Source organism: Leguminivora glycinivorella, chromosome 6 (genome assembly GCF_023078275.1).
Source record: "Leguminivora glycinivorella isolate SPB_JAAS2020 chromosome 6, LegGlyc_1.1, whole genome shotgun sequence".
Classification (NCBI taxonomy): domain Eukaryota; kingdom Metazoa; phylum Arthropoda; class Insecta; order Lepidoptera; family Tortricidae; genus Leguminivora; species Leguminivora glycinivorella.
This window is the reverse complement of record NC_062976.1, coordinates 25,585,924-25,658,012: the sequence shown is the minus strand read 5'-3', so window position 1 is coordinate 25,658,012 and position 72,089 is coordinate 25,585,924. Positions and strand designations below refer to the sequence as shown.

The 72,089-nt window shown below is 38.0% G+C and overlaps 2 protein-coding genes and 5 non-coding genes across 9 annotated transcripts; 3 read left to right on the top strand and 4 right to left on the bottom strand.

Moving 5' to 3' along the window:
- Nucleotides 1-20,400: 20,400 nt before the first annotated feature.
- Nucleotides 20,401-20,482, bottom strand: Trnas-uga. Its single transcript has one exon. It is a non-coding gene; the product is annotated as a tRNA-Ser (tRNA).
- Nucleotides 20,483-22,061: 1,579 nt separating this feature from the next.
- Trnas-uga lies at nt 22,062-22,143 on the bottom strand. The gene has a single exon. It is a non-coding gene; the product is annotated as a tRNA-Ser (tRNA).
- Nucleotides 22,144-25,779: 3,636 nt separating this feature from the next.
- Nucleotides 25,780-25,861, bottom strand: Trnas-aga. The gene has a single exon. It is a non-coding gene; the product is annotated as a tRNA-Ser (tRNA).
- Nucleotides 25,862-33,443: 7,582 nt separating this feature from the next.
- LOC125227542 lies at nt 33,444-36,834 on the top strand. 3 transcript variants are annotated; one of them, XM_048131877.1, is made up of 3 exons: nt 34,065-34,620; nt 35,497-35,656; nt 36,197-36,834. In XM_048131877.1, exons 1-3 carry the CDS (start codon nt 34,330-34,332, stop codon nt 36,637-36,639), a joined length of 894 nt encoding a protein of 297 aa, XP_047987834.1. In that variant the 5' UTR covers nt 34,065-34,329; the 3' UTR covers nt 36,640-36,834. The 3 variants fall into 3 exon arrangements, with proteins under 3 accessions (XP_047987835.1, XP_047987834.1, XP_047987836.1); XM_048131879.1 differs by lacking the exon at nt 34,065-34,620 and adding an exon at nt 34,690-34,896; XM_048131878.1 differs by lacking the exon at nt 35,497-35,656 and having other exon boundaries at nt 33,444-34,620.
- A 925-nt stretch (nt 36,835-37,759) lies between these two features.
- On the top strand, nt 37,760-37,841 carry Trnas-aga. The gene has a single exon. It is a non-coding gene; the product is annotated as a tRNA-Ser (tRNA).
- A 4,414-nt stretch (nt 37,842-42,255) lies between these two features.
- Nucleotides 42,256-42,337, top strand: Trnas-aga. The gene has a single exon. It is a non-coding gene; the product is annotated as a tRNA-Ser (tRNA).
- Nucleotides 42,338-64,029: 21,692 nt separating this feature from the next.
- On the bottom strand, nt 64,030-66,186 carry LOC125226814. The gene is made up of 2 exons (XM_048130917.1): nt 65,981-66,186; nt 64,030-64,476 (listed from the first exon to the last, which is right to left on the bottom strand). The coding sequence occupies exons 1-2, from the start codon at nt 66,155-66,157 to the stop codon at nt 64,093-64,095; spliced, it is 561 nt and encodes a 186-aa protein (XP_047986874.1). The 5' UTR covers nt 66,158-66,186; the 3' UTR covers nt 64,030-64,092.
- Between the last annotated feature and the right edge of the window lie 5,903 nt (nt 66,187-72,089).

Genomic DNA, 72,089 nt, shown 5'->3' with positions numbered 1-72,089 from the left:
TTTCCTTCATGTATATTTTCTGACTACTACAAATTCGGTATCACGTAAGGCTTAGTAGTGTCGTGTAGCTTGGCTAATAGGCTATATGTCACATGCCTGAAAAAGTTCATTTTTGCCGTTTGACTTGGAGATAATGATTTTTGAATGAGGATTTGGAATAGCTTCAATTCCATTTCCTTCAAGTACATTTTCTGGCTACTACAAATTCGGTATCAAGTAAGGCTTAATAGTGTCATGTAGCTTGGCTAAAAGGCTATATATTACGTGCCTAAAAACGTTCTTTTTTGCCGTTTAACTTAGAGATAATAATTTTTGAATGGGGATTTGGAATAGTTTCAATTCTTTTTCCTTCAAGTACATACATATTCTGGCTACTACAAATTCGGTATCACGTAAGGCTTAGTAGTGTCGTGTAGCTTGGCTAGTAGGCTATATGTCACATGCCTGAAAAAGTTCATTTTTGCCGTTTGACTTGGAGATAATAATTTTTGAATGGGGATTTGGAATAGCTTCAATTCCATTTCCTTCAAGTACATTTTCTGGCTACTACAAATTCGGTATCAAGTAAGGCTTAATAGTGTCATGTAGCTTGGCTAATAGTTAGGCTATATATTACGTGCCTAAAAACGTTCACTTTTGCCGTTTAACTTAGAGATAATAATTTTTGAATGGCGATTTGGAATGGTTTCAATTCCATGTATTTCATGTACATTTTGTGGATACTACAAATTCGTTATCACAACTTTATACTATAAGTTTTATTAAGCTTCTAACTGGCTATTTAAATCTGTTTTTAGTACAGCTGTACCTTGTTTACTTTGAACGCAATCACTTAGCAGCCGAATTCATTCCAAATGGGGATTTGGAATAGTTTCAATTCCATTTTCTTTCATGGACATTTTCTGGCTACTACAAATTCAGTATCACGTCAGGTTTAGTAGTGTCGTGTAGCTTGGCTAATAGGCTATATGACTAATGCCTGAAAAAGTTCATTTTTCCGTTTGACTTGGAGATAATAATTTTTGAATGGGGATTAGGAATTGTTTCAATTCCATTTCCTTCATGCACATTTTCTGGCTACTACAAATTGGGTATCACATCAGACTTAGTAGTGTCATATAGCTTGGCTAATATGCTATATGTCACATGCCTGAAAAAGTTTATTTTTGCCGTGTGACCTGGCGATAAGAATTTTTGAATGGGGATTAGGAATTGTTTCAATTCCATTTCCTTCATGTATATTTTCTGGCTACTACAAATTCGGTATCACGTAAGGCTTAGTAGTGTCGTGTAGCTTGGCTAATAGGCTATATGTCACATGCCTGAAAAAGTTCATTTTTGTCGTTTGACTTGGAGATAATGATTTTTGAATGGGGATTTGGAATAGTTTCAATTCCATTTCCTTCAAGTACATTTTCTGGCTACTACAAATTGGGTATCACGTAAGGCTTAGTAGTGTCGTGTAGCTTGGCTCATAGGCTATATGCTACATGCCTGTAAAAGTTCATTTTTGCCATTTAACTTGGAGAAAATAATTTTTGAATGGGGATTTGGAATTGTTTCAATTCCATTTCCTTCATGCACATTTTCTGGCTACTACAAATTGGGTATCACATCAGACTTAGTAGTATCATATAGCTTGGCTAATATGCTATATGTTTCATGCCTAAAAATGTTCTTTTTTTGCCGTTTAACTTGGAGGTAGTAATTTTTGAATGGGGATTTGGAATAGTTTCAATTCCATTTCCTTCATGTATATTTTCTGGCTACTACAAATTCGGTATCACAACAGGCTTAGTAGTGTCGTTTAGGTTGGCTAATAGGCTTTATGTTTCATGCCTTAAAAAGTTCAGTGTTGCCGTTTAGCTTGGAGATAATAATTTTTGAATGGCGATTTGGAATGGTATTCAATTCCATGTTTTTCATGTACATTTTGTGGCTACTACAAATTCGGTATCACATCAGGCTTAGTAGTTGCGTGTAGCTTGGCTAATAGGCTATATGTTTCATGCCTAAAAAAGTTCACTTTTGCCGTTTAACTTGGAGATAGTAATTTTTGAATGGGGATTTGGAATAGTTTCAATTCCATGTCTTTCATGTACATTTTCTGGTTACTTCAAATTTGGTGTCACTTCAGGTTTTCTGTTGTCGTATAGTCCTAATAATAAGATATACGATTTGCGTCTAGAATAGTTCATTTATGCCGAAACTCTACCTCATTCAGTTTACGCTTTCACTCAATGGCCGAATTTATTTCATTAATCTTTTAATTTTTAGGTCTAGGTGTATGATTGGTTTCGCAACATTATAATATAAGTTTTATTTGACTTCTAACTGGCTATTTGAATCTGTTTTTAGTAGTGCTGTACCTTGTTTACTTTGAACGCTATCACTTAGCAGCCGAATTTATTCCAAAAACTCGTTATTTCTTTTCATTTTATTTTTCTGTCTACTACTAATCAGGTACCATTTTAGGCTTATTTTTGTCGTATAGTGTGACTCACTGGATATACGGTTTATATTTAGAAAAGGTTTATTTATTCGTATTAAATGGAGATGATAATGATTTAATGAGGAAAAGTTTCATACTAGGTATTTATTGATTATGTTAATTTCTGGCACCTTGAAAATCGGTATCAAGATTTGCTTTTGTCGTAGGTATAGTCTTTCTTACGGATTACACGTTATTTCCCCTTAAGGTAGTCCTAAGGTTACAATATATGAGTTAATATAACTTGTTTGGCCGCTGATAATAAAAGTTAGCAGCCGAGCTCAAATGTTATGATTTTCTGATTTTGAGTGTATTCTTTTATATTTACTTCATAAATAATGTTATTTGGAACAAATTAGTAGCTTTTATGCACCAAATTGTGAAAAAAAAATTTTACTTCTTAATTTGGTCGGGTTATCGGCGGCTGCTAACTTTGGCTGCTAACTTCACGCCGGTATTCTAGGTTCGATCCCCGGCAAATGCAAAATGTGTATTTTTTTCAGGTTGCCCCCAGCTATCACAATTATGTTACGAAGTTTCACTTCTTTTACGCGGAGGGACTCGACACGCCATTTTTTTTATAATTTTCATGGTCATTGAAAATAAACTTTTCTACTATATACTAAAAAAACCATACTTTTCTAGGAAAGAAGGTTATTTTATGATATGGTATTTTGCATTTTTTCTAAATACACTGGGTACTCCTTATGTTTTGTTATGTAGCGTTGTTGACCAAAATGAAAATAATAGATTTTAATCCTGAAGAACGCTTGATTTTGCTACGATTTAAGTTTGCTCAATTTAATCTGCTTGATTATTCTATCAAACTGTGAAAGTGACTGCCGTGTTGAATAAAAATAGATCTTTTTAATAAATTGGAGAATTAAAGAACACAATTAGTGGATTTAAAAACCAACTTAATAGGTTTCAATTATATCAGGTGGTAGAGCTTAAATAGCGCTTGAGTCTAAATGTTCCCAACTTTATAATTGAAAGTTTAGAAGTCTTTATGGAACATCCCAATGTTGGACATAGGCCTCGTTCACGCGTTAGAGTATTATACTTTCCACGCTGGCCCGTGCGGAATGCGGATTGGGGACTTCACATTGCATTTGAATTTCTTCGCTAATTACCTCACATTATCCCTCACCGAAAAGCTAGTGGCAAATATCAAATTAAATTACGTACATACGTACCGAAAACTCTTTGGTACTTAAAGTCGGGCGTCATATCCACTTAGCCACCGCCGCTTGTAAATAATTCATAAATTTTTACAGAAAAGATCACGTACCCCATTCGAATAGCCACGTCGGCGAACCGCTAAAATGTTCCGCGGGACAATCAAGCGGCAAATTCGGCGGCGCGCGGCAAAACAAATGAATGTATGTAAATGAAGCGTGATTAGTGCGGCCATCGAGTTACGCCCGCTCTGATTGTGGTGATGTGGTCCTGTCCCGTTGACAATTAGATTGACAATTAGGTTGCCATAGGTCATGTTACATCAACCGACTTAAATATTAGGTTGCCAGCACAGGTTGCCAGAGATTGAAGAGCTTGTAAAGTGTTAAGTGCAACACAATGGAGTTGCATGCGTCCATAGGATATGGCAAAGTAGTCTGCCATTAGGCGTAATGATTGTTTGCCACTGGCGTGTTTGTCAAAGGTGTCCTCAGTAGGCTATACCCGATATATTAGATATACAAGACTTCAAATTATTGCGGTTTTTACGATACGATACATAGGGCTTAAGTAATTTCATTCAAGGTAAAAAGACAGCATATTCTCTAAGCACAAAAAGAAGTATAATTTAAGTATTTTAAAACTGAAAAACTCGCTCTCTTGAAAAATCCATTTGTAAAGTTTTTGTTTAGGTTTGTTATGTTCACCGTCACGTCACAGATTAATTAGGTAACATAATAATACAAATACATCACTCAAGATGAGGTCGTTAACTTAATCCAATAGTGGTATGGTATTTAATGTATTATTTATTACGTCTTACACTATGAATAGGTTTAATCGAAATATTTGATTTTTTTTGTTACTTTTTGACTAACATTTTTTAGGTATTTTTCAGTATTCCTAGAAGCAGAAGACAGATCACATAAGACTGTTCTGTTTAAGTGCCACTCATAGTAATTAAAGGGTGAGAAGATGAAATTGTGTCATTGCAGTGGCAGGTTATATGCCAAAACCCATGGGCCATAGCCTACACCGAAATTGAATCATAAATATTCTACTTTTAAGACACCCGCGGGAAGAAGGGGTGTGGTGAAACCCTTAAGGGTGCTTTCAAAAAAAACGTCAAAATCGGTGTAGTCGGTGAAATACTACACTTTCCGTTATCCAATAGATTTATTTATTTCAAGTTTCAGTTAGAGCATATTATTATCTTGATTTTTGTAAGATTGGATTTTTGAAAACTAACTCACTAAATTAATTATGAATTTTTCTCTAATGCACATGTAGAAAAACTCACGTATCGAGCTGAATTAGTCGATCTTATTTGTAAAATTTTGAATACTAAAACAGGTAAATTTATAATTCGTATATCCTGTACTACAAACTTCTCAGACTTTATTTTTATTATAAGGTTTTAAAAAAGAGTAAACGAGGCTAAGACGAATTTAATTTTTTTCAGAAATTACCTAAAATTAAGTGACAATTTCTTTGAAAATCTACATCACACCCAAGTAGTTTTTTTACTTAAATAATCTGCAACGTTTACTTAAATTTCTGCTACGTCTTAGCGATTATAAATTGCTATTATTTATTTTTGGCAATTTTTTGAAAACGAGCCTTCACCGGTACCGTTATTACCATTTTTGGACATTTTCTCATATTTTGTTAGACTAAATAGAATAAGTCCTATAATGTAATATATATATATATATATTTGTAAACTACTCGCAAAGCCCTTTAATTTGATACCACACACGGTATGATCAAGCGTTTGGTTGCGATTTCACTGTTTTTCACACGAAAGCCCTATTAATCGTCACTGTCACTACACGGGGGTTTTTTTTATATTTTTATAAGTTGCATATCTGTTTACGTTAAGTAATCTGAAGTCACGTTGGATAATTGAAAATGGCGGACACAAAATGGCTCCCGTGTATTAAATATAATCTCGCTCTTAGAGGAAAGCCGCGAAGAAATGAGCTTTTTGTCTTTATAGTTGCAGAACTCATTTTTCTGGAAATAATCATAGATTCAGAAATAAATGGCAATAATAAAATTGTTTGATAGAAAGGATCGTGAAGTAATGAGAAAAATAAATGGATAATGATGCCGTTAGTCATAAAAATGTCATTTACATTATTTTTAATATCATGGCAGGTAATATTCTTTTGTAAAAACGTGTTCTTCGTACATTTACATTTTATTTATAAACACAGTTTTTGAACTCCATACTGTAGACTTTTTCCATCTCGAAACTGTCATAACGCCTGTTGATTGCATATATTTCGCTCAATTTGAAACATTGCCGTATTATTTTATCAGGCGCTATCCAAATATAAAATATTCGGAATTCCAAGCTGAAAACATCGCGGGTAAAAGCTAGTAGACACTAAAATCATTACCAGCAGCTTTAACCCTGATCCTCTTAAATTGCACACAACACCCGCAGCCTCGAACTCCAGACCGGGATTAGCCGAGAAGTCATTTAAAAATCGGTCCGGGATCGACGGGATAACCAACTTTAATTACCCAACCCTTGCCGAATTCGAAGATAACTGTTATTCCGATAGAATTTAGGAAATCATAAGGAGATGTTGTTTCTTTTTCATTCTTAATAACCGTTGAATAAATAGGTGGGTGGGTTGATAAGTACAAGTTATCAAAAATATGTATGTCAGTACATACTATAAGTCTAATTATAAGTGCCTTTCTCACTATATCTTGCTGCGCCCAACAGGGTACATAATGCGATCTATATAAATATTATATGCCAACTGTGTAACCATTATGTGCAATAAATGATTGAGTAATGAGTATTGAGTATACATTAAATATAAGAAGATCATAATTATGATACCATCCCATACATTAAAATGCGACCGCCTAAAAACGTGCATACACTACACCACACATATTGGCGCCACAAATAATTGTCTTGCCGCTTTCGATTATACTTGTAGATGGCGTTAAATGTCACTTTTGACATAGATTTATGGCTCGAAAGTGACATTTAACGCCAATCTACAAATAATAGATGGCAACAAGGCATTTTATAAATTTAAAAGTGGAAAATGTCTGCCATGGGTGAGACTTGAACTCACGGCCTCTGGATCGATACTCCAGCGCTCTGCCAACTGAGCCACCAAGACTTCAACCAAGCCAGCGAAATTTTCCACTACTAAGGTCAATGGGACCCGTGAGTATCGATCTAGAGGCCGTGAGTTCAAGTCTCACCCAAGGCAGACATTTTCCACTTTTAAATTTATTCTAAGCCTAACGGCATCGATTGCAGACGTTTCTGTTAATCAGAAGTTAAAATTAAGGCATTTTATGTGGCGCCATTGGTCGCATTTTAATGTATGGGATGGTATGATCTTCTTACATTAAATTTAATCTATGGTCAGTATTAAAAATGGCGTATTTGAAGAAACGCCATTTAAGAAACGTAGCCGTTAGGCGTAGTTCCTAAAGGCGTTTTACAATATTTTGGGAGCATTATTTTGTCTTGACTGCTTCGACGAATCAAGGATACTTAGCTGAGGATAGCTAAGGCGTCCGACTCTCCGTTTTCATTGGAAATTCCGGTTGATTACGTAATCATTTTTAAAGCAGCGGTTCCCAATCTTTTCTCACGGATCCATCACAAAAGCTAGAAAACAAAGTGTTTGAGGTTCCTGACCGAACACAGTTAGTCCCGTCCCATTAGTCGTGCCATAAACTGGTTAATATGAATCGCTCGACTCAGTTTCACCGAACAAGCAACCAGCACAGCCTGTAGATTCTTTAAACTTCGGCAATGGAGACAATCTGCGCAATTATCTTGAGCTTAGCGCGGGTTGAGTCGGTTTTAATTACTCTTCCTCTAAACTTGTGATGGGAAGTGCTAACGCAAGTCCCGATTTATAGGATTTAGAAGGTTCGAGACGAGACTGGCTGTTTTGAATTACAATAGTGTAGTTTTCTTCTTCTTCGTGGAATCCAGTGATTAGCAAATGTAAGCGTGAAAAAACACCGAGGGACACACCGGCTGATGTCGTGAGTGTTGTGTGTAGGCAAAGTGACAACCCTAGCGCAAAAGTGAATAATCAAGAACAAGTGCGGGTAGTTCGAGAAACTCGCGCGGCTAGAAGATGTTGATGCAATTCCTCGCCAGTCTACCCGTGACCACGAACATAATGTGATGTTCGAAACGTCGGGCCTAATATAAATGTAAGTGTTTACGCGATTAAGTCCCGTTTTGTTCTAAAATTACAATAGTTCACTTTACAAACAATTTTAATGATACCTCTACATTGTAAACTAAAGAAAATGTTGTCCAGTGGTTACTCTTACTACTAACTTCGAGTTTGATACGTTTTCTAAGAGATAAACCACAATCCTGTGTTCAATAGACAAGAAGAGATAATGCATTTATGAGTAACTAGCTTTTGCCTCGCGTTAAATTCACCAAAATTACTCCATAAAAACCCCCACCCTCCCCCCCCCCCCCATTTTAGTTAAGTGGGGGGTTATAAACAGACAAAAAGTAGCCTATGTCACTCTCCATCCCTTCAACTATCTCCACATAAAAAATCACGTCAAATCGTCGCCCCGTTTTGCCGTGAAAGACGGACAAACAAACAGACACACATACTTTCCCATTTATAATATTACTAGCTTTTTCCCGCGGCTTCGCTCGCGTTAGAAACACAAAAAGCCTATGTCACTCTCCATCTCTTCAACTATTTCCACTTAAAAAAATCACGTAAATTCGTCGCTCCGTTTTGCAGTGAAAAACGGACAAGCGAACAGACACACACACTTTCCCATTCATAATATTAGTATGGATTGTAGTATAGATTACACTCATATTTAGAAGAAAAAAAAATGCTTTTATTACATGTAACATTTTTTTGTTACAATGATTGGTTTAAGAAATTTTCACTGTCGCTGCAAGAAAGTGTCCTTATTACTGGACTTTTTAATTGAAGTTCAACGCAATACATTTTCACAGTTCTTTTACTCCATAATGACAAGTTGAAGGTCTGGGAATCCGAGCAGCATCCTTCACTGCTCTTGTGATGAACAACTTCTATTTTGAATCCCCGACGCAAAAACGACGGGGTGTTACAAGTTTGACGTGTCTGTCTGTCTGTGCGTGTGTGTGTGTGTGACTGTCTGTGGCATCATAGCTCCCGAACGGATGAACCGATTTAGATTTAGTTTGTTTTTGTTTGAAGGCTGAGTTAGTCGGGAGTGTTCTTAGCCATGTTTCATGAAAATCGGTCCACTGTGTCGCGGTAGGGGTTTTTTTTGTGGTTAGGTTATTGAAATCTGCAAATCTTCATTTTCTGCTTAAGTTTCTCGACTCGTGGTATCAATATAGAGAATCTGTTCATGTTGTTAACAATCTGCAATTCAAAATATTAAAATGAGATAAACTAAACTAGGGCCTTGTACCCGAGTCGTCACCGTGTCGTGTCTCCTCCGTACGTCGTGCACACTAAAACGCTCTATTAAGCACGGAACTGAAGACGCTCAACTTACGATGTGATCACGATTAACTTGTTATTTGCAACTTACGCTAAATTTAGGGCGAATTACAACTTCACCCATTTACTTATAACAAATGTAGGCTCGTTATTAAAACTATTATACACAAGTTAGTTGATACGAGTTTCATTAGGAGTTTAATATTTATTTGGGCTGTTAAGTGCCTAGTTAAGCTGGGATCTGGAAAATATTACTTTACTTGCTGCAAGATCAATGTTCAAAGCGAATTACGGCCTGGGTCGTTAATGAGCCATTTTCTCCTAAGGGCTACCTCACACCAACTCCTTTATAAAGCATAGTTAATTTAGAATTGGTACGCGATGGGAGGAATTTAATTTTTAAATGAAAAGAAAAAAGTAAACAATATTTTTTATTGAAGAATATAAAAGATCGTTTATTAATTTATAGCGTGTCACATATATTTCAATCATTCAGTATGTTTATGCACAAAATTACGGACTTTTCTGAAAATAGTATTCATCATCCTCTGAACAAGATTTTCATCCATCTTTTTTGTCTGTTGATTCCGTGTGGACCGCAAGGAGTGGATATTTTGAATTATTTTGCCACTATTATTTAATTGTCCTTTAATGAAATAATGATTTGGGCAATAATTATTGCCTAGTAGTTTTCTGGAAATTCAACAATTTAGCAATCATTGACCCAGACCAAGGGGATTTTTCACGTATTTGTTCACAGTGCATTTTCGCCGGTCAACTTCCATCATCAATAACTTACAAACGCAAAAAGTTAGATCAACCAAATTTCTAATATAGAGTTATCAACGTATTAAAATTAAGATATGATTATCAGATTTTTTTAATTTTTAAATATTTTTTTTTATTCGTCGCTAAACGCGTGCCAATACTATGTTAACTATGCTTTACTACCATCCACCATCATCATCATCATCACTATGCCTTGTACATCTTTACAGATGATTTAAGCAGCGTCTCTGATCTAGCGACAGCGGCGCTTGTGGCTATATAACCCGATTCGTGATCGGCATAACCTACCACATCTGTCACAAATAAAACTAGAATTAGGGTCCGCACGAGTGCGATCTTCATTGTGCCTTGTTTTCGGGCTAAGTTTAGAAACCAGGACCAGGGGGGTTACCATGACGTACTAAAGACGTTCAGTTTAGGTTGAGAGAAAGGGACACAGCTATAGCAGTTACATAGCTCCGTCCCTCTCTCTCAACCTAAACTGAACGGCTTTAGCACGTCATGGTAACCCCCTGTTATGGGTTTCACGACCTCTTAGAAGGCTGGCTCTCCACTCGACGCGGTTGTTGCTAGGTCTTCCCATGAGTTATTATAATCTTTGTTAAAAGCTGCCATATCGCGCTTTAGAGTCTTTAAAGCGGAGGAGTGGGCGTCCTTCATTGCTGCTCCGTCCTTATACTACCAGAGACATATAACTCCGTATAGACAGATAAAGTCTAAGTAAAAACGTGCCTCGGAGCCATCAAGAGAAATGTGCGGTCGCCTAGATGTCACTACTTTTGGTTGAATTTCGGTTAGATGCCGCTAATTGTAAATTTTAACACGCATATCAAACAGTTCAGAATCAAGTGAGTGTGAGTCAAGTGGTCAAAACTAAGGTTCAAAAGGTAAAATTAAGGTTTAAAAATAACAAACAAACCACGAACTTAAAACTGTGAATCTAGTTTAACAAAGAAATATCTCAAGACATGTACGTTCTGGCAAATTCAACCCAACCATGATCTAAACCGTACGAGCTTAAGAAATATTGATAATCATAAATAGTACATGAAAAACGGATGCTTCCGTATCAGGGGCGCACACATATTTACTATAACAGACAGTGGCGTTAAAATAAAGCGGCGACGCGGCCCGCTTGACGCGGTCATCAATAAGTGGGTTTATCGGAGCGGCCCTAATGTTACAGGGTTGAACGCCGCTGTCTTATACAATTTGATGACAGCGAGGAAAAACTTGGAGTAAGGATAAATATAAAAAAATAAACATTGAGGACACCTTAAACACATCATCTTAGCCCCAAACTAAGCAAAGCTTGTACTATGGGTGCTAAGCGACGATATACATACTTAAATAGATAAATACATACATACTTACAGTACATAGAAAACATCCATGACTCAGGAATATAATTATATCTGTGCTTATCACACAAATAAATGCCCTTACCGAGATTCGAATCCAGGATTTTTTTTATACCTACAGTAACATTAGAGCTGCAGAAATATCGAGTTGCAATACTACTTTTTATGTTATGTAGGTGGTAAATAAACACACGTGTAAAATCTTCGCTGGTCTCAGGTCTTTGTAGTGGTGGTAGAAATAATAAGCATGATGGTAAGCAGTAGCCTTACCATGACTTTTTTAAGTGAAAAAATACGTTACGTTTTCAGTGAGAGTTACAGAAAATGTATGGAAAAACTGAACAGCGCTCCAAGCGGAAACGCTCACGTACTAAAATTTTCATCGGTACCATAAGTTATTAACGTGTTTACTCCGAGTTTTTAATACGTTCCTAACTTTACAGCTAAGGCGCTCTCTTTCTGATTGTATGAAGTCAATAGAACCAGAACTATTTGACAGTCTCTAGTGAAAACTCAATACTTTACGTGAGTAATCATGACAGTCACTAACGTAAAAGTAAACCACCAATTCACTCTGATGTGTCACTGTCAAATTATATAACAATCCCACAACATTTTCACGATTATATTTGCAATTTTAAATGCAATTATGACTAATATGTATTAATGTATAATATTACGTGAAATTAAAGAACAGCTTAAATGTAGCAGTTAGTCAGTAGTTCGATAAAAAGATAAACCAGTGATGAAACCAGTGCTTGATACTTTTACAAAGGTAATGAGTTAGGTATATTTATTCATAATTTTGTACTGTTTAGCTACAGTTGAGATGATTATATTGGTTGCTTTCAGAAAAAGAAGATATTATTGAAAACAATATTTCCATGCCATCCGTATGGTATTCAGCAAACCCAACGTAGAAGATTGTTCAAATTGATAATGAATGAGGCAGTTAAGAATCAACTGATTACCTACAGCAGCAGGCAGTACCAATTCATGGGCATGTTAGTTCCTCAATGCACAATACATAGTCACCATAACACCATATCTCGTGAGTATATATTAGAAGTGAACCAAAGGAAAAAACTTCAAAAAAATTATCTTATTACTGAAATAAAGTATCTCATTCTGTGACTTTGTTTATTTTGTAATATTCTCGAGTAACAGGCTAAGTATTTAATAAATTGACGTGAAACGAAAACTAAAAACCTAAAATTCAGCGTTTACTTACATATCAAACATCAATTACAACGACATCAACATAGGTAACGACAAAGTCTAAGGTAAGGTATAGAACTTTTGAAGGCGATTAAGCCATTATGGGGTGTATATGAAGATTATAATTTGATACAAAAGTGAGTAGAAAAAGCATTTTGAAACAAGTAAAAATTGTATCTAATTTTTTTGGCAGGGCACGTAGCCAAATGCACAAACGATTATGATAACATCGTTATCGTAGCTTAGCTATCTCTATCACTTTTCCGTATTGACATGACAGAGCTAGACTGAATTTCGATCGGCGTTTAGCGCATAGATTTAAAGCCCATGATTTAGCGTCAACGATTGACATTTCAGCTAAGTCCTTGTGTCAAAATTGACAAAGCTAATTTTTTTTAATTTATTGGGAGCATTGGCAACTTGGCCATCAGCGCAAACATACCATATAACATAACATACATACAACATACAGCAGAAGAAACAATTACAGGAATAACAATCACTTTGTTAATCATAAAAGTAATATTGCACATATTGAAATGCTAAACTTATGACTATTTAGTAACTACACAATACAATGTTTTATGAATGAAAAGAAGTATTTCTGAACAATTACAAATTATTTACAAAGAACCAATAGTGTGCATAATAAATTTATAAATTATAGGGTTTAAAACAGCCTTCAAGTTCATTTCCTGGTTCTTTGCTTGGCTGAAAATCCCGGGAATTCCCGGTACTTTCGGTACCGGTATTTCCCGGGAGCAAACCCTAATAGGGATAAGGATAGGGGTAGGGTTAGGGATAGGGATAGGGGTAATCGGACGGCAATCGGTAATTGTAAACGATAATGCGAGAAAGTACTTTTTACCCACCGACAATAGTGCCGAGATACGGAGCTATGTGAGTTCTGTTGTACAATATGTAGTTTCCTCAGTGTATATAGAATACATACCTACTCGTACCTACTACCTACGCTGTGGTAGCTGTGTAACATTTGTACAACCACTGCAAGCATTTTTTTTTAAACAATAGTAATATGAGTAATCGAAAAAAACGCAGACAAACGTCTGCATAGAAACCTACTGATCCAAATGAAAATTTTATTATTTGTATATGTTTGAATAAGAATTCTTTTAGTACGCGAGCGAAACCGCGGGCAAAAGCTAATTCTATATAAGATGCTATGTACCCTTTTTCTGTAAAAAATATTTCTATTTCTTTACTACTAGAGAACATCACAAATAAACAAAGTCAATTAATGAAATACTTTATTTTAGTAACAGGATTATTTTTTGGAGTTGAGGATTTTTCCTTTATTGGAGCACTTCTATACATATACCTGTGATGATCATGGTCATGGCCAATAATACCATTGCATCGTGTAACAAAAACACCTATAAATTGGTACTGCTCCCCTCTGCTGCCCTAAGGTTTTGAGTAGCGTAACTGCCACAGTGCCACAGTATTAATATCAATTGAACCATCTTCCATGTTGACTGAATACCATACGGGTTTGTTCTGAAATATTGATTTCAATCATAGCTTCCGTCATCTTTCTGAAACCAAAAACTACTTTGAGCAATATAATCATCTCAATTGTAAATAGTACAAAATGATGGCCAAAAATAACTCATTACCTTGTTTGATTTGTTCACTGGTTTATCTTTTTATTTAATTTTAGCTAATCTTGAATTTCACGTAATCCTATAAATTAATGCAATATGTTAGTCATAATTTTATTTCAAACTGCAAATATAATCGTGAAAATTCCGTGTGATTTTTGTATAACTTGACAGAAATGTTACGTCAGAATGACTTGGCCTATGATTTGAGGCCTACTACCGAATACCGAAGTTACCGAAATGTGGACATGCGTCTCTTTTACTCTTATCAGTATAAAGTGAAAGAGGAAGAATCTCTCAGTGAGTATGTTTCGAAATTTGCAGTAGACCCTATATTGACAGATTTCGATAGGTAAATTACATTTACTTATGATTTTAGTTCCATCGCGTAAACACCAGAGGCGTAGCATTCGCCTATAGTTCTTTCTCCGTTTATTGATAAACTTAGAAAGGGATAGAAGCAGCTTCTTTGGCGTGAAGTTAGGCACAATATATTGTAAACAAATGTAAACTCACTTAATTTCTGAGTAAAGTAATACGGCTCTCACTTGGGCAGCCCATGGTAACGGTACAGTCCGCGCAGCATTTGGACGTTTTCTTTGTATCTGTTTGAGGTACTTTTTATATTATTAAGTGTACATTTTCAGTTCCAATGCGACAATTGGAGACTTTATAGATCTCTAAAAAATTAAAGTCTCCTTTATACTTTGTTAATTTAATAATTTTAATTGGTAATATGTTGTCATGTAAAGGAGCCCTGTGGCCGATTTGTTAAATAAATGTATTTTTTTATTTATTTATACTAGTGATAACGATATCATGTAAGTAAGTAAATATCAAATTATTTAAAATATTTTGGTGAAGGACCAATAGGAGGATTACTTCGCTCCAGACGAACTATTGTAACAAAATTAAAATAAACAGAAAAAAAATATGGCAATTGATGGCTGCCGATCCAACTTACTGCTATTATTGTCTCGATAGTTCAGGGGCCACCCTTAGTGCGTTTTCACATTATCCGATCCGATATCGGATGTAGGACCGATATCCCATACATTACAGGCGCCATCTTGTATTTTTTCCATTGAAATCCTTATGACATCCGATATCGGATCGGATAATGTGAAAACGGCCTTACGAAGATTTACTTGGTTCACTCTTTCCTGTGCACACTCGCCAATCGTTATTTATATAATTAATAATTATAGCTTTATTCGTCGTTGCGGATTTTTTTTTCACATTGACATCGAATGTCTTTTAGCGGATTGACTTATCTATTTATATTTTTTAAGAAGGTCGGCAAAAAGGCGGGTGACATAACAAATAAAAATGAGGTTGAACCTATCATAAGGAAGAGCGAGCGGGATGGACGATATGAATGATAATGAATGAAAAAGGGCGCGAACACATTTTAAAAACACAGCATGGTCAAAGCGGCATCGTTCGTTACTCGTTGAAAAAAATCTACGCAAATGGATCGAAACATAATATATCGAACGTGATTTTAACCTAATCAAAACGTGAGGAACCCGCTTAAAATATTTTCAAAATGTTTGAGTATCAAAGTTAAAGTAGCAATTGATATTATTAAAATTTGTATGGTTACCTGTATTTATCCTAACACATAATTTACAACGATGATGAATCAGTACTCGTAAAGATGGCGGATATAACTCAAACCCCTCGCTAGGCCTGCTATCCCGGATACCACGGAAACTTGATGCATTGCCCCGTTTAATTATAAATTACCTTATTATATTGGCGCGGAAATCTGGGAGGCAAGCATGGTCGCGTGATAAACTATATAACGTTAAGACGTCCCTATCGCACTTACAAAAAGTGAAAAAAGACGTCCTGACGTTATATCGTATGTGACTTTAAATATAGTGATAATTTTGTTAGCCGCGTAAGCTGACGCGTCGTCGGGTTCGATTTCCGGCTCAGCCACTAGGAACTCCACTCATTTACATCAATTGCTTGTTTCAACTTACCTCAGTTTCAACTCACCTTAGACTCCCTTAAATTTCTGAACTCAATACTTACAGGTATTTAGATTCGTCAATACGGCTACTTCGTAGAATAAAGCGGTGTCTACTCCATGTGTCAGCGCTCAACTTTTAAACTTACAGGAGTTAGAAAAATGTTCCGATTTATACGGTTAGGGTGACTCTGTTTTAAGAATATAGTAGGCCATTTTAAAACTCGTTTTTTAAATACAAAATAACGTATGATTAACAAATAACGACCATAGATTTGGCCGGGTTTGCTATAATGTATAAGGCATTAAAGTCCACGCCATTTGTATTTTTTTACAAAGCTCCTAAAAATAAAATTTATTTATTAGTGGCTGTATGTACATACATACATACATACAATCACGCCTGTATCCCATAAAGGGGTAGGCAGAGCACATGAAACTACTAAAGCTTCAGGGCCACTGTTGGCAAATAAGGGGTTAAAAGAAAACGAAACTGTGGCATTGCAGTGACAGGTTGCCAGCCTCTCGCCTACACCACAATTTAACCCATATCCCATAGTCGCCTTCTACGACACCCACGCGAAGATAGGGGGTGGTGAAATTCTTAACCCGTCACCACACAGGCAAAAAGCAGGCAGGTGGCTGTATGTGTGTTTCTTATTTTAATTCTATTACATATAAAGGTTTATTAGCTCATTGGCTAACAATGTAAAGTTGGCTGTATAGACTGGTATGCTGTAAAGTTTATTTAGAACAAATAAATATGTAGTGATTTATCTACATAATAATTATTTCTATTGAAAAAAATCAATTGAGAAAACAGTTTTTTGAGAATTTTTTTTTAAATCTTAGAGCATTATTTTTAATTTATAATATTTGTCACCTCACTTGTATGAACTCGTAGTCACCCTTCCCCAGTAAGAGGTGAGTTTATTGCAACAAATCAAAACTTACCGGCTCTGTGAATACGTTGTACATAAATCGCGACGTCACATTGTTCCCCAAAGAAGAACGCCATAATGTCCAAAACGCTTGACATACTCATGGTAGGAAATATTTAGATATTTTTCACCTTATTGTCTACGCCATACGATGAAAAATAGTATGCATTTTCTAGTGTTTAATATTCTATTGGTCGTTTTGTTTTGGACGGCATATGTCTGCACTTCTTGTAAACATCGTGGGTTGCTGACTTTGATTTATATGATTGATTATTAGCTGTATTTTTTTTATACCACGTCGGTGGCAAGCAGGTATACGGCCCGCCTGATGGAAAGCGGTCACCGCAACCCGCAACTCAAGAGGTGTCACGTGTGCGTTGCCGACCCATTAGAAACTTGTACACTCCTATTTGCAATGACGTAAGCCATTTGTTTAGTTTGTTACTGAGCTGGGATTTTTTATTTTATATTATAGGACATTCTTACACAGATTGACTGAGGCCCACGGTAAGCTCAAGAAGGCTTGTGTTGTGGGTACTCAGACAACGATATATATATAATATATAAATACTTATATACATAGAAAACATCCATGACTCAGGAACAAATATCTGTGCTCATCACACAAATAAATGCCCTTACCGGGATCCGAACCCGGGACCGCGGCGTAGCAGGCAGGGTCACTGACACTACCGACTGCGCCAGACCGTTCGTCGATTATTATTAGTACAATGTTGAAGTCATTATTAATGTATAAAATATAATAGAGGAGACTAGAGAGATATGATTCTAGGGAAGGCGACCGTATGCGTTACAACAATTGCACAGCTGCGAAATTGCATTGAGAAATTATGAATGAATTCATTGATAAATACGCCATGCACTTTTGCAGCTTACTATCCTTCCAACCGACGTTTCACGTGCCAATCCGATAAGTTTTTATATTTTTTATGATTTACCCTAGCTTACATAATTAACCTTATTTAAATATAGGTACGTATGAAAATTACGACATATGACAGTACCTACAGTTACCTTGCATACAAATTTGTATGGCAGTGGGTCTCCTTTTCTCTGCGGCTGACTGTACATATATGTTCGATGATTTAAAAAAACCGGCCAAGAGCGTGTCGGGCCACGCTCAGTGTAGGGTTCCGTAGTTTTTCGTATTTTTCTCAAAAACTACTGAACCTATCAAGTTCAAAACAATTTTCCTAGAAAGTCTTTATAAAGTTCTACTTTTGTGATTTTTTTCATATTTTTTAAACATATGGTTCAAAAGTTAGAGGGGGAGGGACGCACTTTTTTTTACTTTAGGAGCGATTATTTCCGAAGATATTAATATTATCAAAAAACGATCTTAGTAAACCCTTATTCATTTTTAAATACCTATCCAACAATATATCACACGTTGGGGTTGAAATGAAAAAAAAACTCAGCCTCCACTTTACATGTAGGGGGGGGGGGTACCCTAATAAAACATTTTTTTCTATTTTTTATTTTTGCACTTTGTTGGCGTGATTGATATACATATTGGTACCAAATTTCAGCTTTCTAGTGCTTACGGTTACTGAGATTATCCGCGGACGGACGGACGGACGGACAGACAGACATGGCGAAACTATAAGGGTTCCTAGTTGGCTACGGAACCCTAAAAATTGTCGTTTATTTCTCGATTTTTTTTGTTCATAATATATATTTATTAATAATATTTTCAGTAAATATAAACACAGACCTGTCCCTCTGTGCATGAAGTTCTGTCGCCGTTATAATATCGTGAAACATGAAAACAGCATTATAACTTTAAATTAGCCCTGCGACATAAATCATATGCATTTACACCTTGCATTGTACCTGTTGTCTGCTTGTCTTCGTTATAATGCAGATTTATTTAGATTTTTCTAGCAAATATCAGTAAAACTTTAGAATTTTTCTTATGTCTTTTTGATCAAGCGGTAACAAATGTGTCAGTTGTACATGTGAAATAGTACATTTCGATACAAGTGCGTAAAAGAGGAAGTTCGAAACGAGTGGCGATAAATTAAAACACGACCGCAGGGAGTGTTTTAAATCGACGTCACGAGTTACGAATTTCCTTTTCGCACGTGTATCGAACGACGTTTTTCAGTACAGATGGCCCTCCGAAGTTTCGACCTGACATATAATGAACCACTTCTCGCACTAGTGCGTAAAAAAACACCATTTGTACTGAAAAAATAATTATGACTAAATGCATTTCGTTCATAATGGTAAATGCGTTTCATTTGCAATTTCGTGAGGAGGTTTGATTAGTGGTATCCCGGTATTGCCTAATTAGTACTTTAGTTTAGTCGTTGCAATTTTTTTTCATTTTTTTTATGAGTCCACGAGTTTGCTCTTTTTGTAAGTGACCAATATTATTCCCATATTTAACATTTCCTGGGAGGCTAGAGGGATAGTCATCGGCGACAGAAGATTAACAAACCTTCGTTTCGCCGACGACATTATTCTTTTCGCCTCTTCGGAATCAGAATTACAACAAATGCTCCAAGATCTGAGCAATGCAAGCCTTCAGGTTGGACTTCAAATGAATCGTGCAAAGACCCAAGCAATGACCAACAGCAAGAAACGTAGGGTCGAGGTAGACGGGCAGAATATACAATATGTCGACGAGTACATTTACTTGGGCCAGCTAGTTTCTTTCAGCAACAGGCAAGACAAAGAAGTCGAACGCCGTGTCGATAACGCCTGGAAGAGCTACTGGTCCATGAAGGAGCATATGAAGGGACACCTTCCACTTTCACTAAAGCGAAAACTCGTCGACATGTGTATACTGCCCGTCCTAACCTACGGTGCACAAACATGGTCGCTCACAGGAAACCAGAAGTCCAAACTGAAGGTTTGCCAACGCGCTATGGAGCGCAGCATTTTAGGTGTTAAAAGGACCGACCGTGTCCGTAACACCACGCTGCGCTCTAAGACTCGCATTGCTGACGTTGGCAGAAAAACCGCCAGGCTTAAATGGGACTGGGCCGGCCACGTCTATCGCATGCATCCGGATAGGTGGGCTAACATAGCCACCAAGTGGATGCCGACGAAAAAGCGTGGGCGGGGCAGGCCCAGGCAAAGATGGCGGGACGACCTTGACGACTTCCAAAATAACTGGCCGGAAGTAACGGAGAATCGGGAATTATGGAGAGCCAGGGGAGAGGCCTTTGCCCAGCAGTGGGACACTCCAATAGGCTAAGAAAAAAAAAAAAAAAATTAACATTTCTAAATCTTCTTTCTCTTTTTGTCCTCAAGGGCCAGGGCAAAATTACGTTTAAAAACGTTTTTTAATCTTAAAAAAAAAGATAATGCAAAAAAGCCGCTGAGGACAGGATTCGAACCTGCGCGGGTATAACCCATTGGATTTCAAGTCCAACTCCTTAACCACTCGGACACCTCAGCTGTGACCGACTGGACGAAATTTGCCACCATTTTATAATTAAGTATATAATACGTACTGTAATTATAACCTATTGTTACTCTTATATTATCAACTGAGCCACAGTGTACAATAGTGTTTAATTAAAATAATACAGACATTACAGAATATAATATAGATAATATAATAATAATATATCCTATAGGTCATACTTAGCTTTAGTTATTACCAGTGATCGGAACTATGGGAGTAAAACTTAAAAAAAACTTGCTAAGTGGACATTTTAGAGTACTTACAGCCATGAAAATATTAATATCCTATATGTAGTAATGTATTAGAAATCTTGGTCTCAGGTGTAATACTAAGAATCATACCTCGATTTTTAGCGCCACCTATTAAAAACTATCATAACTACACTGATGATGCCTACAATTTTTTTTTAATGTGTATTCACATGATATCATGATATTAAAATAAAGAAATATGTCACTTGTTCTTATAAAAAATAAAAACGCGTAAAAATATTTGGGAAAATATGATTTTGGCCACTTCCAGGCTGCGAAACAGCGCTATCTAGGTTTAAGCCTAAAAATACCATACATTTCAGGGGTACGATTTTTTTGTATGGGCTCTGTCAGTCCCGTATTATATCGTTCTTGGTTTAATTTGTTGATATTGTCTGAGACGCCTTCTCGTATTCTATTTTATTTTGTTAATTTGTTGAACATAATACCTTACTTTCTGCCCGAAACAAAAAAATAGTATAATGTACATTAATTATAATCTAGGTTTATCTTGCATTGTTCCAGCTGGTTTTGCATAATGTTGCGCAACATTTATTTAATTTATAAAAAATAAAACCGCTTTCAAAAAAGCCTGTTACAAAACACGGAGAAACTAAAAAGCCAAAAATAATAAACCTTCGAATTCAGATTTCTTATCGGATTGCAATAATCTAAACATCCAAATTATAAACAAATCAATTATTTTTGTAGTCGGTACCAGACCTGTTCATCGCCTTGCTATTTCCTGTTTGCCCCACCCAACCATACGCAGGCTGGCCCCGACTCCAAAAATAATTGCTTTGTTTATAATTTGGATGTTTAGATTATTGCAATCCGATAAGAAATCTGAATTTGAAGGTTTATTATTTTTGGCTTTTTAGTTTCTCCGTGTTTTGTAACAGGCTTTTTTGAAGGCGGTTTTATTTTTTGTTAAAAAGTTAATTTATTTGTTGATTTTTAGTGGTTCCTAGTGATATTATATGTATCAGTCCGAATATATGTACAGTAGTGAAAGAATTATCCTTTAACTCCTAACCATTGAGGAGTTGACCTTCCATCATCAGCTCAGCCACATAAAAGTATACCATCAGGCGTAAATACTGGTGTACTTTTGAAAAATACAGATTTCTCCAAGATCCCATCATCAGACCCCGACTTGGTGCCAATGGGACCATCTCGGGGTTATACCCGTTCGATCAAAAAAAAATTTGAAAATCAGTCCACGCTTCTCGGAGATATCGAGTGACAAAAAAAAAAAAAAAAAACATTCAGTCGAATTGAGAACCTCCTCCTTTTTTGAAGTCGGTTAAAAAAAAGTCGCTGAGGACAGGATTCGAACCTGCGCGGGTATAACCCATTGGATTTCAAGTCCAACTCCTTAACCACTCGGACACCTCAGCTGTGGATAACTCGACGAAATTCATGGTCTTTTTACTCGTCTAATAATAACATTGCTTACTGTAATTAAAACCTATTGTTACTCATGTTAACAGTGGAACAGCAGGTAAGTACACAGTGGGCCTGAATAACCCCAAAGGTGTTAATCACGCATTTTTAAAGATAACAAAAAGAAAAAATATTATATGAATTTTGTCATTTCTAGAATTTTTTTAAATTGTTTTTTTTTGTATGTATTGGGTTGGTAAGAAAGTAATGAGCGAATCATAACCAATATTGTAATTTTTATTTAATTTATTATTTTAATCATTTATCAAAAATATAACGGCCTTCGTTATCTACTACTTGTCTCCATCGTTCTGGTAAAGAATGAATAGCATCGGCGAAGAAGTTCTTAGGTTTAGATTCAAAAAACTCAGCTATGTACTGTCGTAGATGGGCTTGATCATCGAACTTTTTTTCATTCAAGGCATTGCTTAGCGATCTTAACAATGCGTAATCCGTAGGTGCCAAGTCTGGAGAGTACGGTGGATGAGGTATCACTTTCCAACCTAGCTCCAATAGCTTTAGCCGAGTCACTTTTGCAATGTGTGGGCGAGCATTGTCGTGTAAGAAAAAAAACTTTAGCATGCTGTGGACGATTCTGACAGATTTTTTGGTTTAAATTTTTAAGCTGATTACAGTATACTGATGCGGTAACAGTCATTCCACTTGGTAGGAGTTCCCAGTGAATAATACCATGAATATCCCACCAAACGGACAGCATAACTTTTTTCGGGTGAGGCTCTGTTTTTGGTGCCTCTATTCCTTTTTCGTTTGGAGCTAGCCACTGACGTTTACGTGTGTGATTTATATATAAGACCCATTTTTCATCTCCAGTGATAAGATGGTCCAACCAGTTGAATGTGCGGCGAAAATACAGAAGTTGTATGCAGATATCGGCACGGCGGTTTAGTTGATCTCTATCAAGTTCGTGCGGTATCCAAAAACTGTATTTGTAGTTTTTTCCCAACTCGTGTAAATGTGTTTCTATGGTGACATGAGAGCAGCCTAACTCGGTAGCAAGAGTACGACTCGTTAGCCTCGGATCTCCTTCAATTAAGGTTTTTAATTTGGCTACATCAATCTTCACCGGTCGACCAGACTTAGGTTGATCTGATAATGAAAAGTCGCCACTACGAAACCGCTGGAACCATCCTTTCGCCGTGGCCTCAGACACAACTTCAGGAGCAACACGCTGACATATATTACGCACTGCTTCGGCGGCTGAATGGCCAGACTGAAATTCATATAGTAAGCAATGCCTTACATGCACTTTTAATTCGTCCATTTTCTTCCTTATATTAGCTCGGCGACAGCTAGTGAATGACTGACGAGAAACTGTGCGACTCGCCCTTTATATACTTTCGACCATAGAAGATTCTAGAACTCTCTCAAAAATTTTATGTGGAATTCAATCAATCGCTCATTACTTTCTTACCAACCCAATATTTTCGAATAAACAATAAATGTACCGTCACAAAATGAGTTATACCGTTTTTTAAAGGTTTTTATTCTTAATTGTTGACATCTATCAATAGGGATAGTGAGACTATTTAATTCTCCATAATGGCATCAACGCCGTTAAAAAGGCCTTTTGTACAAAGTAGCAGAGTATTTTTTTTTTTCAATTTGTAATAACCCCGAAACTAGAGTAGGTAACTAGACTAAACCCGCTAAGCGGTACGTACGGAATGACTTGTTTAGGTTTTAGCTCTAAGTGCGTTTTCACATTTTCCGATCCGATATCGAATGTCGGAAGGATTTCAAAGGCAAAAATCAAAGATGGTGGCTTAAATGGCCGTCAGAAGAGGACTGTATCAATTTTTTACGTTTCAACGGGTCGGCAACGAGCAAATAGGCTATGGTGACTGCTGCCCATCAGGCGGGCCGTATGCTTATTTGCTACCTAAGTGGTAAGTATAAAAAATATTATTCTGTGACGTTTAGTGCGTTTTCACATTATCCGATCCGATATCGTATGTAGGAAGGATTTCAAAGACAAAAATCAAAGATGGCGGCTTAAATATATGGGATATAGGTCCTAAATCCGGATCGGATAATGTGAAAACGCACTTACGCTATCGACAAACATATTAAAACTTGTAGTAGCACAGATAAACCATCGCGCATATTATAACGAAATGATAATCGTATTTACTACCGCGGTAATTAATGACAGGTAAGCTCATCACGTGATTAATAATTATTTCATCAAACTGGTATTAACTGCTGATTACTGATTTATGTGAGGAGCGGCGTAATTTTGCTAAATATAGCTTTTGTTATCATTCTTATAATAATACCAAGGAATTTTTACATAGGATGTACTCGTACATACTTCATAATAAGAATCGTACCTTGATTTTTTAGCGCCACCTATTAAAAACTATCATAACTACACTGATGATTCCTACAAATTTACATACATACATACATACATACAATCACGCCTGTATCCCATAAAGGGGTAGGCAGAGCACATGAAACTACTAAAGTCTCAGTGCCACTCTTGGCAATTAAGGGGTTGAAAGAAAACGAAAAACGAAAAATTGTGACATTGCAGTGACAGGTTGCCAGCCTCTCGCCTACGCCACAATTTCACCCAAATCCCACAGTCGACTTCTACGACACCCACGGGAAGACAGGGGGTGGTGAAATTCTTAACCCGTCACCACACGGGCACAACATTACAACCTACAAATTTATTTTTTACAAATGTGTATTGACGTGATATCATAATTTTAAAATAAACTAATATGTCATTTATTCTTATAAAACATAAAAACACCAAAAATATTTGGGGAAAGAATGATTTTGGCCACTTCCAGTTTGCGACCAGCGCCATCTAGTTTTAAGCCTAAAAATCCCATACATTTCAGGGGTGCCTACGCTTTTTTGTATGGGTTTTGTCAGTCCAGTAGGTATCCAATCGTTTTTGAAAATACCAGTCATTCTACTTACTTTAGCTAGTCCATAAATTATTGATGTTGCGATAACTGTTTCAAATTTTAGACTATTGGTATAGTTTGTTAACAAGTCGACCAGCTGAGTCCGGAGTCGAACCGACGTTTACGCATGCGTACAGTCAGCCAACTTTCCGTCCTTATGTGTTTAACATAGAGCCGAAAGGTGGTAAACCACTTTCTTGGCTGACCGTATATACATATACTGTCACGTCTTCTTTGAGTTCTTTGTTTGAAAAAAAAAAATAAAAAAAATATTTGATGTATTTTAAATTCATTATACGCGATTTAATCCATTTCCATAGTTTTATTTCATGAGTAACTATCGCGGTAACCGAAGACAATATTAAAAAAAAATAGTTAAAAAAATACTTTTATAAATTGTAATTATTTGTAGTAATCCAGACTTAATATTATAAATGGGAAAGTGTGTGTGTCTGTTTGTTTGTCCGTCTTTCACGGCAAAATAGCAAGGAATTTATGTGATTTTTGAAGTGGACATAGTTGAAGGGATGGAGAGTGACATAGGCTACTTTTTGTCTCTTTCTAACGCGTGCGAAGCCGCGGGCAAAAGCTAGTATTTTATAAACACAGTTATTAAATGCCAATGGCAAAAAAAAATACAAAAAGTTTCGCAGTCGGTAGGATTCGAACCTACGCTCCCAGAGGGAATCTGATTTCTAGTCAGACGCCTTAACCGCTCGGCCACGACTGCTGCTTGACAAATGGTTGAAAATCGCGAGTGCGTGCCATGTACTCAGTGTACCTAGGTACTCACGTATGTGATGAATACTTTCACTAATAAAATAATTGTACCTAATTATTATTTTATTGGTATTGATTGATAAGGAAATATTAATACTTAAGTTTATGTAGATAAATTAAGATTTATGATTGTCGAATAGTAAATATAACATAAAGTTTATTAATATAAAGATAAAATAATTACAATCAAGACTTATAATTAGTGATGGGCCGAATATGGATTTTGCCGAATACGAATATTCGGCCGAACATTCGGTTCAGCTCTTACCGAACCGAACATTCGGCCGAATATTCGGTTACGCCATATTTCTAAAGTGGATGTTAAGATTAAAACTAGTAAATGATTGATAACGGTTACATAATATGTTACTACAACTATGTTCTTATGAATTATGATTTAGTGGATAACTAAAACTCAGTTAAAATAATTCTGAACTCTTCTCAACTCTTAAACTACGGTTTTTTAACTTTTTTAAAAAACAATTGTATTTACATTTTGAATTTTTGACGCATAATTATCTGTTTTTAGTAGTTCCTTAGAAAACTATACTAAAATAGGAGCTTATTATCCAATGGAATGCGTAAGATCTTCATTAGTTATTTGCTTTGTTTATTTGGTAAATATTCGGCAATGCAACCGAATTATTCGGCCGAATACGAACATTGAAAAACTTGCAGAATATGCCGAATACTGAATATTTACCGAATATTCGGCCCTTCTCTACTTATAATACATACTAATAACTTTATAAATTAATAATTACAAATAAAATTAGAACAAAACTACCGACTAAGTCCACTCCGAGTCCTTGTCGCTGCAAAGGAGCCCATCACGCTCGCCGCATTGCCACGTTGTACCACGATGGACAACCTTTGCATTAGCAAATGGAATTTACAAATAGGTATTTTTTTTACGTGCTCATGCCCAACGTACTTTCAACACCTCTGTTGTTACAGATGTCCATGGGCGGTGGTAATCGCTTATCAGCAGGTGATCGGTGTGTCGTTTGCCTCCTCATCATCATCATCATCATCATCATATCAGCCGAAAGACGTCCACAGACAATCTGCTGGACATAGGCCTCCCCCAACACTGAGAGAAAATACAACCAGTTTTCATGTTCGTTCAACAAGTTTTTTGGTTAAAATAGCGCCTACGTGCTCTTTGGTTCAAACAACAAGCTACTTGTCATTTGAATCGGCAATATATTTGAATCAACAAGTCGATTTTATAAAAACAACCTGACACATATTGTTTTAAACATACGTTTGGCTGATTCAAACGGATAAACCGCAACAAGTCGAACTTGTTAAATTCACAATGCAAATTTCTCTCAGTGAAAGATTGTCACAATGACCTGTCCTGCGCCACCCGCATCCAGCGGACTCCTGCGACCTTCACCAGGTCATCAGTCCACCTTGTTGCCTCCTATATCATAAAAATATATACCTAGACTAGCTTTTTCCCGCGGCTTCGCTCGCGTTAAATTCGAAAATTGCGGAATGATCCATACAAACTTCCACCCCCCGTTTTGGGGAAGTAGGGGGTCAGAGACACAAAAGTTAGCCTAAGATGTCACTCTCCATCCCTTCAACTATCTCCACTTAAAAAATCACGCCAATACATCACTCCGTTTTGCCGTGAAAGACGGACAAACAAACAGACACACACTTTCCCGTCTATATTATTAATATGGATATAAGTATGAAATAAAACTATGGAAACGGATTAAATCGCCCGTTGACCAAGAACGCTGAAAAATGGTCGAAATGACGGGATGAATTATAGATTCATTATACGCGATTTAATCCGTTTCCATAGTTTTATTTCATGAGTAACTATCGCGGTAACCGAAGACAATATTATGGATATAAGTACTTTGAATTTTTTTATCCTTCTCTTTGTAAATTAGGTATATTAAACGCTGAAATATAAAACAATGCTAGTTAATTTTGTTGACACAGGTGTGTCACGGAATACTTGTAGGTATGTATTTCGATTTATCATCATTTCGGTAAATAGTCTGACTGAATATGTTTATTAAGCAAAATATCAAAAGAATATTTGTTTTAAACATATGAGTAAAGAGGTATCTCTGACGTCACGTTATAATTTCATATTACTTATATTATGTAGGTATATATATACCTACTTTTTTTTATGTCACGTCGGTGGCAAACAGGTTTACGGCCCGCCTGATGGAAAGCGGTCACCGTAACCTATGGACGCCTGCAACTCAAGGGGTGTCACGTGCGCGGTATATAGGTACTTACAACACAAAACTTAAGGAAACATTCAACATACATAGGTAGGCACCGACCTTGTTACCTTGATGATTAATTGGCCAGAAATAGCACACCAATGGGAGCTGTGGAAATCACGGGGAGAGGCCTTTGCCCAGCAGTGGGACACATAAACGGGCTTAAAAAAAATTGCAAATACCTATTCAGAAAAACTACTTATGCTTCGTAGGAAAATCCGTATTTTAAATTATATTTACCCCACTACCAACTCCGCACATAGGCTTCATAGCCACATGCATTATTAGTTATTAATATTTACCTATTGAAAGTAAAAAATACAACGTAAACAAATGCAACTGCCATAACAACTTCACTCGTGTGCCCCATATTTTCTTATCAAAATACTGCCTAAAAATTCTTCTTTTCAAAAAAGATAAAAAGAATCGACGAGATGTGTGGCCACCGCAGCCAAGTTGATTGATTGGGAACAGTCCGCAATCAGCGGACAAACATGGCCGCACTAATAGACCGCTAGACAATTGTACTTGTGCAGTCGCCATCAAATAGAGAGTGAAATGAAAAGGACCTTTCAAATTTTGCATTTTGCATAGTAACGCCGTGTCTTGCGCGGACGACGGTCGCGTAACGGTCGCGCGACGGCGGTGCGACACGACGCGGCGCGACGAAATCAAACCTTCCATCTCTATGGAAGTGTTTTACGCCGTGTCTTGCGTGGGCGACGGTCGCGCGACATATCGTTAAGGTTTGATTTCGTATGCGTCGCATCGCCGTCGCGCGACCATCGCGCGACCGTCACCCACGCAAGCCACGGCGTTAGGTGGGCGTTGTCGATGAACTATCGGTGATAGGCGATGCGATGCGACGCGATGGCGACGGACCCGCGACGGCGATGGGATCCGTTGCGATGCTACGAAATCAAACCTTCGATCTTAGTTCGTATCGTCATTTAATGTTTGCATATTACCTATAAGGTTTTTTAAAACCCTAACTTTCCTTCAGGACTTTAGGGTGATTTTTATATAATATATGTAAATAAATAAATAAATAATAAATATTATAGGACATTCTTACATAGATTGACTGAGGCCCACGGTAAGCTCAAGAAGGCTTGTGTTGTGGGTACACAGACAACGATATATATAATATATAAATACTTATATACATAGAAAACATCCATGACTCAGGAACAAATATCTCATCACACATATAAATCTTAAAGCATTAAGTCCGCCTTTTTGTACTGTAAGATTTTTCTTTTGTGCAATAAAGATTAAATAAATAAATAAATAAATGCCCTTACCGGGATTCGAACCCAGGACCGCGGCGCAGCAGGCAGGGTTACTACCGACTGCGCCAGACCGGTCGTCAAAATGTGTTATAAAAGACTGTAAGGATTTGATCCTGACGCTTGAAAGTCTCTCTAACTTACCCTAATTTCTCAAGCTGCGGCCGGCGCAAATGATTAGGAAATGATGATAGTCAATTCCTAACAGTATTCTATAACACGAACTTATTTAAAAATCAGCCTTGAGAATTTAAGGAAAGTTCGTATTAAAAAAACCTTATAGCAAAAAAATGGCCGACGGGCCGAACTAGGTAATATGCCAGACATTAAACGTCGATACGAACTCTTCATTATCCCGAAATTTCATCCTTGAGAAAATGAGGAAGGTCTGGCGGCTCTGGGCTCTTAGTGCAAATGTCGTCATTGATATTAACATGTACGTCATGTACAGTCGCCTTCAATAAGACATTACACAGCACGGGCCGCAATAATATCTGACACTCCCTTATTTGTAGAGAATAATATCTGATTCTCCCTTATTTGTAGAGAATAATATCTGACACTCCCTTATTTTGTAGAGAATAATATCTGACATTCCCTTATTTGTAGAGAATAATATCTGACACTCCCTTATTTTGTAGAGAATAATATCTGACACTCCCTTATTTGTAGAGAATAATATCTGACACTCCCTTATTTTGTAGAGAATAATATCTGACACTCCCTTATTTTGTAGAGAATAATATCTGAAACTCCCTTATTTGTAGAGAATAATATCTGACACTCCCTTATTTTGTAGAGAATAATATCTGACACTCCCTTATTTGTAGAGAATAATATCTGACACTCCCTTATTGGAGTAATGACTGTACATTCGGATCCCAATTCGACAATCATAATAAATAGCGTAATTTGTATTTTTTTTACTGAATATGAGTTAAATAAAATATAGGCTAGGTACCGCTTTCCATCAGGCGGACCGTGTGCTTGTTTGCCACCGACGTAGTATTAAAAAAAAGATATCTACTTATTACAATGTTTTGCAACGTTACCGCCTGTATGATAACTGAACGCTGGCGGCACGCTAAAGAACTGCAACGTCTGTACAGCGTGTGTATTCCATACGGGCGAATATTTTAATAACAATTTAGTATCGGACCTAAGGAACCTAAATACATTTTTTATGAATAGATGAGATTTTTTTTTCATACATAATAATTCAGAACGCAATTTCGCAACGCAAACGTTTCTTCGATTTGAATTAATTGTATTACATTAGTAATGTATTATTTATTGTTCGCGAGCACAGCGCCATCTAGCGGACCTCCCAAGAAGAGGACGAGTTCCACACACGGCCGTGCGGGGGCGCGGCGACAGCCTCTCCCACTTTACCATCCTCTACGACACGGCACACAAGCCGCTCTCGCGATTTTTGCAAATTTTATATCGAATCGCCATACATTCAAATAATTGTTAAAATTCATTTAATTAAGTAAAATAAAATCATTTCGTAAAATCAAAAATAAGAAGAAGTCATTGAAGAGTACCTGCCTGCTGTTCCTGCCATACCTATTAGTCGCCAACGCCCCAACATTTGGTCCTTCGAGCCGGATGCCATCAACCAGCGCCAGGATCAGCACAGCAAGAAACGGTCAGGTCATCCATTCCTCATCTTCTTCCCTTCATTCGGCATTGTGCTAAAACCGTGTCCATTTTGTAACCTTCCAGTTCGACACCGCGTGGCGCGCATGGCCGCCATTACGTGCCAGTAGCGAGTTTCGGGATTAAACTGTAAGTGCTTTACATTCTTTCACACACACACCATGGCTACTCCTAAAACATCAGTTACTCCAATTTCTTTAACCGTGGATTTGAACGATGCGCGAGTCTTAACGCAAAGACGTGGCACACTCAAGGGTAAACTCACGTTGTTCGCTAAATATGTCTCTACGCTTAATAAGGCTACTTTAACGAATATTCAAAAACTCGAGTTACAATTACGCATAAATAACGCCGCGAGTTATTATCAAGATTTCGATGTCGTTCAAACTAGATTAGAGGACTTAGCAGAGTCGAGTGCTGACCTTCCTAATCATCTAGAATACCGCGAAGAGTTCGAGACGCAATATTATCAGACAGTGGCCGCAGCGACCGAATTAGCTGACGTCGGCAACAGCCCCGCTGTTGCTAACGGCAGCGCCGCTGCCCCTGCCAGCACAGATACCGTGGGATATAAGGTTAAATTACCTACGATAGCGCTCCCTACCTTCGACGGTTCGTACGAGCATTGGTTAGGTTTTAGGGACACGTATACTTCTCTAATACACGATTCTAAGGACCTAGGCGCCATACAAAAGTTCCATTACCTACGCGCAGCATTAACCGGTACCGCGTTGCAAGTTATCAAGTCCTTAGAGTTCTCCGCAGAGAACTATACGATCGCGTGGGAGCTTCTCGAAAATCGTTTCAATAACCATAGGTTACTCACACACAATTACGTAAAGTCACTATTTAACACGCAATAATTAAATAAAGAATCTGCTACACAGATTAGAAAGCTGATTGACTCTGTGTTACGTTCCCTTCGTGCCCTGAAAACCCTAGGTGAGCCTACGGACTCCTGGGACACGCTAGTTATTTATTTAATCGTCACAAAGCTAGACGCGGCTACGGAACGCGAGTGGGAAGAACACAAGGGCTCAGTCAACTTTAATCGGCATGATTCTACCTCTCACATTAAACTAACTGATTTGATAACCTTTTTACAAAACCGTGCAGATATGTTGGAGTCTATTGCTGCCAATCATTCTAAAAACACGCACACAAACACGCATGAAAATAAAAAGTCATCAAATCAGTCACAATCACACAACGCACACGCAACACATAGCTATGCTTCTAGCTCAACTATTTCACACACAAACAAATCCAGTTCCAAACGCACTTTGCCTCGCATTTGTCAAATGTGCAACGCTAATCATCCGCTTTATTCGTGCAATAGCTTTCTTGATTTAACTGTTCCTGACAGAATTAAATTAATTGAAGATAAGAAACTATGTCACAATTGTCTTCGCGTTGGTCACACAGTTGACAACTGCTTCTATGGCCCGTGTAGGATCTGCCAGAAAAAACATAATAGCTTGATTCATAGCCTGAGTAGTGACAGTGACCGCGCATCAACACCGGCTGGCGATGTAAACAACAAGCCATCGGTGAGCGCTGTCCCCGCCACCTCAACACATCACACTCTCACACTTAATTCGCACACACACTCACCGCCATTGAGACCGACGCTGTTATGTACTGCATTGGCAGATGTTGTTGATAGCAACAACAAGTTACATAGGGCTAGGGTATTTCTCGATAATGGCTCAGAGCACAGTTATGTCGCGCAATCTTTTATAGATAAAATAAATACGCCTTTGGTACAGTCCACTTATAATATTTCCGGGTTAGGTAAATTAGTCACGCAAACCACGCAATCGTGCGAACTTAACCTGCAGTCGATCACAGGTGACTACCATACACGCATTAATTGTATGGTACTCCCTACTTTAACGGAACCGTTGCCGTCAGCAGCAATTAGCACGCATTCCATTCGCATTCCAGACAATATTCATCTCTCGGACCCTAATTATTTCAAATCGTCAGATATTGATATATTGTTAGGCGGTGATTATTTCTGGGGCTTGTTAAATAAGGATCGCATCCCTCTCGCAGAAGGGCCTTATTTACAAGATACTAAACTTGGTTGGATCGTCGCGGGTCCACTAAATAATACACGCAATAAAATTAATAAGACTACTTGTCATTTCACGCAAACTTTAGACACGCAATTAAAACAGTTTTGGGAGCTCGAGGAGGTGCCTAAGATAGGAGACGGACTGACAGACGACGAACGCGCCTGCGAACAGCTGTTCGTTTCAACCACGCAACGCGATAAGGATGGTCGTTTTCTGGTACGTTTACCCTTGAAGGAATCAGCTGACGCGCTCGGCGATACCTACGATATCGCTAGGAGTAGGTTTTTATCATTAGAACGCAAATTCGAGCGACTCCCAGAATACAAAAAGATGTACTGTGATAACATGCGTGAGTACATTGAGCTAGGGCACATGTCACTTATACACACATACACTAAGCCTTACTGCTTTCTGATACACCACGCTGTTTTTAAGGACAGTCTCACTACACGATTGAGAGTTGTTTACAACTGCTCAATGCCTACTAGTTCAGGTAAATCCTTGAACGATTTACTGCTAGTCGGCGCAACCATACAAAACGACATTTTTTCTATATTGCTGCGATTTCGTGAACATAAATACGTAGCCTGCGCAGATGTAGAAAAAATGTACAGGCAAGTCCTTATTCAACCTGACCAACGGAACCTTCAACTAATTTTGTGGCGAGAGAACCCTTCCGAGCCGCTAAATATTTACCAGCTGAATACGGTAACTTTCGGTACGTCGTCGGGGGCATTTTTAGCCATCCGCTGTCTCAATCAGCTGGCAAAAGAATGTGCTGACGAAGAGGTCTCTCGCACTATATTAGAAGACTGTTACGTAGATGACCTAATTACGGGAAATAATAATAAACACGCTTTAATTGATATCTGTGAAAAGGTCACCGACGTACTCCAGTCAGGCTGTTTCCCACTGCGAAAATGGGTGTTTAATTTTGACGTTTCGCAATTTTCCTCGTCTAAAATAACGTCACGCGAATTATGTTTGGGCGATAACTGTCAAAGTAAAACACTCGGTTTGGGATGGACTAACAACACTGACGAGTTTCATTACACGGCAAAGATACAACAGGATAATGCTAATGATCCGATAACAAAACGCAAAATATTATCTGTTATATCACAAATGTATGACCCTCTCGGGCTACTTTCGCCAGCCATAATTATTGCCAAAATATTACTTCAAAAATTGTGGCTTTGCCGTTTAGATTGGGACTCGGAAGTACCTAATGACGTCGCATCAGCTTGGCGTAAATACATACTCACACATACACAACACATACATAGCGTCCGTATTCCTCGTTATGTAATGAATGCGTCTGCGCATAGCACACAGCTGCACTTTTTTTGCGATGCAAGTCAAGCGGCCTACGGGACTTGTGCATATGTGCGTACGGTTTCGGGAGATAACAACGAGGTAATTACAGTACATCTGTTGTGTGCGAAGAGTAAGGTCGCGCCCTTAAAATCTGTTAGTATAGCTAAACTTGAATTACTAGGCGCGTTGTTAGCCGCTAGATTATACTCAAAGATAGTTAAATCGCTTAAAGTGAAGTTTGATTCTGTTTACTTTTGGTGTGATAGTACAATCGTGCTTGGGTGGATTCGTATGTCCCCCCACACACTCAAAACATTCGTTCAAAACAGGGTGTCGGAGATAAACGAGTTAACCGGGAGTGCACAGTGGTTACATGTAAGTAGCAAGAATAACGCAGCTGATTTAGTTAGCCGCGGCCTTGAACTGGACGCGCTTATCAATAGCTCGTTCTGGTTTAATGGACCGCCCTTTTTGCGTGAACCAGAATCGAACTGGTTACCTAGCACTTTGTCGCGCACTTCTGAAATAATACCGGCCGATTTACCTGAATTAAAAACACACACAATTAGTATGGCAAGTCAAATTGATACCGATACATTCCAATTCGACAAGTTTTCATCTTTTAACCGCTTACGACGCGCGGGTGCCTATGTTTTAAGATTTATAAATAACACACGCATTAAAAATAAATTAAATCGAAAAACTGGCCCGCTGACTGTTGACGAATTGAATGCATCGATGCAACATCTGGCGCGCCTTTCGCAAATAAAATCTTTTCCTGTTGAGTACGATAAGATGATAAACAATATACCTATTAAACACGCGCGCGGAATAAATAAATTAAATATTTTTCTAGGCGCCGATAAATTGATAAGGGTCGGTGGTCGTATTAGTAACGCATCTCATTTTACATACGACAAAAAACATCCGATTTTGATTTGTTCGAAACATCGTTTCACACAACTTTTGTTTCAGAGTGAACACATACGCTTACTGCATGCTCCGCCTAGTCTCCTGCTGTCTACTGTCAAAGACTGCTGGTGGCCTCTCGGAGGCACTAATTTAGCCAAGCGAGTGGTACGCACCTGTGTGACCTGCATTCGCATGAAGGCACAGACGTTCGCGCCTATTATGGGTAACTTACCTTCGCTACGTTTAGACCCAGGGTTCGCCTTCATGAGTTGCGGGGTAGACTACGCGGGACCAGTATATGTACTTAACCGTAGGGGCAGGGGTGCTAAACCTCAGAAAGCATACATCTGTCTGATAGTTTGCTTCACGACGCGCGCGGTTTATCTAGACTTAGTTACTAATCTTAGTACTGAAGGATACCTACTCGCACTTAAACGCTTTATTTCGCGCCGCGGTAAGCCTAACGTCATATATTCGGACAATGGCCGCAACTTTGTAGGGGCAATGAAAGAACTTTCATCGTTCCTTCAAGGTCACGCTGATAATATCATTGAGTGTGCCTCTGATGAAAACATTAATTTACATTTTAACCCCCCATATGCTCCGCATATGTCTGGATTGTGTGAAAGAGCTGTACAGTCTTGCAAATACCACTTGAAACGCGTTATAGGTAACGCGAATTTAACGTTCGAGGAATTTAGCACGGTTTTAGCACAGGCGGAGGCCCTGCTAAATTCCCGACCCATGCATCCTCTTTCCACAGATCCTAACGACCTCTCCGCATTAACTCCAGCTCATTTCCTTATTGGCCGACCGCTGACAGCACCCCCCTGCAAGGACCTGACGGCAGAAACGGGCCGGCTCCCACGCTACGAGATGCTGGAGAAAATGCGACAACACTTTTGGCAGCGATGGTCGAAACAATATATTTCTGAGCTGCAGACCAGAACTAAATGGCAGACGCAAGGCCAGGATATCGTTTTAAACGCTTTAGTTCTGGTGAAAGAAGATAATCTACCACCCCTCAAATGGCGTTTGGGCCGGGTGGTAGCTTTGTTCACAGGCAACGACGGAGTGTCTCGCGTCGCTGACGTAAAAACAGCGAACGGGACCATACGAAGGGCATTCACCAAACTTTGCCCTCTCTTGATGCCGCCAGAGGGCGACACTGCGCCTACCTCATCCGCATCACCACTACCACATTGAAAGCGGGTGCTTTCAAGGCCGGGGGCATGTTCGCGAGCACAGCGCCATCTAGCGGACCTCCCAAGAAGAGGACGAGTTCCACACACGGCCGCGCGGGGGCGCGGCGACAGCCTCTCCCACTTTACCATCCTCTACGACACGGCACACAAGCCGCTCTCGCGATTTTTGCAAATTTTATATCGAATCGCCATACATTCAAATAATTGTTAAAATTCATTTAATTAAGTAAAATAAAATCATTTCGTAAAATCAAAAATAAGAAGAAGTCATTGAAGAGTACCTGCCTGCTGTTCCTGCCATACCTATTAGTTTTTAATTAATTAATGTATAATCATTTAATATTAATGTGATAATTATTGGTAGTAGGTATGTATTATTTAGAAAGGTAGAAATATCATTGTTTAGTTAAGATTTGTACATATGTCAATATTTGCGAAATTTTTGCATGCTATTAAGATAGCTAATTAAGGAGTACCCTCACTTTGAATAATATCTGTAATCCAACCCTTATTATGGCAAAATAAATAAATTGATTGATTGATTGATTGAATCTATTACGTCCACGTCCATTAGCGTACTTACCTAACCGTCATTACGACATGACGTTTATGTCAGTTGACATTAAGTCGGACGGCGTACATTGCCGCTTGCTCAGATTTAAAAAAAAAATTACTCTTAATTAGTAACACTTTTTAACAAAATGATTATCCTATACGATTCGTATGATCAGATACAAACATTGGATACATTATTCGCTCGTATGGAATCGACACGCTGTAAACACACAGTTGGGTTGCAAACCACCTGTATCGGCCATTAGACAGTAGTTATAATAATTTACGTAATTGCCCAATTCTGCTATTAGAGCATCTTATTCGTGCTTGATCAAGTTCATAAATATGTATACATTTTTTTACCTTAACTCTATGCAATGAGGTAAAAAAATGTACACATATTTTTGAACTCGACTGTACAAAATGATATCAACTTTGACGTTCAAAGTCATACGCAACACGACTTGACCTACATGTGTCACGTTCGGCTCATCGGACATCCGATGGTGAAAGTACATACTTTTAATGAACGCAAGTGAAGGCTAATTTCGAGAGGCAAGTGTGCAGCAGTCGTGGCCGAGCGGTTAAGGCGTCTGACTAGAAATCAGATTCCCTCTGGGAGCGTAGGTTCGAATCCTACCGACTGCGAACTTTTTTAAATAGCTATACATTATATTTATATGTCAAAAACTTCAATTTGAAGTTTCTGTTGTCAACATAACACATGTCAAGTGTTGTGTATGTTGAATATACATAGGTACGTAGATTGTGTCACAAGGGAGCAAAGATATTAACACGCTTTTATTAGGTCGTCGTGTATGTAACTATGTATGTAATGGAATCTAAGGAAGCTAATTTAACCATCTTCCAGGAGTCGTAGCGTAATGAAAATTGGCAGATATATGTAGTTCCGATGACAATACAATAATATGGTACTGTTGAGCTGATCTGATGATGGAGTCGGAAGATATGAACTGGAACTACATGATGGAACATCGTATCATAGCCGTTTTTGGGTTTCTTAGAAAAGTCTTGTAATGAACTTTGACTACAATTAGGTTTCAAGGTCTGATGATGAAGCCGAAAGATATGAACTGGAACTACATGATGGAACATCGTATCATAGCTGTTTTTGGGTTTCTTAGAAAAGTCTTGTAATGAACTTTGACTACGATTAGGTTTCAAGGTCTGATGATGGAGCCGGAAGATATGAACTGGAACTACATGATGGAACATCGTATCATAGCTGTTTTTGGGCTTCTTAGGAAAGTCTTGTAATGAACTTTGACTACAATTAGGTTTCAAGGTCTGATGATGGAGCCGGAAGATATGAGCTGGAACTACATGATGGAACATCGTATCATAGCTGTTTTTGGGCTTCTTAGAAAAGTCTTGTAATGAACTTTGACTACGATTAGGTTTCAAGGTCTGATGATGGAGCCGGAAGATATGAACTGGAACTACATGATGGAACATCGTATCATAGCTGTTTTTGGGCTTCTTAGAAAAGTCTTGTAATGAACTTTGACTACGATTAGGTTACAATTAACTTACAAGGTCTGATGATGGAGCCGGAAGATATGAACTGGAACTACATGATGGAACATCGTATCATAGCTGTTTTTGGGCTTCTTAGAAAAGTCTTGTAATGAACTATGACTACGATTAGGTTTCAAGGCCTGCCGGCGTATTATGATTCCAATTTTATCACTTATCCACGTGGATAAAGCATCCGTCACGCTTTGGCAAGTATGTCAGTGTGAGAGTGGCAGTTGTCTTATCCACGTGGACAAGTGATAAAATTGGAAGCATGATACGCCGGCTGATGATGGTGCCGGAAGATAAGAACAGAAAAGGGGGGGGGGGGGGCTCGAGGGGGAAGCATGAAAGAAAGATCAACGTAGTATTTAAAATAAGTTGGGTTAGCGTTTTCTTGTGACCTTTCAGAGCAAACAAAGGGGGCTCGGGGGCGAAGCCCCCGCATGAAAGAAAGATCAACGTAGTATTTAAAATAAGTTGGGTTAGGGTTTTCTTGTTACCCTTAAGAGTAACGAAAAGGGGGCTTAAGAGTAACGAAAAGCAAACAAAGGGGAAAAGGGGGGCTCGGGGGTGAAGCCCCCCGCATGAAAGAAAGATCAACGTACTATTTAGAATAAGTTGGGTTAGCGTTTTCTTGTGACCTTTCAGAGCAAACAAAGGGGGCTCGGGGGCGAGGCCCCCGCATAAAAGAAATATAAACGTTGTATTTAAAATAAGTTGGGTTAGGGTTTTCTTGTTACTCTTAAGAGTAACGAAAAGGGGGGCTCGGGGGGCGAAGCCCCCCGCATGAATGAAAGATCAACGTAGTATTTAGAATAAGTTGGATTAGCGTTTTCTTGTGACCTTTAAGAGCAAACAAAGGGGGCTCGGGGGGCGAAGCCCCGCATGAAAGAAAGATCAACGTAGTATTTAAGGTAAGTTGGGTTAGCGTTTTCTTGTGACCTTTAAGAGCAAACAAAGGGGGGCTCGGGGGGCGAAGCCCCCCTCATAAAAGAAAGATCAACGTTGTATTTAAAATAAGTTGGGTTAAGGTTTTCTTGTGATCCTTAAGAGTAAAGAAAAGGGGGGCTCGGGGGCGAAGCCCCCGCTTGAAAGAAAGATCAACGTAGTATTTAGAATAAGTTGAGTTAGCGTTTTCTTGTGATCCTTAAGAGCAAAGAAAAGGGGGCTCGGGGGCGAAGCCCCCCGCATAAAAGAAAGATCAACGTAGTATTTAAAATAAGTTGGGTTAGGGTTTTCTTGTGACCCTTAAGAGTAACGAAAAGGGGGGCTCGGGGGGCGAAGCCCCCCGCTGGAAAGAAAGATCAACGTAGTATTTAGAATAAGTTGGGTTAGCGTTTTCTTGTGACCTTTAAGAGCAAACAAAGGGGGGCTCGGGGGGCGAAGCCCCCCGCATAAAAGAAAGATCAACGTTGTATTTAAAATAAGTTGGGTAATGGTTTTCCTGTGACCCTTAAGAGCAAATAAAGGGGGGCTCGGCAAAAAAGAAATACTTAAATTAAATTTTGTTTGAATTAGTTGAAATGTGACAATATTTTCTAATCGAATCAAACAAAATCCCACTAGCTGAGAGCTTCAAAACAATGTATGGCGAAAGTATGTCTCTCTAATGTCTTCAAAAAGTCCGCGATGGCACATGTCTATATTGTCTATCTTTTACGGATAACTTACTAGGTATAAACATTTTTATGATAATACCGTAATAAGAAGGTAGATACTAGTTGTTATTAAGTAGCAATTAGCAATAAGTACACGTTAAGCCACAAATGGCATGTAAAATCCGCCTACTTGAAATAAATTTATGTATAAATGTTAAAAGTATTACATTATTAATGACTAAAAAGTATAAAATAAATTAATAGTTTAAAAAACACTATAAAACACGCTTTTATAAATGCACGTAAAAGCCAAAAATAAATTATGGATCGTTCAAGTTGTCTCTATTTGTGAGCTGAAGTTTAAAAACTATGTGCTTTTAATTATAATATTTGATTGTAAAAGCGTGGGGCGCTGGAACAGGAAAGACTTTCTTGTAAACAAATACTAATCCGAACTTCCTGGCGAATGAATTTGCATAAGAACATAACGTTTACATATGCCGCCTAAGGGTTACCAAAGAGAACCAAAGATATCTCGTCCACGAACAAGAACTCTGCATCCTGTCACTGTAGACACTTTCCCCTTTTGTAGTTTGATTACCGGAAAAAAGCGGCGTTCTAAGTGTCGGTGACTGTCGACTCTCCTCGCTACTAGCGCATATTTTGTCTGAGTTGGACAAACTGGTACCTACTTTGAACACTGACTTTTAATTGATTTGACTGTTTAATGTAGAACCTACTAGTCATGCTGCAACTCCAGTTAGCGCGTCAATCTGTGTAACCTCCTTCCCGTAACATAGCATAATTTGATTTATCAGCAAGTTATACAAAAAGTCTTTCCTGTTCCAGCGCCCCACGCTTTTACAATCAAATATTATAATTAAAAGCACATAGTTTTTAAACTTCAGCTCACAAATAGAGACAACTTGAACGATCCATAATTTATTTTTGGCTTTTACGTGCATTTATAAAAGCGTGTTTTATAGTGTTTTTTAAACTATTAATTTATTTTTACAGTAAGGGCGCTTATTGTGTCCTGAGCGCAGTGGGGGATTCAATTTTTAACGCCTAAAAGAAAAATATTTTTTCTGCCATGTGCCTTAAGTAATTTGCTTTTCTCGCCGTCTATGAGGAAATTATTTACCTGTGGTTAACAAGCAGATATCTTAGGGTGCCTAATTTTTTCATCCTTTTGGCATTGATAACAACTGCAACTTTCGTCCTTCCTAGCGGGGAAGAAAATACCTACTCTTTTAGAATAGGTAATGTGAATTTGCCATAAATAGCAATACAATATATTGACTTATATGTAATTTTAAATATCTAATTTTACCTACATTTTAGATACCTACCTACATAATATCGAGATATTCACTGAAAATGACATGCATTGTATGGAGAAAGTAATCAGTGCCCCAAACGGCTAATAGTTACCAGAATCAAAAGTGTTTAACATTTTCCGTGTCGTCCTCGCAATCGAGTACAGTCAACATCAATAGTAGCGCATGAAACCACGCAGCAAAAGTATCTGATATCCTAAATATTTTTTTCAATTTTTTTTATACCACGTCGGTGGCAAACATGTATACGGCCCGCCTGATGGAAAGCGGTCACCGTATAACCTATGGACGCCTGCAACTCAAGGGGTGTCACATGCGCGTTGCCGACCCATTAGAAACTTGTACACTCCTAAATATAGTAAATATAGTCAGATATATCCAAAAGTAGAGTTCGCAGTCAAAAATGTCAAAGTTGAATTATTCTTTCTATTTGTGTAGCGGTTGCAGAATAGTTAGTTACTTCTGAAACGTTATTTGATCCGCTGTGCTGACTGTACCACAAATTTATTACAATTTATAAATGAAAGTATTCACCACATACGAGTACATGGCACGCACTCGCGAATTTCGACCGCTCGTCAAGCAGCAGTCGTGGCCGAGCGGTTAAGGCGTCTGACTAGAAATCAGATTCCCTCTGGGAGCGTAGGTTCGAATCCTACCGACTGCGAAACTTTTTGTTTTTTTTTCTACTTGTCGACTGTAATCTGTCAATTAGGGCACCACAGACTAAAATATAATTGCTAACTTTTCAGTGTTGGATACTCTATGGCAGTTCCGACTCAATTATAATAAGCTCATTATAGTTGACTTTAGTTAACTGTAATAATTTCAAAAATAGAACTTCATACAATTTCTATACTAATTTGCGATACCTGGCAAATTTTCCTGCATCTGAAACACATTTTTTTATCTGTCGCGTTATCGGCCAATCAGAGAAGGTTATTACAAACAATTGGTTACTAGGTAATTCGATGTTGATACAACGGTGAACGACTCTATTAACATTAATTTTAACTTGCATGAATGATGATATTTCCGTCCATTGATGATGAAGATGATGACTCGTAGAAAAAGTATTGTATACAATAGTGATATAATTAAGCTTTTCACTCTCGTACCGTACTATTAGGCCACTCAGCAAGCTTCGTGGCCTAAACATGGTACTCGACTGAAAAGCTTTGTATTATATCACGATTGTATAAAATACTATTATGTTGCCTAACAAGGAATAGTTAATTATAAGAAATAGTAAAAGGTTCGTCAAAAAAATCTGGGCTCTGTTAGGTACTTTGTCATTTTTTTATTAAATTATGAGTAGTAGAAACTGTAAACTGACTGAAGTGTCGGAAGCTAATAATTTATAGACTTTTTAATTCATTTTTGTTACTTTAAAGATAAAATTCACTTATTAAAAATATCTGAAAGTCGTGATCACGAATCGAGTCATTAAAAAAATACGTATGAACCTCTTCTCGCACTAGTGCGTAAATTAGCACCATCTGTACTGAAATAGTACCTACATTACGATACAAATGAGAAAAAAGGAAGTTCGAAACGAGTGGCGATAAATTAAAACACGACCGAAGGGAGTGTTTTAAATCGACGCGAGTTACGAATTTCCTTTTTGCACGTGTATCGTACGAAGTTTTTCAGTACAGATGACCCTTCGAAGTTTCGCCCTAGCATATAATGAACCACTTCTCGCACTAGTGCGTAAAATAAACACCATCTGTACTGAAAAATATTATAAAAAGTGACAAATCTAATTCATAACCTGTTATTGAAATCCGAATACTCCTGTAAAGCGTCGGATAGAAATGGGATTCCATTCCGTCTGGGTCTGCGTAGGTTCGAATCCCACTGCAAGTATTTTTAGAAAACATTTGCATAATGTTTGTGTCAAACCAAGAATAACCCATGCAGTCGAATACCTAACCGTAAAATATTTGCTGCTACGTGAATGTAATAGTTGGCATATCTTCTATTCACAGTTACTATAAATAATGTTTTGTCTGACACTGATCTTACCAAAACAGGGTGCATTGGGGTAATTTCGTAAGTCATAATTTCGAAAGTCACATAAAAAGCACCATTATTTCCTTCATATCAAGATTCTCCTTTTGGAATTACCCGAGCATTTCTGTGATTCGAAATTACCCCAATGTACTTTATAACTAAAATATCGCTGTCTAAATCTCAGATCAAATAATAATAAGCCTGTTTTCGACACCCGTCTTACACAACCTTTTCTTTGATGAAATATGCCGCACATCAACGCAGTTGAGTATTTCTTTTTTTTGGCATTTTTTTTTATTTTGATTTTTTATGGAGTTTTAGGTCAATTGTACTCGGAATCACGAATACTTTCAATCTCCCTGGGAGACAAAAAGTGTCTCAGAATTTCCATACATTTTTGTTACTTTCCTCTTTTGTTACCCCACAGAACATGTACGGAAAATGATAAGAACATAAGAAAAAATCGTATGAGACAATATTATTAACTACTAGGATTGAAAAAGCTAGTGATTCTGAGTATAGCATTTTTTTCCAAAAATATCACATTTCATAAAAGTGGCAAAAAAAGAAATGCTCAGTTACTTATTTGCAATCCGTAATAAAGTGTCTCGCAACAGACGGCCGGGTCGTATTAAGGTCATATTAACCTCCACAAGTCATTTAACAGCTTTATCTAATTCAAGTTTGGAACTGAATTCCGTCCGGGCTTAGCCGTTATTTATGGCCAGTGCCTCACGCAACATAGTCGGACTCTGTTCATGATAACGAGACTAAAAAGTCGTATGTTGTTATTTCAATATGGGTAGTTATGCCCTTTTAGATTTTAGTGGCTGGCAGTAGGGGTCTTATTTTTAATCGTGCGTCTGAAATAAAATGTTTATATATTGGAAACGTTTTGCAAAGATTCGAAGATTTCAGATTTGCCGTTTATTAAGTATTTGATCAGATATTTAGCGGTTTTTAATAAGCGGATATATTCATTTAAAACAAAATATATTAACCGCCAAGGAGTGGAATGCCCTGCCTGAGTCTGTGTTTCCGCATGAGTACAATCCAGGTCTCTTTAATGCACGAGTAAATAGGTATCTCATAGGTAAGCGTGCTCCACCGTAGACCGCATCATCACTTGTCTTACCATCAGGGTGTGATCGTGGTCAAACGTCTACCTATTCAAACTAAAAAAAAATATATATATAGGCAATTGTGTCGTGTATTTATTGCTACAAATAAAATGTTAAACAACATTTACTGAAATATGAAGACTAGAAGTTCTCCTATCATTTCGGCACCAAATTATAAATTTAAAAACAATATAAAATACCTACTACACAACCCAAAGCTCCGACACAGCGGGGGCCTAACCAAAATGAAAGAGACAGAGATAAAATAATGTGTACTTAAACTTTCCTTACACAAAAACCTCATACATATTAAATATGACTAAACTTCCAGACTAGTTTCCTGAACACTACTGAACAGTTTCCACAACATGTACTTATAAAAATAGTCGTTAAAAATACGCAAGAGTCTTGTGGGACCAGCCTCGGTACGTTCAAACTAAAACAATACTAATAAATACAAATAATAAAGGGTGCTATTTAGAATGGGGCCACTAAACTAGCGGCGGTTTTAGAAATAACATTAAGTTTAAATAAATATTAAGGTAATAAAACTTAAATAACATATCCATACTAATATTATAAATGGGAAAGTGTGTGTGTCTGTTTGTTTGTCCGCCTTTCACGGCAAAACGGAGAGACGAATTGACGTAATTTTCTTTAATGGAGATAGTTGAAGGGATGGAGAGTGACATAGGCCACTTTTTGTCTCTTTCTAACCCCCCCATTTTAGGGATTTTGTATGGACATACTCGTACAATGACCCACTTCTCGCACTAGTGCGTAAAAAAACACCATCTGGGTACGTAGCCGAATGGCTCAAATGCTCACGAAACGAAACGCTAAAAGAGATCTATCTCTATAGCTTTTGCGTATTGGCGCGACAGAGCCAAACTACCTTTCGCCGAGTTTCGTTTTCGTTTCGCGTCGGAGAAATGCCGTTCGGCTACGAGGCCTGTACTGAAAACATTGTCCTAATCGTCCTCTTGCTGTATTTTACATCAACCCCGCTTATTTTATGGCCCGCCCACTACAGTTTGACGCCCAGGCTTACAGCGCCTATTTACTTTATTTACGGCCCGTTAGGGGGCGCTGCAGAGATTATTACAATTTTAACCTTCGCCTAATGCTAACGGCCACTCAAGACAAGCGGCCCTAATGGAAACTTATAAGAGGTTCTGAAATATGAGAGATGGGGTGTTTAAAGTGGCTGAAAAAATATTATGTGTTACATTTTGTATTGAAAATATGCCCGTATTTTTATAATACATGATGATGAGTCGTTATCCTATTTGAAAAGTTATAAAACAGAAAATTACTGCGACTTGAACTTATACAGGTTGTAATTTTTATAACCGGCAATATTTTTTGGATATGATGGGCTGTCTAGATATTAATATAATAAAGCATCAAATATCCTTTTTCGTTCAATTTACAGTCAGTTCAAGGTAGGTTGGCAACAATTTTGACAGCCTTGCGCCGGCAAATGTTATTCGAAACGGCAAATTTCGATGAAATGATGACATTTACTTAACACTTACAGCTTACAGGGGTACAGGACTATCAAAATCTCTTGGGCTAACTCTATCTCTTTCATTATGCCTTAAATTTAGTGGTGACATCTTGTACCGGAATTTATGTGATTTTTTAAGAGAAGATAGTTGAAGGGATTGAGAGTGACATAGGCTAGTTTTTGTCTCTTTCTAACCCTCCACTTTCCTAAGATGGGTGTGGGAGTGGATGTTTGTATCTATAACGCGAGCGAAGCCGCGGGAGAAAAGCTAGTTAGGCTATAAATATTCTAGTTATAAATAAAGCAGCATTCAAAACTAATTTGATCGATGTAATATCGAAATGCAAGCGAAGCAAATGGAGTGAACTAGCGGGTGAAGTCTTGTAGGTAACTAGGTATAAATGAATACTTATAATTACAACGTGTAAAGCTAATACGGGCGAATCTCTTATGGTGGAAAGTATAGGACATAAAAATTATATTTATGAGATAACTTTTATTAAAAATTGAAATAAAATAAAAAATCCATACAAAATAATTCGGGCCGCAATGTAATGCAAACACACATGCGTTAAACGCTCGTTGACAGTTGTCATTGCCAGTTATCGCAACCATGTTTACAATAACTTGCTGCTGAAAAAAAAATTGTATAATATTTATAACACAAAAACACCTCTCAATGAATAATAACACTATAACACTTTAAGTTCTCGCGTTTTGTACACATTGTTTAAAGACACACGGGTCGAACACAAGAAAAGTTAATAATGTTATTTTATCGCGTTCAACCTGTGTGCGTCTTAAAAAAATGATAACGCTACTGAAATTTATGTCTGGTTTAATTTATTGCCCGTATTACGCTTACACGCCGTATGCTAATCGAAAAAGTAAAATCTGCTGACATCTCAATAAATACACCGAGCTATGTATTACCTACTTATTTATATGATAAACTAGCGACCCGCCCCGGCTTCGCACGGGTACTATACCTACATGTAAACCTTCCTCTGGAATCACTCTATCTATTAAAAAAAACCGCATCAAAATCCGTTGCGTAGTTTTAAAGATTTAAGCATACATAGGGACAGAGAAAGCGACTTTGTTTTATACTATGTAGTGATAGTGATAACTCATGTTCTGTGACGCACGTGTAGATTACGAATATTAGAAGATAAGAGTATGATAATGAAATTAATGAAGAATGAGGAAATTGATTATTGTATTAGCTCGCTAAGATTTATTACTGTTTTGTCGTTAGTGTTGGACAAACATTATATTCTATGTCGACGCCGTGGATGGCCAAGGATGAGCGGCGCGGGGCGTGGAGCAGTTCCTCATGTATTACTTACGTCACAGCTACACTCGTATGCTACCAATGCATGAAATAAAATCGGAAATACGTTGACCATTCCTAACCTAACCTTAATTTATTACTCAGTGCCAAAAATCAATAAGGATTGCTCTAATTAAGACGGATTGCTCGAAAATAAGAAACAACATGAAAACGGTTAAGACTTTATTTTCAAATAAGCTACACCGGTTCGGATCCTACACCACTAGCCCGATAAACTCGACAACACTAAAACAGTAGCTCGACTTTGTTACAAACTTAAACTTCTAATTAACTAGTAGTCATTAAAGTTGTCAAATAACACTTGAAATATAACACTTAGTTAGAACTGTTATAGAACGATAAGACTCAATAAACTATCAGAATTTTCCTTCAGGTAAAGCCTTCGGGAACGCGGCGAATTAGGCACGAGTGTGGTCAACGTCTACAACTCTCCGATCAAGTATCTACAACCTTTCTCCAGCGCGGTTCCATCTAGAATCCACGACCTTTACCCAGTACGGTCCAATCAAGAATGAATGTCCGACCACCTCACAGCAGTTCGGTCACATTTCCGTTTACCACCAACGTGACAATTCGGTTGCCAACATAACGATAATTTCAAGTTAATAACAATGCTGCCACCTCGTGCCGAACTCACCCAAGTTAACTACTTGACGTTCCAAAAGACTCATAAAGAAAAGGCATTACAGAATAATTCACAACAATGATTATTCAATCATAAAACTAAAACATGATTGATATGCTTTCACAGGTTAGGCAACTTAAACACCTTATTTAACAATGTTTACACAATAATTGACGACCAATCAGAAAATAGGAACAAGCGGATACGATTGACAAGTAAACCAACTTTATCATTCTTTCATATTGTTGCCATTTAAATAACATGGCATGATAAACACTCAAATGTTACCTACAATCAAAATTTAATCAATTACAACTGTCATGTTTCGCGACTTCATACCTATGATTGATACTACAAATCTAATGTTTACATGCGACTACCCGCGTTGGCGGAGCCACCTCACGCTGCGACACGGCCGTCCTGCGTTACACACGTCCACGTGTGTGGGTATGCATTCTGGAACAAAACACACAGCACAGTATCACATTGCTCGGTCACACCTGACCTAAAATCTGGGTCTCACCGCTCGGTCAGTCCTGACCAAGAAAGATCTCAAGCAAGGTACAATTAAAACCAATGAATTTAAGCATTCTTTTTTTTTTCACGAAATAATCCATCAAGCAACGTCTAAGTAAAAAAATCTTAATGTACTCCGCAGACTATAGCTTCTGCCGGATACATTTTTTTTTTTTAAAGTTCATCGGCGCTATCCGCCGGATACACACAAGCTCATCGGCGCTAACTGCCGGATACACACAAAGCTCATCGGCGCTATCTGCCGGATACACACAAAGCTCATCGGCGCCATCTGCCGGATACACACAAAGCTCATCGGCGCAATCTGCCGGATACACACAAAGCTCATCGGCGCCATCTGCCGGATACACACAAAGCTCATCGGCGCCATCTGCCGGATACACACAAAGCTCATCGGCGCTATCTGCCGGATACACACAAGATCATCGGCGCTATCTGCCGGATACACTTTTTTTTTTTAAGTTCAGAAGTCTCCTGGAATCTAACAACCCACCAGAGGTTATCCATCTCAGCCGCGTAAGTGCTACTCCTCGCAAAGAGTATTCTGCGCATAAAAAGCAGACCACGTGCACCTCTTACATGCTCCGGAACCTCTGATGCAATTATTAGACAATGCCCAGTCCGTCGGGCGTGCCTTCAGTCCATCGGAAGCAAAAACAACGTTAAAAGCAATTACGAAAAAAGTATGATCGTTACTGTAATGTTACTCAAAATCACTAACATTATCATCGTCATTGATATCAAACTCAAGTAAACTTGTTTGCTTACAGCTTACAACCGAACTCACAAAAAAGGTGATCTTTGTTTTTAAGTTAACTATGTGTTAGTAGTTGATCAATCAAAACTGAGAAATTATAAGCAAAATCCCAAAAAAAATGTCAATTTACTTTAGCTTAAGCAACATAAGATTCTTTCTATTTGAAACTCTCAATATAAACAGAACAAAAATCTCAACGTTATCCCAACGAAATGGGAACTGCTCACCAGCTCAAAGTATCAGTGCCCAAGGGTGTATTCTCATTCGTCGCTACGCCGCACACGTCCAAGCCAAAGATGTGCACCCTCACGAAGACCAGTTCAAGCACGAAGGAGACAGGCTGCAGTTGCCGCGGCTGCAGTTGCCGCTGCTGCAGTAGATGCAGTGAAGCACGAGGTGGTTTATCGCAGCTGGCCATTACTGAAATCATCATTTGCACAGAGTCAGTTCGGTCATGTACCTATACAGATTAAACGTTAAAGTTTTGCAGAGCGAACAAAACGTTTACCGCTACTTTACGACAAAATACTAGTTACTTGTCTTGGACAAAGGGGTTTACTTTTATAATCTCCGAAAAAAAAAACAATTTAAACTGCAAAAACTATCATCATCATCAGCATCACAAAGGCGAACATGTCTTCAAAAATGACAAACAGAACTACATTTGTTCTCTTAACCGTTACAAAAAAGAACTATTATGGTTAGCCATTACACTCGGATTAAAATTCAATTAAAAAAAACAATTGGAACGACACCTGTCCCTTTTTTTTTTCATTCTCCAGATCCGGAATGCAGTGATGTGCAGCTTCTGTCGTAGGTACTGCTTCTAGATTCCATCCGCCAGTAGTATGAACAGCACAGACTCCACAAGTTGTGTAGGCTCCAAACTCCAGTGTGGCTGCATACTGTAACGTAAATTTTCATATCCGTAGCTTCTGTTTTCACACAATGAACAATTCGAGATAGATCACGAATTTAGGAGGGCATTACTGGAATTAACTTGTCAAATTTTATAAACTACGAAACGTTACAGAATAAAGGATCTGTAAAACAAACAAACTCAGAACAAGGATATGAGCAAAGTCACTGAATAATTTTAGCTAGAACAATAATTACGATCTTCAAAATTTTATAATCACTACGATTTTAATTTCATCAAACTTTCCACAATTAGCAATCAACAATTTACACCAAATAACATAATGAAATGCTCACCTGCATTCAAGGTTAGACATGTGACCTTACTACCACGTGTCTAGGTTAGGAAACACCAACTAGGAATTTGCCAATGTTAACTTGGCTCACATGTCAGCTGTGTAAGCAATTGAAGAACATCCCGCTTTCTGATGTCGACGCCGTGGATGGCCAAGGATGAGCGGCGCGGGGCGTGGAGCAGTTCCTCATGTATTACTTACGTCACAGCTACACTCGTATGCTACCAATGCATGAAATAAAATCGGAAATACGTTGACCATTCCTAACCTAACCTTAATTTATTACTCAGTGCCAAAAATCAATAAGGATTGCTCTAATTAAGACGGATTGCTCGAAAATAAGAAACAACATGAAAACGGTTAAGACTTTATTTTCAAATAAGCTACACCGGTTCGGATCCTACACCACTAGCCCGATAAACTCGACAACACTAAAACAGTAGCTCGACTTTGTTACAAACTTAAACTTCTAATTAACTAGTAGTCATTAAAGTTGTCAAATAACACTTGAAATATAACACTTAGTTAGAACTGTTATAGAACGATAAGACTCAATAAACTATCAGAATTTTCCTTCAGGTAAAGCCTTCGGGAACGCGGCGAATTAGGCACGAGTGTGGTCAACGTCTACAACTCTCCGATCAAGTATCTACAACCTTTCTCCAGCGCGGTTCCATCTAGAATCCACGACCTTTACCCAGTACGGTCCAATCAAGAATGAATGTCCGACCACCTCACAGCAGTTCGGTCACATTTCCGTTTACCACCAACGTGACAATTCGGTTGCCAACATAACGATAATTTCAAGTTAATAACAATGCTGCCACCTCGTGCCGAACTCACCCAAGTTAACTACTTGACGTTCCAAAAGACTCATAAAGAAAAGGCATTACAGAATAATTCACAACAATGATTATTCAATCATAAAACTAAAACATGATTGATATGCTTTCACAGGTTAGGCAACTTAAACACCTTATTTAACAATGTTTACACAATAATTGACGACCAATCAGAAAATAGGAACAAGCGGATACGATTGACAAGTAAACCAACTTTATCATTCTTTCATATTGTTGCCATTTAAATAACATGGCATGATAAACACTCAAATGTTACCTACAATCAAAATTTAATCAATTACAACTGTCATGTTTCGCGACTTCATACCTATGATTGATACTACAAATCTAATGTTTACATGCGACTACCCGCGTTAATACAAAAATAACAATATTGTTTACGAATTGGTGGCGGAGCCACCTCACGCTGCGACATTCTATATTATTTATTCTATGTAACCACCAATTTTGTTTAAAATTCTGCCAAAAAATGTGCTTTAGACATAGACATAGACATTCTTTATTGGTAATGAAAATTACAGGTCATAACTTATATCATATTAGATTATTGTACATAAGTAATTACACCTATACACATTATTTACATTTTATACATTCGTTCGATAACTATACACTATACTTTTACATAAAGTTCCATTTTTGTTTTTGATTTAAGTTAGTTCGAAGGACCATTCAATTCACAAAATTAATTTGATATTCTAATATTAAACGCGAACATACATAGGGACCTACCAATACATGCATTGCCAGCTGAAAAAAAGCTTGTAATAGGCGGCCTTAATTATTCAAATGTTAAAAAAAAATCTACATCTTTAATTATTCTTCCTGATCAATACTTCCTTTTTTGTACCTATAAATCAAACAATACTTTACCGACTCAAAAGGTCGTAAGTGCTGATGTAATTCTACAGTTATTCGACTTTTTGTTTACGAAGCAATGCAATTAGCATCGGCTGATGACAGTTATGGTGCTATTGTTTAGTTTCCTTTAACTGGGGGGCGAATAGGGTAGCGCTCGATATTTTGATAATATTTTGCGTGCAGCGTAGCCTAGCCGTAAGTACGTGCGACTTTTGTTCCGGAGGTCGCGGGTTCGAATTCAAACCCCGGCACGCACCAATGAGTTTTTCGAAATTCACGTGTGAAATGTCATTTGATATTTGCCAGTCGCTTTTTTGTGAAGGAAAACATCGTGAGGAAACCGGACTAATTCTAATAAGGTCTAGTTTACCCTTCAGGATGGAAGGTCAGATGGCAGTCTCTCATAAACCTCTTGCCATCTTTTACCTATACTGTCATGAGAGCATACCATGTACTGAAATAAACATTATGTAGTTACTCTACTTAGTACCTTGGGACGGCTTTATCTCTCCAAAAACTCAATATATTTTTTATTTTTTACATATTGACTAGCCGAAGCTACAAGTTACAATTTACAAGTGGTTGTCAATGTCTAATATGACAAGTTGGAAAGAGACTTCCGCTTGTAACTTGTAACTTTCAGTTTCAGGTCGTCTTCATGAAAAAAAAATGTAGCTAAAATTATATTTTCCCGAAATATTATTGCGTTTTTTTTTTTATAAGAACAAATGACTCCTTCTTTATTTTAATATCGTAATATCACGTCAATACAAATTTAAAAAAAAAATTGTGGGCATCATCAGTGTGGTTATGATAGTATTTAATAGGTGGCGCTAAAAAAATTAGGTACGATTCTTAGCATGCAGACTGTAAATCCATACTAATATTATAAATGGGAAAGTGTGTGTGTCTGTTTGTGTGTCCGTCTTTCACGGCAAAACGGAGCGATGAATTGTCGTGATTTTTGAAGTGGAGATAGTTGATGGGATGGAGAGTGACATAGGCTACTTTTTGTTTTTTTTCTAATGCGAGCGAAGCCGCGGGCCAAAGCTAGTCCTATATAAATAATCCTTGGTAAAAGTCAATTATTATCGTGTAGTTTTTGATCGCCCCCTGTAATTGAGTTAGAGAGTAAACAATACCAACAACACAATGCCCGCGGAACTCTATGCCTGTAATTAAGCCTCTGGGCGATTTGCTTGTCTTTGCTCTAATTACTCTTTGTTAGGTTACTTTTCAGGAAAACATCGTGAGGAAACCGGACTAATTCCAAAAAGGTCTAGTTTTCAGGTTGGAAGGTCAGATGGCAGTCGCTTTCGTAAAACTAGTGCTTACGCCAAATCTTGGAATTAGTTGTCAAAGCGGACCCCAGGCTCCCATGAGCCGTGGCAAATGCCGGGATAACGCAAGGAGGATGATGAGGTTACTTTTCAGGGTGCGTAGCCGAATGGCACAAACGCTCACAAAACGATACGCTCGTAGATATTTATCTCTATCGCTCGTGCGTATTGGCGCGATAGAGCCAGACTACCTTTCGCGTCGTTTCGTTTTTGATTAGCGTCGCAGAAAATGCCATTCGGCTACGGCACCTGGTTACTTTACTGTAGAAATATTAATTTTGAATTAGTTTTGCTTGCTCAGAATACTAGTGAATAACGTTTGGTTCGCGAGCGCGCGATTCTAGAGTAATAAATAAATAAGTGATAAATAACATACATACATACAATCACGCCTGTATCCCATAAAGGGGTAGGCAGAGCACATGAAACTACTAAAGTCTCAGTGCCACTCTTGGCAATTAAGGAGTTGAAAGAAAACGAAAATTGTGACATTGCAGTGACAGGTTGCCAGCCTCTCGCCTACGCCACAATTTCACCCAAATCCCACAATCGACTTCTACGACACCCACGGGAGTAGGAGGTAGGGCATAGCGAATGATATTCCGCTTTGTGTGGTAGGGCACAGCACAGCGGATATCGTCTCGCTCGAATCTAGAGCAGATCCCAACTGGGGTAGTACCTCCGCCTTACAGAAGACCGCAGCCAAATAGCACTAGACCCTACTCATAGTGTTGTGTTCCTGTCGGTGAGTAAGGCTGCCAGAGCTCAACGAGGGTGCGGTGTGCTGATGACGAGAGGACTTACGGAACTAACTTGTTCCGTTTATTGTCCTTTGAGTCGTCGGCAACCCGAACCCTCCTTGGAACTTGTACACTCCTTTTTGCTGTGTACTTAACACAGCAAAAGGGAATGTACAAGTTTCTAATGGGGTGGTAACGCGCATGTGACACTGTTTGAGTTGCAGGCGTCCATAGGTTACGGTGACCGCTTTACATCAGGCGGGCCGTATACTTGTTTACCACCGACGTAGTATAAAAAAAAAGACAGGGGGTGGTGAATAACTGATAAATAATATAGCTTTTTTATATTATTTATCAGTATACAAATACCTACCTTTACCACCTAATATAGGAAAATACATAAGAAAGTATCTGTGTTGACAACACAAATAAATTTCTTATTTGAAACCAGAACCAACGGGCAAGGGCACTGCCCACTAGGCCAGACTCTTCTTCTTCAGTCGTTCCCACGATGCTGAGGATCGTGCCATCATGTCATTCTGTTGAAGACTAGGTCCCTCCATAGGCGTCTGTTCCTCGCCAAGCGCAAGGCCTCGTGCCGTGCAGTTTTAATCGCATGGGTAGTATCGCAGTAAATTGAACTCACCATTTTTTTTTATACCACGTCGGTGGCAAACAGGTATACGGCCCGCCTGATGGAAAGCGGTCACCGTAACCTATGGACGCCCGCAACTCAAGGGGTGTCACGCGCGCGTTGCCGACCCATTAGAAACTTGTACACTCCTTTTTTGAAGGACCCCATATTGGAAGGATACATACCATCTAGGGGAGGTGCCTGAGGACTCGTGCCTTCAACTAGTCTTCCGAATAACTAGCCACTCGTCCGAATGTTCCTAAGTTTTGTTTATTCGTTTTTGTTAGAGTTAATTAAATTCTTCTTTTGTTACTAATACCTAAATTAAAAACAGGCACGTAGTTTACCTAAACAACTAAAATTTTTTTTACACGAATAATAAAAATATTGAGAAATTTTTCAGGTTTTTCCATTATGTTTCACTTTCAAGCCTCTTGTAATAAATATGTCACTGTAGCGCTGAAAAGCGATCGGAATTAAGCTTTCCGTATAGGTACACAGCGATCCTAGTTACTTTCTAATTTCGCTAAATCGCAGGTAAACTTACTAGTTTACAAAGGCTTATTGATCCACTTCAAGTTAGAAATAGAATCTAGGCAAGTCTGTCGGCCTAGCCAAGATGAGAATCGCTAGAGCTACGATAGCGAAGCCTTATGTTTTATTAACCCCCGAAGCAAAAACGACGGGGTGTTATAAGTTTGACGTGTCTGTCTGTCTATTTGTCTGTCTGTCTGTCTATCTGTCTGTCTGTGGCATGCAAATCGGTACACTATGTCGAAGGTTTTTTCATAATTTTAATTTTGTGTTAAGGTTATATGCGATAGGTGGCAAACGAGTAGACAGGTCACTGCCGCCCACGGACACCCGAAATGACAAGAAGGGTTAGAGGTGCGTTGCCAGCCTTTGAGATGGGTGTACGCTCTTTTTTTGAAGGTTTGAAGGTCGTATCGGTCCGGAGATACCGCAGGCGATATTTCTTTACACAGTGTAGCTGTACGAGGCTAGTTTTGTGTTTCTTTGTCACTCTTTTATATTAGTGTGACAGTGACCGTTTCGTCCCGTTCGCTACGCTGTAAGCGATTGACATGTTGGCTACACGGCCTGTTGTGTTGTGTAACTGTGTAAGTGCTTTTTGAATGTGACGCGTAGTCCTAGTCGTATATTTCTGGTTAGGCTTTAAGAAATTATTTTGCACTCTTGTGGATAAAATGCATTTTTTACATCCATTTTTGAAGTAGTAAGTGTAGTAACATATCAAGAGAGCCTTTACCAGTTGTTGTGGGTTGTTTGTTTGTTAGCTTGTTGTGTCCCACTGCTGGGCAAAGGCCTCCCTCTCTTCCTTCCACGCGTCTCGGTTTAAGGCAATGTTTGGCCAATCTTTTCGAAAGACGTCAAGATCGATCTCCTTCGCGGTCTGCCGTCACGTCGCACTATGTGTTGTGGTGAAAAAGTCATTCCAGTCTTGTTAGCGTGAAACAGTTATAACGTTGAGTTGTGTTAACTACTTACATTACTTAAATTGTAAAAACCTGACAGATGTACTTATACCTTCAAATCAAGAGTGAACAGGCATCTTCTGGGCGAGCTCACTCCATCGTAGGCCACGTCTTTGCCTTTGGCTAGTCTGTGGCCAAGAGTAAGCCCATTTATATAAAAAAAAAAGATTTAAAATTACTCATGAAATCGAAAAAGTTACCAAAGCCACATTATTGTACATTAAAAATGCATAACTCCATTGCTAAGGGCGCGAATCTGATTAAAAATACCGCATACATTGTTTACAAGGTTTTTAATTAGTTGCTTTTCAGCTGATTAATAACAAATACTTCGCGTTTGTTCGCCTTTTATAATTAAAGGGGCGAATTCCTCATTATTTTTGTAATGAAATCTGTACATTTGCATAATATTCATTTTAAGCAGCGGAATTATTGAGAGAGTTGATGAATTTGTACGGACTTAAAATAACTTTCATTTTATCCGAATGGAATAGTTATGAACCGGACTAATTCAAATAATATATAAAAATTTGATAAATGCATGACATAGGTATACATAGAGACATAAATATTATGCAACAAAATATGGATATATAACAATTGTTATCAATAAAGATTTTCATTATCATTTTCATTTTTAAGGTCTTGTTTAGGTTTAGTTTTGGCTCAGTCGGTAGTGCAGCCTGCTAAGCCGCGGTCCTGGGTTCGAATCCCGGTAAGGGCATTTATTTGTGTGATGAGCACAGATATTTGTTGCTTTGTCATTGATGTTTTCTATGTATATAAGTATGTATTTATCTATTTAAGTATTTATATCGTCGCTTAGCACCTATAGTACAATCTTTGCTTCGTTTTGGGCTAAGTACAAGCTTTGCTTCGTTTTGGGCTAAGTTGATTAGTGTAAGCAGGTGTCCCCAATATTTATTTATTTATTTATTTACTCTTCGGGCTGGAAGGTCAGATGACAGTCGCTTTCTAGAGTTGTGCCTGCTCGTTCACTGAAAAGATCGCTCCCAACTAGTACGATCTCTGAAGTGTACTAGTTCGTTCTTTTAGGACATTTAGTACAGTAGTACACCGAGAGAGCGAGATACAAATTGTGCATATGGCATGCAGTAACACTCGCTCGTACTAGCCGAGCGCTGATCGGCCGTTTTCGCGCGCTCTCGGTCCGAGTCAGTCGGTTCTAGTTCGGTTGCGGTCGGATCACACGGATCGCTATGCTGTCATTGTCACTTCTCGGCTCTTCGCTCTTTTCGCTCCCATACAGTTGTGCGTGTGTGAGTGTACTAAATGTACTAGAGAACAGAATCATTTGGGAGTCGTTCGGTCTAGTACAGTGCAGGGAATCGTGTCTTTTGTACTATTAGTACATGTACTACACAAGCCTATCGCTTTCGTAAAAACTAGTGCCTACGCCAATTCTTGGGATTAGTTGTCAAAGCGGACCCCAGGCTCCCATGAGCCGTGGCAAATGCCGGGATAACGCAAGGAGGAGGAGGAATAGTTATGAACTCATTTATTGTACAAGTTTTATATGTAACTCTACTTACTCTTCATGATTAATTGTAACTTATTTAAAATGTAAAATATAATGTACCTACCTAGTTCGTGTATTGCATGTGAATTATGGCAATAAATGTTTTTTTTTTTAATTTATAAACCACTGAACTGATTTAGATAAAGTTTGAGTTTGAAACCTGAGAAACAAGTTAGTATGAATTTGATTGTGGTAATAATGAAATAAATGGCAATAGAGAGTACTCTTTGAGGCCAACCGCTAATAGACAAATTGACAGTTGTGTATATAGGACTAAATTTCGGAACTCCATTAGCGCGTTCTATTAGGATCGGTACAAGCTGTTGCCTACGCTCAAACGTTAAACGCCATCTGTAAAATTTTGTAGCACAACTTTGCAAGTAAGAGGAGACGCCACACGATCAATAATGTATCAACAAAGTCGTGGACACAACCTAAAATTAAGTATGAAATATTAAGTAGGTAGTGTTTACATTCCGAATTGCGTATTTATTTAAAAGGCTATTTACTGTCTCCTAAGATGGTTCATAAGCTTCCCTATTTTGAAAGAATTTGTCCGTTAATTGGGTATTCATACATACATACAATCACGCCTGTATCCCATAAAGGGGTAGGCAGAACACATGAAACTACTAAAGCTTCAGTGCCACTCTTGACAAATAAGGGGTTGAAATACGATATTTAACAAAAAACAACGATATAGGCAATTATTCTCATAATGCCATCGCTTTATACTTAGTTAAAAAAAAACACCAAATTTTAACAAAAAACCGAAGCTAGCGCGCGACTCGATCGCTCCGTATGGTAATAAGAGGGACTTGTTGGATTTTTAACTGAATTTAGATTGTCGCGTATTAGGTACATCCGGGGTAGGCCCCCAAGGAAAATGCAGCTAAAAGGGCGTATTTTCCTGCTTAAAAACGGCTCGAGTCACGTTTGACGCATGATTGCTTCTGGGAATTAAATTTGCCAGATGGAAATGGTTTTGATTTTGAACATGGAGTTTTCTTGCAGCTACTTATGAAAAGGATCGACCATGTTGAGGATGCTGGAAACATAATAATATGCAATGAAGGTACCGGCACTACCGGCGCCTAAGACAGCTCATGTTTTTTTTTCTAAATATAAATAAAGTTGATGGAAACCACGATCCGTGATCATACCTAATGGTGTATGTAACTGATGTAAACTGCGTCGAAATATCGGGAGCTCGGCAAAAATTAAACAGGTAATCACGGTATCCCGGTCAATAAAAGCACAGTATAATAAATAGTAGTATCGTACAGTACGGCCACTCCCGCTCCCCGCTGAAAGCGCCGCCCACCCCGTCTCGGTTACCTCACAGTTACCGCCTGTCAAAAACGCGAACAGAACCTGTCATATCTCACTCATACAAGCATGGTCCACGTTCACCTACACGAGCTTAGAATGTATGCTAGGAACGCGCCTCTTTCATATATTTGATCGCCAGTGTCCGAGGTGTGATAAAAGTGTAAATGAAAATAACAATGATTGATTCAAAATTCCTATAAAGTTGCTGTTTTGTTTAATGGTGCTAAGCTTATTCAGACATACAATGGCATGAAATTATGAAACTAGGGATGCTTAAAAACCAGACTCTTCATCTTAAATCTTTAAGCAATACCTTACTAGAAGCAACAACAATTCCATTCATCCTTAATTTTCTCGCTTAGCTGTACGCATTCTAAGCTTAGTTTACACCTGCAAGATATTGTTGCAAGTTTTGTAACAGAAGTATATGCAAGAAAAAGATGCAGATGTTTGCCACTCACTCTTATCCATAGTTGCGTCTTAAAACTTGTAGCAATAAATTGCTGGTGCAAACTCAGCTTAAAGGCAAGGTAGTCACATGTACTCGCAGTAATAGTTTACTTGAAGCTTGCGGCTTAAAAACAGTTTACCTATATCGAGCAAGCCTTATGACACCTTCTTCCGTGAATTATTCATCCGTCTGGCTCACAGCACGAGCTCGCAAATAGACGCTCATGCGGGCGTCCCGAGGAGCCTTGAATAAGTGAAGCGGCGAGAGGTCAGCTGAGGACATTTCTACTGTTTTGTAAAATACTAGTTTACCATGAGAGGTTCTGAGATCAAGCTTCAGTAAGGGCAGCCATTTTCTACTTTTAAATGTATTCTAAGCATAGTGGCATCGATTGGAGACGTTTTTACTTGTCAAAAAGTCAAAATTTACCTTGCCTGCCTGCGGCTGTCGCGAATTATGACACTCGTTATCAATATCCTCCTTACCTCCCTTGTTGTAAAATGTACTATATTTTACTCAATTTTCATAATATTTACGTAATATAACACTTTACTTCTCGCGTTTTGTACACATTTTTTAAAGACACACGGGTCGAACGAACCCGATAAAATAACAATTACCTTTTTACCCAACGTCCAGCGGCCAGGTTGCACTAGTTGCAGAGGACAATAAACATTAAGCAAATTAAATACGGGTAGATCAATTTTATTTGTCTACCCCGAACATTTATAAAAACGAATATCGGGTAAATTGGTGTTGTTTACATCTCCATTGACATTTCGCTGGGACGTCAGTTTTCCGCGACCACGGCTAGTGCAACCTGGCCGAAACGTTGAGTAAAAAGGTAATAATGTTATTTTTCTCAAACATGCAATGAAATATTGTCTTTACGTTCCTTAAAATGGGCTGGGAAGTATCGCTTTTTGGGCGCAACAACTCGAGAGGACTGTAAAGGGATTTCATATTATTTTTTAGGCCTAGGCCTGCAAAGTAACTTTTTTAAAAAAAAACTATTGTCCTTTAGAGCATTTTTTTTTTATTTCATTGTATGTTTGAGAAAAGCACTATACATGCCTCGGCGTGAAAACGGATTCCCGGCCTCGTATCCCTATCCGGCCTCGCTCGCACGCTCGCTCGGCCGTATATACCCACTTGGCCAGAAATCCTCATTTTCCCGGCCTCTGATGTAATGTACTATTTCAGTACAGATGGTGTTTTTTTACGCACTAGTGCGAGAAGTGGTTCATTATAATATGTCAGATGTCGAAAGTTCGAAACTTCGGATGGCCATCTGTACTGAAAAACGTCATAGGTACGATACACGTTCGAAAAGGAACTTCGTAACTCGTGTAGATTTAAAACACTCCCTTCGGTCGTGTTTTAATTTATCGCCACTCGTTTCGAACTTCCTTTTTTACGCACTTGTATCGTAATGTACTATTACGTATTTATTACTTCTAAATATTCCGAAAAATATTTGCTCATCTTTACGCTAAGTTAAGCATAAATGAAATGTTACTAAATCGATACTCTGATATTCCGCTACTATTACAACAGGGCTTTAATAAAGTAAACACTACCGAAAGTTGCCGGCAACTACGTAAAACCCTCCAAATTTAGCCGTAGATACCAGAAGGACTGAAGTCCAGGTGACCCGCACCCGATTTAAGAACATAAAAGCATGCAATTGAGAGTTGAGATCCAGTGGAGGGTAAAGGACAGTTATGGTTCGTGTATTATCCCGTGCAGAATAACAGCGATAGCCAGAAGCGATAGTGCGTTAATCTGCCATAAACCCACTGGCCTTTTAGCTACAAATTGCTGCAATTATAAGTAAGGAATCAAGGCAAAAAGGTTTTCCGACTTTTTGGTGCAGGTCTATTTTTAACCCCCGACGCAAAAACGAAGGGGTGTTATAAGTTTGACGTGTCTGTCTGTGTGTATGTCTGTCTGTCTGTCTGTTTGTCTGTCTGTCTGTCTGTGTGTGTGTCTGTCTGTGGCATCGTAGCTCTCAAACGGATGAACCGATTTTGATTTAGTTTTTTTTTGTCTGAAAGCTGTGTTAGTCGGGAGTGTTCTTAGCCATGTTTCATGAAAATCGGTCCACTAGGTCGCGGTCGGGGGTTTTTTCAAAATTTTAATTTTGTGGTTAGATTATTGTCTAAGTTCTATAAAGAGTAGGTACCTGTTTGGAGTATTCATAGCATCCGAGCACTCGTCATGATCATCATCCTCCGTGCGTTATCCCGGCATTTGCCACGGCTCATGGGAGCTTGGGGTCCGCTTTGACAACTAATCACAAAATTTGGCGTAGGCACTAGTTTTACGAAAGTGACTGCCATCTGACCTTTCAACCTGAAGGGTAACTAGGCCTATTACACTTATTGGAATTAGGTTTCCTCACGATGTTTTCCTTCACCGAAAAGCGACTGGCAAATATCAAATGACATTTCGCACATAAGTTCCGAAAAACTCATTGGTACGAGCCGGGGTTCGAACCAGCGACCTCCGGATCGAAAGTCGCACGCTCTTACCGCCAGGCCACCAGCGCTTATAGCACTGGCCCCGTAGCCGAATGGCATTTCTCCGACGCCAAACGAAAGCGATACGCCGCTGGCTCTGTGGCGCCAATACGCAAGCGCGATAGAGATAGATATCTACTAGCGCTTCGTTTCGTGAGCGTTTCGTGAGCGATTGTGCCATTCGGCTAGCCCCCCCTGTACTGAAAAATTCAAAATGACTATGGATAAAAAATGTCTACACAAAATGGGCCCGAAAATTTACAACCAAATCCCTCAAGACATAAAAAACGCGAATAGCAATAACGCGTTTGTAATTAAACTTAAAAAACACCTAGTCTCAGCTGCCTACTCGTATTCGTTGAACGAATTCTTCCAAATTTAAGGTATACAAGCCTTGCATGACACTGGTGGACACACAGATTAACAATAGATTAGTAAATGTGTAAGAACTGGAACTCATGTACCAATAATTATTGTATTGTATTGTTTTTATTATGACGTGTAAAATTATAGTTTTATCAATAAATATTGAATTGAATTGAATTGATAAGTCATATGATTATAATTATGTTATCGTATAATTAGCCATTGTAACTTTTCGGGTTGGAAGATTAGATGGCAATCGCTTTCGTAAAAACTAGTGCCTGCGCCAAATCTTGGGATTAGTTATCAAAAGCGGACCCCAGGCTCCCATGTATGTCGAACTTTAAGTATCGCTTAAAAAATTAGTTAGCCGAGCACCCGTTCTACAATTATGACGATTTTTTTTATTAATAAAAAAAAAATAAAAAATATCATTGTACATTTTTAATGTGAATGTAGTGCCGTAATACCTAATTGTGATTGCCTAACTTTTTTAATCTTTTGCTTATTTATTTTATTATTATTGTTCTATGAACATTATTCTTTTAAAACAAATTTTGATGTGTGAAATGGCTTTACAAATAAATGAGTACGAGTATGAGTATGATCATGAGCCGTGGCGAATGCCGGCATAACGCAAGGAGGATGATGGGTATTATGAGTATAGTTAGCCCGAGAATAGATTTTTTACGCAATCTGTTTAAGTATAAACTACCTATACCTACCTACGTCGGTACCTCGGCAGTCAGGGTGGTATAGCGGTTTAGCACGTCAGCCGCGATAGCTGGAGACCCGGGTTCGACTCCTGGCTTCGCCACCAGTGGGCTTGATCGCTTTTTCTTTAGTGTATGGTATCTATTTCCGTTTGTAATTTATGTATATTGTATAGTAGTGTTACTACTTAAAAAAAAAACGAAAAAAATGTTCGCTACGTCGAATGATAAGCTAGTTTCTGATAATAATTTTGCTAATTTAATAGAAGGATATATCACCTATTCATATTTCAGAGCATCTAAATAAAAATTGACTGGAATTGAGAACCTCCTCCTTTTTTTTGAAGTTGGTTAATAACACCTTCAGACGTAGTATATGTACTCATTTTATTTTAAATTTAATCCATACGTTGAAGAGTAATAACGGATTATTTTAACTTTCAGGTACTGTTTCATTAGCTTCGCCTGGCGATTCACCATTTTCAGCTTGTGTTTCATTTCCGCCTGCAGTTTCATTTGTGCCCGCAGGCGCGTTATCAACGGTCGTTTCATTTCCTCCTGCTTCAGTTGTATTTGATGCATCACCATTCTCCTTTCCTTTCTGCGTCGCCCTGGTCCAAGGTGCTCTGGTGAAGAGGGGCTCGTTCGAATCTTCTTTCTTATTGGCACAGGCGATGAAGATGACGACGTTGACTGGCTGGTTGAATACGGACGTCAGTTTGAGGGCTAGGACCTTTTGCAGGAGACCGCCTTTTATCAGTTCTACCCTCGGACCTCTTCCTACAGCAAGTCGGTCGAGAACGCGGTAGTAGGAGATCTAAAATGTAATAATTATAAGTAAGTGAACTCTTTATTGTACCACCAGCACCAATAAAAAATATGCAAGACATCAAATATAAAAGGACGAAGGATGAAGTACGGATGGCGAACTTATCTCCGATAGGGATCTCTTCCGGTTAACCTAATGAAGATAAGTAATGAAGACGTTAGATTTAAATAATAACAATCCTATTATGTACTGTTTTAATCTCCAGCCACTGAAATTTCTATTTCTATTTCACCATAGCGTGTTTTTAAGTAACATTACTCAGTGTTAATATTTCCTTATTGAACAAGCAATTAATAACGCAGTGTCACTGTCCGGCGACAATTGTCACTGTGGTGAATCAGGCCACTGACAGTCAAATAAATGTTTTTTAATGGTAACGTTACCTGAGTCCGCTATTTTTTTTTATATGAGAGTGGGAAGTATTCTTTGGCAGAACTTTACGTCGGTTGTTATTTAAAGTAACGTATAATGATAAAAGTGATATTTCTGAATGCATAAGGTACAGCGGGGCAAATCTCAACTGAGAGGCCATTGTAACTGATATATTTTTATCATTATTACACTATGATGTTGAGTTTTACATGTATCCACTGAACAAGCTTACCATACATTACCGGTGGACACTATTTAATAACGCAAACATTGTAAAACATGGAAGAAATGGATCATTAAACATGTAACAGTAGGTAGTAGTAAAGTAGTCTTTAAAAACAGTAAAAAAGTTCCTATTATAATTATACTCTCAGATAGTTCATTTTAATGTTAGTTTTAAGTTAGATTTAGATTTCTTTATTTCATGATAAAAATTACACTATAAATTTGCTACATGTCAAAATTATGTTTATCTTCTCATCATGATCGTCAAAAAATACATAATAAATTCTAAATAAAAATAATTATGTCTCCCAATAAGGATCGTCATTTACAAAGAAAGTAAATACACATGCCAAGCTAAATTAAATTCATAGATAAATTAATTAATAAATAGCTTTAGGCACTGGTCCCACCGCGAGCTAGTAAGCTATGAGCTATGGGCTATAAAAACGAACAAAAGATGATCACTCCCGTGTAAATAAAAGAGACACGGCGATGTATATAGTTACTCGCCCAGCGGTGAGCTATCAAAATCGCCGTGTCTCTTTTATTTGCACGGGAGTGCTTATCTTTTGTTCGTTTTGTAGCCGATAGCTCATAGCTTACTAGCTCGCGATGGGACCAGTGCCTTAATATGCTTCATGGGAGGCGGCGTAAGATGTAAACAACCTAAGTGCATACATACCTGATGTAGATTGTAGCATAGGATATGATTTGATCTGCGTGTCCTCCAAATTCAAGTGTTAGTGGTTAATTTTGTATTACTGATGGTGCATGTTAATAAATAGTTATAAGTTTATAAGAGAGCATAACCTCGCCGTTAAACTTTGGTTTGGCGAAATTGTAGTAGTAAGCATCTTTGTATTGTTATTAGAAATAAATAAATAAAAACACTTACTGGGCAGCTGAAATGTCTCACATATTTAGCTATCACTGTCCTATAAGTCAACTTTTCTTGATACAAGTGATCTTGAGCTACCAAAAAATCGTTTTTGTTAAATACGCCCCGGTACATATCGCGGACACCGACAACATTGCCAAAGAAAAGTAAACCAAGCCAAATATACCAATTCATTGTTGAATCAAATTATTCTGAATATTGAATTTACATTATTTATTATCATATGTAATTGCTATGTTTAATAGATTTTAAATGAGGTTTGATAATAATAATTGCAATTTAATCATGTTTTATCACAGTTTTAAGTTTGATAGCTTTTTAATGAGTGTATTAGGTACCTATCATTCGTGTGTATTAGGTATCTGGCCCCGTAGCCGAATGGCATTTCTGCGACGCAAAACGAAAACGAAACGCCGCGAAAGGTAGTCTGGCTCTGTCACGCCAATACGCAAGAGCGATAAAAATAGATATCTAGGAGCGTTTCATTTCGTGAGCGTTTCGTGAGCGTTTGTGCAATTCGGCTACGTACCCTGGGTACCCGGCTACGAATCCCCCGGCCTAATCCTGAAAATAAATGAATTGTCAGACAAGGTGACTATTTTTTTTTGTTAGGGACACTACCTTAAAATATAGGAATAAGGTCGTGTGTCGTGTGGCATTTTTACCGTGTATACAATACATATACATATAATTACCTTGACTGTATTTACTTTTTTTTTGTTATTTTAAATGGGCTTACTCTTGGCCACAGACTAGCCAAAGGCAAAGACGTGGCCTACGATGGAGTGAGCTCGCCCAGAAGATGCCTGTTCACTCTTGATTTGAAGGTTGCCAGTTTTTTCCATTATTACACTTCTTATTCTTCTTCTTCCTCCTACCCTTATCCCACGTTATGTGGGGTCGGTACAACACGTATTCCCCTTCCATTTTCCTCTATCTTTCGTCATCTCAACACTCACATCTTTCTTCCTCATATCCTCTTTCACACAATCCATCCAGCGTTGTTTGGGTTTACCCCTCCCTCTCCATCCATCAACCTTCATCTCCAACATTCTTTTGCCTATATGACATTCATCCCTCCTCATTACATGACCGTACCATATTACACTATAAACATATGACAGTAAAAACTAAAGGACTGTGTAACTAAAAATATATAAAAGCATAAAAATACAAAAGTGAGAAAAAATAAACACATCAAAAAGGGCAATCAGCTACTAAGCTATGAATACAAAGCGCCAAAAATATGTATAAGGATTACCTGTGCATGAATGTGTGTATAGCTATTTTTGGCACTTTGACTGAATTCACAGCTTAACTGCTGACTGTACCTTAAGGAAAATGATTTACATGAACGCTGCCTCTGCAGAGGCGTGGGATGTAAATGTGAATCAGCACGAATCGTGCTCTGCGTTATCATACGTCGTCGGGCGTTCGTTTTGCCTTACGTAGTACGTTCACAGTTGGATAGGCGCAGTACTGGAGGTGTTACAGGGTATATAGCACGAGGGAACCAAATAATTATAGGTACAGCGTATTCCTCATCATAATGTATGTATGTATGTATAAGCTTTATTGTACGTAAAGGAAACAAAAGAGACACAGTTACAGAGTCAGTAATATACAATGTAGGCGGACTTATCCCTTAATAATCTGTATTTAATTAATTTCCCTTTGAGCATTTCTGTATAAGTTACTAGTGGAAACTGTTTTGGCTCAAGTTTTATTCATATTGTTTATATTTTGTACTATTGCATGCTATTTTTTTCCCGAAATAAATAAATAATGACGACCGGTCTGGCTCATTCGGTAGTGACCCTGCCTGCTGAGCCGCGGTCCTGGGTTCGAATCCCGGTAAGGGCATTTATTTGTGTGATGAGCACAAGATATTTCTTATATATATCCTTGTCCGAGTACCTACAATACAAGCCTTCTTGAGCTTACCGTGGGGCTCAGTCAATCTGTGTAAGAATGTCCTATAATATTTATTTATTTAGTAAAATGTCATAAATATATTTTTTTTTGGATTTCGCCTACTTCCAGAGTCATAAGCATTAAAGAAGTATTAAAAAAAATCAATTAGGTACTTCAACGGCGTTTCCCGTGATCATGATTCACGCAACTGCGTCGAAATATCAGGAGCTCCACAAAAATCAAAAAGGTAATCACAGTCTATATCCCGGTCAATATAAGTGTAATGAAAATAACCGTGGAGGATTTTTCCAAGCTTACATTTATTGTTTTCCTTCAGTTCCGAGTTTCCCTTCTGCTTTCCAACATTTAGTCTCTCGATCCTCCGGAGCAATAAGCGACCAGCAAGCTATTAGCATTTGCGGACGTTTCCCAAAACTGCCGAACGGCGATGCACCGCGCAGTTATCCCCAGGTAGGGTCGCCATGTCGCCATACGTTCAGCTTCCGATAACCAAGCAGGTGGGCACGGACGACTGATAATCGATATTACGACAGGCCGGCCTTAAAGACGGATGCGACAAAAATACAATACAATCGTTTATTTGCCAAAAAAATATTTACAGAGGTACATTTTTCAAGTAGAATTTAACATTCTGAGTCATTGATGTTTTCTATGTATAGTATGTAAGTATTTGTCTATCATATATAATTATATCATTGCCTGAGTTCCTGCAACACAAACCTTCTTGAGCTTACCGTGGGACTAAGTCAATATGTGTTAAGAATATCCTATAATATTTATTTATTTAGTTATAAATTACATTTTTTTTTTTGCAAGGTTATTATCTCTCGGCCCCAATTTATAGGCACAGCCTGTATCTCGGGAACCGAAAAAAAATAGATTTAACTGTAACACTTAATCTAACGGAAATATGGTAGTTTTTTTTTTAAATATTTATGTGCGAAAAGGAAATTCGTAACTCGAACTTCCTTTTGTACGCACTTGTATTGTAATGTACTATTTTGTACCGTACTTAACTTTTTACATATTTTTTACATTGCGAGTGTGATGAAAAACATTGTGTGTAACTCGGGGAGTAGGAATATTACTAACTTGACTCTTATCGCTCCGGCAAGCCGTCGCGATTTAACTTACTCTCGTTAGTAATATTCAACTTCCTCCCCTTGTTGCACAATGTACTATTATTACAGATAATGTACTATTTTATTTCAAACACAAAAATACACCAATTTTTTTTTACTGCATTTACCATTGGCCCACTTACTTCAATGCCATTTGTTATGTAGCAGTCGCATAGTAAACTAGTAATATATTATGTATTTTTAAAACATTTTGAAGAAATGCGCACTATTGTACACGACTAAAGGGCCAGGGATGCCAGTCTCTAAGGAAATCTCTCAAATGCGTGAATACTTGACTATCCCTCCCTCACGCATATTAAATTTACTTTTTGTTTACTTCCCTTAATTCTGCCTCTATGAAAATTTGCTGTTTATGTTATGTTAGCCAAGCTAGGGTAAACTCGCCTCATTCGGTGACTCGCCTAATTCGGTGAAACAACCGAAAATCGTGTTTTGGAATAGTACTTCAAAGCTTGTATCACCGAATTAGGCGTGGCACCGAATGAGGCGAGTTTACCCTACTACTAATATCAAAGACATATATAACTCCGTATAGACAGATGAAGTCTAAGAATAAGAAAAAAACGTACCTCTGTACCATACAGAAAAAGGTACGGTGGCCTAGATGGCATTACACCTTTGGGGTACGCTCAGCTAGATGGCGCTAAAATTAATATTTGACATTTTAACATATATATCAAGCTAAGAATATGGGTCAAATTGTCAAAACGGAGGTTCAAAAGTTTTTAACCTGTGTCAAGAGATAGCAGTCTATGAACTGTGATTACACATTTTACTTTGACATTACACTCTAAAAAAAATTTGGTTGCTCCTATCAATATTTTGATAGTCGTAGTCAAGCATCTTGATTCCATACGAGCCTGATAAGATCTTAGACAAATGAAATAAGGTAATTTTGATTGCTCTTACTTTTGCAACGTAACTGAATCGATTAAGATCTTGTTCAATAATTCCATGAAAAATAATTATGCTAACTAAATTACCTTAGTAAGATCAACTAAGGATTGAATCAACCTATGTTACATAGTTATGGCTAACAAGTTAATAATTGATTCAAGGTGTACAATGGTTAGGAATAACAAAACACCTAAGTAATTAGTTCAATCATACATTCCCTTGTTGTTTTTAGTAATCAGCTTTATTTGAATTATATAAGATCGTAATTGTAGTGATTAACTTAACGTCAACTAAGAGAAAACTGCTCTTAGTTGGTCTTCATTTTTTAGAGTGTAACTCTGTAATATTCGATCCTCTTTGACTAATATCTAATATTAAATGATGACAGTATGTAAATTCCTCAAAAAGTGGCGATAAAAACGGGTTCCCTTTATCTTGTAGAATATAGATTGTCCGAAATACATTTGGCATAGCAGCAGCCAGGCAGAGTATCCCAGGACCGGGAGAAGTGGAGTACTAGAAGAGAGGCCTACTATGCTCACTTGCTCAGCAGTATACGATAAAGCCTGCTAATATAATGATGATGATGATGATGATCAGAAGCACAGTATAATAAAGAGTACTATCGTACGTACAGTATGGCCACTCCCGCTCCCACTGAAAGTCCCTCTCACCCGCTGTCGGTTACCTCAGAGTTACCGCCTGTCAAAAACGCGAACAGTCGATCTATCATATCTCACTCATACAAGCATTGTATGCGTTCACCTACAGAGTGTAACAAAAATGGTGGTGATCCGTTTAAGGGCGTACTCAGTATCGTATTCTTATCAGGAAAAAGTAATAGAAAATTTTTTTTTCGCTAAAAAAATTTCACTTTTGTATGAGCCGGGCCACGCGAATCGGTCGAATCTCCATACAAAGATAAAAAAATTTTTTGCGAAAAAAAATTTTTATCCTACTTTTTCCTGATGAGAATACGATACTGAATACGCCCTTAAACGGATCACCACCATTTTTGTTACACCCTGTATACGAGCTTAGAATGTGTATTAGAAATGCGCTTCTTTCATATATTTGATCGCCAGTGTACGAGGTGTGTCAGAACTGTACTTCAAACTGCCATTTTGGTGCATTGTGAGGATAGTAATAAAATTGTTAATTTTCAAAATACATAATATATTTACTTAAATTATCAAATTAATATTCTATATTATTATTAAACAATTGTAAATACATTTATTAAAACAGGGAATATTACTTACGCAACACTTTGTATACGGGGCCCATTACTAATACTGAGGGCCTACCACATGTCTGTTATGTGTAATCTAAATTCTAAAACCTAAATTTCGTTATCAGACTATAGCTATTACACACCTACTTATCCATATTCATTTATTTATTATTAAATTAACTTTAACAGCTTACCCAAACATGCCAATCGTACAGAAGCGTATTAAATGCACACAAATACTAGACATCATAAACAGTTCACATAAAGAATGTACATTTTCAATCGCTAAATAATTATTTTCCATGATAATTTCCTACAAAATTATACACATAAATTGTTAGTATTGATACCTACCTGAATTTAGGCTATATCCAGAGGTACAAAATATAGATACGTATGCAACTGTAGGTAGATAATTAAACATTAAAACACAGAATTTTTTTTCTACTTCGGCACTTTTATCCGCCAATTATATGGTGCAAACAAATATAAAACCATGACTTATGTAAGCCTATTCAAATTGCAACTGCTAGCATGCATAGTTTGGCTCTGTAACCATTGTTGTGGCGCTAGTAGTGCAAACAGTGTGAATTCCACGGAAGTTATTCTAGAAAACCATCAAAAACTAAGTGCAAGGTCGTAGAAAAACTTTTGTATGCAACGGTGTTTAACTGAGTCAATAAATACTCGTGGCGTCTTAATTAATAATTTTCGGCTTCGCCTCAAATTGTTATCCAAGCCACAAACCTTTTATGACCTATTTTAAACGCCAGTTGCATAAAATACTATTACCACAAATGTTTAGTGTCAACTTTTTTCATCTTGCACGGCCTGCGCGCGCTGCCCGGGATCCAGTAGGCCAGCTTCCCAAACGCGTCATATAGCACTACGCTGTTGT

Excerpts from the sequence above, each read along its gene's own strand:
- LOC125227542 (XM_048131878.1), top strand. The coding sequence starts at position 33,535 with ATGTACTGTGATAACATGCGTGAGTACATTGAGCTAGGGCACATGTCA. Across the intron at positions 34,621-36,196 it reads TTTCGGGAGATAACAACGAG|ATCCTAACGACCTCTCCGCA; the intron begins GTAATTACAGTA and ends CTCTTTCCACAG.
- LOC125226814 (XM_048130917.1), bottom strand. The coding sequence starts at position 66,157 with ATGAATTGGTATATTTGGCTTGGTTTACTTTTCTTTGGCAATGTTGTC. Across the intron at positions 64,477-65,980 it reads TGAGACATTTCAGCTGCCCA|ATCTCCTACTACCGCGTTCT; the intron begins GTAAGTGTTTTT and ends ATTACATTTTAG.